Source organism: Nomascus leucogenys, chromosome 12 (genome assembly GCF_006542625.1).
Source record: "Nomascus leucogenys isolate Asia chromosome 12, Asia_NLE_v1, whole genome shotgun sequence".
Classification (NCBI taxonomy): domain Eukaryota; kingdom Metazoa; phylum Chordata; class Mammalia; order Primates; family Hylobatidae; genus Nomascus; species Nomascus leucogenys.
In genome coordinates this window covers 52,978,126-53,050,214 of record NC_044392.1, presented here as the reverse complement: position 1 = coordinate 53,050,214, position 72,089 = coordinate 52,978,126, and the positions used below count along the sequence as shown (strand labels likewise).

At 38.1% G+C, this 72,089-nt stretch overlaps 1 pseudogene; it reads right to left on the bottom strand.

Annotated features, from left to right (window-relative positions):
* Positions 1–20,104: 20,104 nt before the first annotated feature.
* Positions 20,105–66,752, bottom strand: LOC100590117 (annotated as a pseudogene).
* Positions 66,753–72,089: the final 5,337 nt, after the last annotated feature.

The window sequence follows — 72,089 nt, the reverse complement described above, 5'->3', positions numbered from 1 at the left end:
ACACAGAAGCATTCTGAGAAACTTCTTTTTGATGTGTCCATTCACATCTCAGGGTTGAACTTTTCTTTTGATTGAGCAGTTTTGAAACAGTGTTTTCGTTGAATCTGCAAGTGGATATTTGGAGTGCTTATGGGTCTATGGTGAGAAAGGAAACATCTTCACATAATAACTAGACAGAATCTTTGTGAGAAAGTTATTTGTGATGTCTGCATTCATCTCTCAGGGTTGAATACTTCTTTTGATTGAGCAGTTTGGAAACAGTCTTTTTGTAGAATCTGCAAAGGGATATTTGTGAGTGGTTTGAGGCCTAGAGTGAAAAAGGAAATATCTTCATATAAAAGCTAGACAGAAAGTTTTTGAGAAATATTTTTGTGACGTTTCCATTCATCTCACAGTGTCGAACCCTTCCTGTGATTGAGCAGTTTGGAAACAGTCTCTTTATAGCACCTGGAGATGGATTTTTGAGCACTTTGAGGCCTGTGGTGAATAAGTAAATATCTTCATATAAAAACTAGACAGAAGCATTCTCAGAAAGTTACTTGTGATATGTGCATTCAACCTGCAGAGTTCAGCCTTTATTTTCATTGAGCAGTTTAGAAACAGTATTTTTGTAGAATCTGCAGAGGGATATTTTTGAGCCATTTGAGCTCTATGGTGGAAAAGAAATATCTACACATAAAAGCTAGACCAAAGGATTCTGAGAAACTTCTTTGTGATGTTTGCATTCATCCCACAGAGTTGAAGCTTTCCTTTGGTTGAGCAGTTTGGAAACTGTCTTTTTGTAGAATCAGCAGAGGGATATTTGTGAGCCATTTGAGGCCTATGGTGGAAAAGAAATATCTTCACATAAAAACTAGACAGAAGCATTCTGAGAAACTTTTTTGTGATTATTGCATTCATCTCACAGTGTTGAACCTTTCTTTTCATTGAGCAGTTTGGAAACAGTCTTTTTGTAGAGTCTGCAAGGGGCTATTTCTGAGCAGTTTGAGGTCTATGGTGAAAATGAAATATATTCACATAAAAACTAGACCGATGCATTCTGAGAAACTCTTTTGTGATGTGTGCATTCATCTCACAGAGTTGAACATTTCTTTTGATTGAGCAGTTTTTAAACAGTCTTTTTGTTGAATCTACCAAGGGATATTTGTGAGATCTTTAGCCTTATGGTGAAATAGGAAATATCTTCACATAAAAACTAGACAGAAAGTTTCTGAGAAACTTCTTTTCATGTGTGCTTTCAACTCCTAGAGTTGAATCTTTCTTTTGATTGAGCAGTTTGGAAACTGTCTTCTTGTACAATCTGCAAATGCGTATTTGTGTAGGGACCAGCCCCACAGGGTCGGTGTCTCTCTCCCCGTGTGAGATGGTGAGAGAGTGTAGAAATAAAGACACAAGAGAATAGGTAAAAGAAAAGGCAGCTGGGCCCAGGGGAACACTACCACCAATGTACAGAGACTGGTAGTGGCCCCGAATATCTGACTGTGCTGTTATTTATTGGATACAAAGCAAAAGGGGCAGGGTAAAGAGTGTGAGTCATCTCCATTGATAGGTAAGGTCACGTGGGTCACATGTCCACTGGACAGGGGGCCCTTCCCTGCCTGGCAGCTGAGGCAGAGAGAGATAGGAGACAAAGAGAAAGAAAGCTTATGCCATTATTTCTACATATCAGAGACTATTAGTACTCTCACTAATTTACTACTGCTATCTAGAAGGCAGAGCCAGGTGTACAGGATGGAACATGAAGGTTTACTAGGAGCATGACCACTGAAGCACACCATCACAGGGAGATGGTTAGACCTCCAAATAACTGTGGGCAAGCCTGACTGATGTCAGGCCCTCCACAAGAGGTGGAGGAGCAGTCTTCTCTAAACTCCCCCAGGGAAAAGGAGACTCCCTTTCCCAGTCTGCTAAGTAGCAGGTGTTGTTCCTTGACAGTTTTCGCTACTGCTAGACCATGGTCCACCTGGCAGTGGGCGTCTTCTGAGACGCTGTCATCACCACTAGACCAAGGAGCCCTCTGGTGGCCCTGTCCAGGCATAATAGAAGGCTCACACTCTTGTCTTCTGGTCACAACTCACTGAGTCCCCTCAGCTCCTATCTCTGTATGGCCTAGTTTTTCATAGGTTATGATTACAGAGCATGGATTATTATAAAATTGGAATAAAGAGTAATTGCCACAAACTAATGATTAATGATATCCATATATAATCATATCTAAGATCTATATCTGGTATAACTATTCTTGTTTTATATTTTATTATACTGGAACAGCTCGTGGCCTTGGTCTCTTGCCTCAGCGCCTGGGTGGCTTGCTGCCCACATATTTGGAACACTTCCAGGCCTATGGTGAAAAAGGAAATATCTTCAAATAAAAACTAGACAAAAACATTCTGATAAACTTCTCTGTGATGTGTGAATTCATCTCCCAGAGTTGAAACATTCTTTTCATTGAGCAGTTTGGTAACAGTCTTTTTGTAGAATCTGGGAAGGAATATTTGTGAGCCCATTGAGACCTATAGTGAAATAGGAAATATCTTCACATAATAACTAGACAGAAGCTTTGTAAGAAAGTTTTTTGTGATGCGTGCATTTATCTCATGGAGTTGAATATTTCTTTTGATTTAGCATTTTGGAAATAGTCATTTCTTAGAATCTACAAAGGGATATTTGTGAGCAGTTTGAGGTCTATGGTGAAAAAGGAAGTATCTTCAAATAAAAACTAGACAAATGCTTGTGAGGAACTTCTTTGTGATGTTTGCATTCATCTCACAGAGTTGAACCTTTCTTTTCATTGAGCAGTTTGGAAACAGTCTTTTTGTGCAATCTGCAAGGGGATATTTCTGAGTGGTTTGAGAACTATGGTGAAAAAGAAATATCTTCATATAAAAACAAGACAGAACCATTCTGAGAAACTCCTTTGTGATGTGTGTATTCATCTCAGTGTTGAACCTTCCTTTTGAATGAGCAGTTCAGAAAAAGTCTTTTTGTAGAATCTGCACAGGGATATTTGTGAGCGGTTTGAGGCCTACAGTGAAAGAGGAAATATCTCCACATAAAAAGTACATGGAAGCTTTCTGAGAAGCTTCCTTGTGATGTATGTTTTCACTTCACAGAGTTGAACCTTTCTTTTGTTTGAGCAGTTTGGAAACAGTCTTTTTGTAGAACCTGCAAATGAATATTTGGAGTGTTTTGAGGCCTACGGTGAGAAAGGAATTATTTTCACATAATAAATAGATAGAAGCTTTGTGAGAAAGTTTTTTGTGATGTGTGCACTCATCTCACAGAGTTGAACTTTTCTTTTGATTGAGCAGTTTGGAAACAGTGTTTTTGTAGAATCTGCAAAGGGATATTTGTGGCCCTTTGAGTCCTATGGTGAAAAAGGAAATATCTTCAGATAAAAACTAGACAGAAGCCTTCTGAGAAGCTTCTTTGTGATGTTTGCTTTCATGTCACATAGTTGAACCTTTCTTTTGATTGAGCAGTTTGAAAACAGTCTTTCTGTAGAATCTGCAAGTGGATATTTGGAGTGCTTTTAGACCTATGGTAGAAATGGAAATATCTGCAAATAAAAAGTAGACAGAAGATTGCTGAGAAAATTGTTTGTGATGTGGGCTTTCATCTCACAAAGTTTAGCCTTTCTTTTCATTGAGCAGTTTGGAAATACTGTTTTTGTAGAATCTACAAGCATATACTTCTGAGGGGTTTGAGTCCTATTGAAAAAGAAATATCTTCACATAAAAACCAGACAGAGGCATTCTGACAAACTACTTATGATGTGTGCATTCATCTCACATCATTTAACAATTCTTTTGATTGAGCAGTTTGGAAACAGTCTTTTTGTAGAATCTTCCAAGGGATATTAGTGAGCCCTTTTGGCTTATGGTGAAATAGGAAATACCTTCACATAAAAACTAGACAGAAGATTTCTGAGAAACTTCTTTGTAATGTGTGCTTTCATCTCACAGAGTTGAAACGTCCTTTTGACTGAGCAGTTTGGAAACAGTATTTTTGTAGAATCTGCAAATGGATAATTTGAGCGCTTTGAGGCCTATGGTGAAAAAGGAAATATCTTCAAATAAAAACTAGTCAGAAACTTTCTGAGAAACTGCTTTGTGATGTGTGCATTCATGTCACAGGGTTGAACCTTTCTTTTTATTCAGCAGTTTGGAAACAGCATATTTGTAGAATCTGCAGAGGGATATTTCTGAGCAGTTTGAGGCCTATGGTGAAAAAGGAAATATCTTCCCAAAAAAACTAGACAGAAGCATTCTGAGAAACTTCTTTATAATATGTGCCTTCATCTCACAGTGTTTAACATTTCTTTTGATTGAGCAGTTTGGAAACAGTCGTTTTGTAGAATCTGCAAAGGGATATTTGTCAGCAGTTTTAGCCCATGGTGAAATAGGAAATATCTTCACATAAAAACTAGACAGAAGCTTTCTGAGAACCTTCTTTGTTATGTGTTCTTTCATCTCACAGAATTGAACTTTTCTTTTAATTGAGTAGTTCGGAAACTGTCTTTTTGTAGAATCTGCAAATAGATATTTGGAGTGCTTTGTGGCCTATGGTGAAAAACTGAATATCTTCACATAAAAACTAGACAGAAGCATTGTGAGAAACTTCTTTGTTGTGTGTGCATTCCTCTCAGAGTTGAAAATTTCTTTTGATTGATCAGATTGGAGACAGTCTTTTTCTAGTATCTGCAGTGTGATATTTTTGAGCAGTTTGAGGAATAAGGTGAAAGAGGAAATATCTTCACATAAAAGCTACAACAAAGCATTCTCAGAAACTTCTTTGTGATGTGAGCATTCACCTCACCTAGTTAAAACTTCCTTTTGATTGAGGAGTTTGTAATCAGTCTTTTTGTGGAATCTGCAGAGGGATATTTGTGAGCAGTTTGAGGACTATGGTGGAAGAGGAAATATCTTCACATAAAAACTAGACAGAAGCATTCTGAGAAGCTTCTTTGTGATATGTGCATTCAGCTCACAGAGTTGAAACTTTCTATTCATTAGCAGTTTGGAAACAGTCTTTTTGTAGAATCTGCTAAGGGATATTTGTGAGCCCATTGATTCCTATGGTGAAATAGGAAGTAACTTCACATAAAAAGTAGACGGAAGCTTTCTGAGAAACTTCTTTGTAATGTTTGCTTTCATCTCACCGAGTTGAAATTTTCTTTTGATTGAGCAGTTTGCAAACAGTCTTTTCATAGAATTTTCAAGTGGATATTTGGAGCACATTGAGGCTTATGGTGAAAAAGGGAATATCTTCACATAAAAACTAGACAGAAGCATTCCGAGAAACTTCTTGGAGATATGTACATTCATCTCACAGAGTTGAAACTTCTTTTCATTGAGCAGTTTGGAAACTGTCTTTTTGTAGAATCTGTAGAGTGATATCTGTGAGTGGTTTGAGGCCTAAGGTGAAAAAGGAAATATCTTCATATAAAAACTAGATAGAAGCATTCTGAGAAACTTCTTGTGATGTGTGCATTCATCTCACAGGTTGAGTGTTGCTTTTGATTGAGCATTTTTGAAAGACTTTGTTTTTGTAGAATCGCCAAAGAGATATTCGTGAGCCCTTTGAGGCCTATGGTGAAATAGGAGATATCTTCACATAAAAACTAGACAGGAGATTTCAGAGAAACTTCTTTGTGATGTGAGCATTTGTCATATGGAGATGAACCTTTCTTTTGACTGAGGAGATTTGAAACAGCCTTTTGGAGAATCTGCAAATGGACATTTGGAGCACTTTGAGGCCTATGGTGAGAAAGGAAATATCTTCACATAATAACTAGACAGTAGCTTTGTGAGAAAGTTCTTTATGATATCTGCATTCATCTCACAGAGTTGAACATTACTTTTGATTGGGCAATTTGGAAACAGTCTTTTTGTAGAATCTGCAGAGGGATATTTATGAGCAGTTTTAGGCCTATGGTGAAAAAGGAAATATCTTCACATAAAAACTAGAGAGAAACTTTTTGAGAAACTTCTTTTTGATGGGTGCATTCAACTCCCAGAGTTAAACCTTCCTTTGATTGAGCTATGTAAAAGAACAGAAATTATAACAAACTGTCTCTCAGACCACAGTGCAATCAAACAAGAACTCAGGATTAAGAAACTCACTCAAAAATGCCGAACTACATGGAAACTTAACAACCTGCTCCTGAATGACTACTGGGTACATAATGAAAGGAAGGCAGAAATAAAGATGTTCTTTGAAACCAATGAGAACAAAGACACAACATACCAGAATCTCTAGGACACATTCAAAGCAGTGTGTAGAGGGAAATTTACAGCACTAAATGCCCACAAGAGAAAGCAGGAAAGATCTAAAATTGACACCCTAACATCACAATTAAAGGAACTATAGAAGCAAGAGCAAACACATTCAAAAGCTAGCAGAAGGCTAGAAATAACTAAGATCAGAGCAGAACTGAAGGAAATAGAGACACAAAAATCCCTTCAAAAAATTAATGAATCCAGGAGCTGGTTTTTTGAAAAGATCAACAAAACTGATAGACCACTAGCAAGACTAATAAAGAAGAAAAAAGAAAAGAATCAAATACATGCAATAAAAAATGATAAAGGGGATATCACCACTGATCCCACAGAAATACCCACTACCATCAGAGAATACTATAAACATCTCTATGCAAAGAAACTAGAAAATGTAGAAGAAATGGATAAATTCCTTGACACATACACCCTCCCAAGACTAAACCAGGAAGAAGTTGAATCTCTGAATAGGCCAATAACAGGCTCTGAAATTGAGGCAATAATTAATAGCTTACCAACCAAAAAAAGTCCAGGACAAGATGGATTCACAGCCGAATTCTACCAGAGCTACAAGGAGGAGCTGGTACCATTCCTTCTGAAACTATTCCAATCAACAGAAAAAGAGGGAATCCTCCCTAACTCATTTTATGAGGCCAGCATCATCCTGATACCAAAGCCTGGCAGAGACAAAACAAAAAAAGAGAATTTTAGACCAATATCCCTGATGAACATCGATGCAAAAATCCTCAATAAAACACTGGCAAACCAAATCCGGCAGCACATCAAAAAGCTTATACACCATGATCAAGTGGGCTTCATCCCTGGGATGCAAGGCTGGTTCAACATATGAAAATCAATAAAAGTAATCCAGCATATAAACAAAACCAAAGACAAAAATCACATGATTATCTCAATAGATGCAGAAAAGGCCTTTGACAAAATTCAACAACTCTTCATGCTAAAAACTCTCAATAAATTAGGTATTGTTAGGTATTGATGGGAAATATCTCAAAATAATAAGAGCTATCTATGACAAACCCATAGCCAATATCATACTGAATGGTCAAAAACTGGAAGCATTCCCTTTGAAAACTGGCACAAGACAGGGATGCCCTCTCTCACCACTCCTATTCAACATAGTGATGGAAGTTCTGGCCAGGGCAGTCAGGCAGGAGAAGGAAATAAAGGGTATTCAATTAGGAAAAGAGGAAGTCAAATTGTCCCTGTTTGCAGATGACATGATTGTATATTTAGAAAACCCCATCGTCTCAGCCCAAAATCTCCTTAAGCTGATTAGCAACTTCAGCAAAGTCTCAGGATACAAAATCAATGTGCAAAAATCACAAGCATCCTTATACAACAATAACAGACAAACGGAGAGCCAAATCAGAGTGAATTCCCTTTCAAAATTGCTTCAAAGAGAAGACAATACATAGGAATCCAACTTACAAGGGATGTGAAGGACCTCTTCAAGGAGAACTACAAACCACTGCTCAATGAAATAAAAGAGGATACAAACAAACGGAAGAACATTCTATGCTCATGGGTAGGAAGAATCAATATCGTGAAAATGGCCCTCCTGCCCATGATAATTTATAGATTAAATGCCGTCCCCATCAAGCTATCAATGACTTTCTTCACAGAATTGGAAAAAACTACTTTAAAGTTCATATTTAACCAAAAAAGAGCCCGCATTGCCAAGTCAATCCTAAGCCAAAAGAGCAAAGCTGGAGGCATCATGCTACCTGACTTCAAACTATACTACAAGGCTACAGTAACCAAAACAGCATGGTACTGGTACCAAAACAGACAGATAGATCAATGGAATAGAACAGAGCTCTCAGAAATAATGCCGCATATGTACAACCATCTGATCTTTGACAAATCTGACAAAAACAAGAAATGGGGAAAGGATTCCCTATTTTATAAATGGTGCTGGGAAAACTGGCTAGCCCTATGTAGAAAGCTGAAACTGGATCCCGTCCTCACACCTTATACAAAAATTAATTGAAGATGGATTAAAGACTTACATGTTAGACCTAAAACCATAAAAACCCTAGAAGAAAACCTAGGCAATACCATTCAGGACATAGGCATGGGCAAGGTCTTCATGTCTATAACACCAAAAGCAATGGCAACAAAAGCTAAAATTGTCAAATGGGATCTAATTAACTAAAGAGATTCTGCACAGCGAAAGAAACTACCATCAGAGTCAACAGGCAACCTACAGAATGGGAGAAAATTTTTGCAATCTACTCATCTGACCAAGGGCTAACATCCAGAATCTACAAAGAACTCAAACAAATTTACAAGAAAAAAACAACCCCATCAAAAAGTGGGTGGAAGATATTAACAGACACTTCTCAAAAGAAGACATTTATGCAGCCAACAGACACATGAAAAATGCTCATCATCACTGGCCATCAGAGAAATGCAAATCAAAACCATAATGAGATACCATCTCACGCCAGTTAGAATGGCAATCATTAAAAAGTCAGGAAACAACAGGTGCTGGAGAGGATGTGGAGAAATAGGAACACTTTTACACTGTTGGTGGGACTGCAAACTAGTTCAACCATTGTGGAAGTCAGTGTGGCAATTCCTCAAGGATCTAGAACTAGAAATACCATTTGACCCAGCCATCCCATTACTGGGTATATACCCAAAGGACTATAAATCATGCTGCTATAAAGACACATGCACATGTATGTTTATTGCAGCACTATTCACAATAGCAAAAAGACTTGGAACCAACCCAGAGGTCCAACAACGATAGACTGGATTAAGAAAATGTGGCACATATACACCATGGAATACTATGCAGCCATAAAAAATGATGAGTTCATGTCCTTTGTAGGGACATGGATGAAGCTGGAAACCATCATTCTCAGCAAACTATCACAAGGACAGAAAACCAAACACTGCATGTTCTCACTCATCAGTGGGAATTGAACAATGAGAACACATGGACACAGGAAGGGGAACATCACACACCGGGGCCTGTTGTGAGTTGGGCGGGGGAGGGATAGCATTAGGAGATATACCTATATTTAAACAATGAATTAATGGGTGCAGCACACCAACATGGCACATGTATACATATGTAACTAACGTGCACGTTGTGCACATGTGCCCTAAAACTTAAAGTATAATAAATAATGGAAAAATATTTTCATTTAAATGATAATAAGAAAACATAATATATTAAAATTTATAGGATTCCACTAAAACATTCCTTAGAGGGAAATTTATGACATTAAATGAATATGTGTTCTTGATGAGTATTGATGCAAAAATCCTCCACAAAATGTTGGTGAACCAAATCCAGCAGCACGTAATAAAGCTGATACACCACAACCAACTCAGCTTTATCCCTAGGATGCAAGGTTGGTTCAACATACCCAAATCAATAAATGTGATTCATCACATAGAGATAACTAAAGACATAAACCACATTTTAATCCCAATAGATGCAGAAAAGGCTTTCCATAAAATTCAACACCTCTTCAAGAAAAAAGAAAGAAAGAATTAGTGAACTCAAAGATAAGAAAACAACAGACTTGAACAATGCTACAGGCCAAATTTACCTCACAGATGTGTAATAAACATTCCTCTCCTAGTGGCAGAATATGCATTCTTCTCAAGTAAACAGGGAATATTCTACAGGATATGTCACATATTAGGTCACAAAACAAGTTTTAACAAAAAGGTTGAAATTAAACCAAGTATCTTTTCTGAGCACCATGAAATTAAACTACATACTATAAACGGTAATAAAATAAATGAGACACACACAAAAAATGAAGTTATCCAACGCTCATGAGTTGGAAGAATTAATAGTGTTAACTTGTCTATACTACCCAAAGTGTTCAACAGATTCAATGTAATCCCCATCAAAATTCCAGCTGAATTAATTATATTTATTTACTGAAGTTAAAACAGAAATATAGATCAATGGAACAGAATAGACAGCCCAGAAATAAAATCATGCACATACAACCAACCAATCTTCAAAAATGGTGCCAAGAATACACAATGGGGTAAAACAGTCTCTTCCACAAATAGTGTTAGGAAAACAAGATACTCACATGCAGAAGAATAAATTGGACTCTCATCTCACACCATATATAAAAATCACTTCAAAATAAAGACTTAAATGTATGACCCCAGACTGTAAAACTCTTAGTACACATAGGGGGAAAGATTCTGGATGTTTGTCTTGACAATGATTTCCTGTATATGACAAAAGCCCAGGCAATAACAATAAAAATGAACAAGTGAAACTCCTTTAGACTAAATAGCTTCTGTATAGCAAAAGAACCAATCAACAGAGTGAAAAGGCAGCCTATAGAATGGGTTAAAATATTTGCAAACCACATATCCAATAATGGGTTAATCTCCAAATATATAAGGAACTTCTACAACTCATTATCAAAAAATAATTTTTAATGGGCAAAGGATTTGAATAGACATTTCTCCAAAGATGACATACAAAGGGCCAAAAAATATATTTAAAAAGCATTCAAACTAGGCTCAGTGGCTCACACCTATAATCCACCACTTTGGAAAGCTGAGGTGAGAGGATCACTTGAGCCCACGAGTTCAAGACCAGTCTGGGCAACATAGTGAAACCCTATCTCCACAAAATACTTAAAAATAAGCCAAGCATGGTGGTACATGGCTGTAGTCCCAGTTACCCAGGAGGCTGAGGCAGCAGGATCACTTGAGTCCAGGAGATTGAGGCTGCAGCAAGCTGTGTTTGCACCACTATACTCCAGCTGGCTGGCACAGTGAGACCCTGTCTCAAAAAAAAAAAAATTCAACATCACTAGTCATCAGGGAAATGTCAATCACCTCACACCTTTAGGATGACTCTTAATAAACAAGTGCTGTTGAGGATGTGGAAAAGTTTGAACTCTTATACACTGTTGATGGGAATAGTTGATGCAGCCACTGTGGAAAGCAATATGGAGGTTCCTCACAAAAGTAAAAATAGAACAACTATATGATCCAGCAATCCCACTTCTGAGTGTATCCAATAGAATTGAAATCAGGAACTCAAAGGAATTTCTGCATTCTTATGTTCACTGCAGCATTATTAGCAACACCCAAGATTTCAAAACAATCTAAATGTCCCTCGATAGATGAATGGATAAAGAAAATGTGATATATACATACAATGAAATACTATTTAGCTCTTAAAAAAATTCTACCATTTGTAAGAACATGGATAAACCTGAAGGATATTGTGCTAAGTGAGTTAGCCAGAACAAATGCTGTATGATGCCATTTATCTGAGCTATCTAACGTTAAGTCAGTCTCACAGAAAGTAAAATGGTGGTCACTAGGAGCTGGGGGAAGGGTAAATGGGAGGTTGTTGATCAAAGGGTATAAAGTTTCACTTATGTAAGACAAATAAGGTGAGACTGTCTCTACAAAATATTGTAAAAATTAGCCAGATGTGGTGGCATGCACCTGTGGTCCAAACTACTCAGGAGGCTGAAGTGGGAGAATTGCTTGAGCCCGGGAGATTGAGCCTGCAGTGAGTTGTGTTCACTCCACTGCACTCCAGCCTGGGCAATAGAGCAAGACCCTGTCTCAAAAAAAAAAAAAGAGAGATCTGTTGTACAACATTGTGCCTATACATTTGTTAAGAAGGTAAATCTCAAGTTCAGCATTTCTGCCACAATAAAAAAAATAACTAAAAATTAAAAACTAACTTTGGTTTCTCTTTAGATAAACATACTTATGTTTATGTTTTAAATTACCATATTTTATATTTAGGCTAAAGGTTTTTGTTTGCCCCAATTCAGGAGACTTCAGAACATAAAGCAGAATTAGAGTATCATTTGATGATTGTTTTCAGAATCTCAAAAGTTTTAGAAGCATAACATTTTTTCACTGCACAGAATGTTAATGCTTTCAGCACTACATGCCTCAGCAAAGCACACAGGCTGGCTCGTGGTACTATCAGACAGGTGTCTCTCTCACTCAGAAACATGTGCTGCTGAATGTTATCTCTAGGCGCAAACTGTCTCCTGCCACTGCAAATCATTGTGAACCTTGATTAAACACTCTTATCTCCTGCACCACATTTTAGCTACTATAATGGCTCCAGAAAATCTATTCACAGAAAGAAATATATGAGTAAATGTATTTATTATAGGGAGGTGACATGAATATGAATATTTACTCTGGTGTTCTGTGTGTACAGATATTTTTTAGTAAGTGTGAAAGGTTTTGATTCAGACTTGAAAATGTACTTATTTCCAAAATAAAATAACCTTTTTTTTTCCCACTATAAAGCGGCTATTGTAGCTATGGCTAGATACAATGAGAGATTTAATATATATAATTTCTTTCTCTTATGTAGCTACAGCAACACAAAACAAAGATTCTTCTCAAATGATCTTTATCAAGTTTATACATAAATATTGTCAATCATTCAATGATGAAAGGATATTTTGAAACCTGTATTGTCATTTAAATAGAAATAAGAAAGACTTTTTTTTTTTTTTTCCTTGCAAGGACTATCTGGTAAGACATCTGAGCACATGGGCTTGTAACTGACTCTGTACTTTGCTTTTATGCCTGCCAATAGTTTGAGCTGATAGTTTAGGTTGATTTTCTACCTAAACCAAAAGTAAAAAGTCCATATTCTTTTCTAATACTAATCATTGAATGCTTAGACTAATGAATTGATTCAAACATTTTAAAATATTTTGTTTTGAAAAAATTACAGATTCATAGAAAGTTGCAAAGATATTACAGAGAGGTCTCATTTCCACCTAATTCAGTTTCTCCCCATGCTTATATCTTAAGTAATTATAGTACAATATCAAAAGGAGGAAATTGACATTGGTTATAATGTATATGTATTAGTTCTATGTCTTTTATCACATTTGCAGATTCACACAACCACCAAGATACAAAACTAACCCACTCCCACAAAAATCTCCCTATTATTACCTCTTTATAGTTACATCTACTCCCACTTTCCTGCCCCCCCCCCCCAGCATTCCTAACCCATGGTAACCACTAATTTGTTTTCCATCTCAGTAATTTTGTCCTTTCAAGGACATCATATCAACGGACTCAGATCTTTTGACATGGGCTTCTTTTTCACTTAGGATAACGTCCTTGAAATCCATCCAAATTGTTGCATGTATCAACAATTCATTCCTCTTTATTACGGAGCAATATTCCACCATATGGATGTACCACAGTTTGTTTAAATATCCTCCTACTTAAAGATATTTTGTTTACTTATAGCTTTAAGCTTTTATAACTAAAGCCGTTATGAACGATCATGTACAATTCTTTGTATGGACCTAAGTTTTCATTCCTCTGAGATAAATGCCCAGGAATGAGATTGGCCATATAAGTATATGTGTATTCCTTTAAGAAACTGCTGCAGCTGGGCGCAGTGGCTTATGCCTGTAATCTCAGTACTTTGGGAGGCGGAGGCGGGTGGATCACCTGAGAGCAGGAGTTCGAGACCAGCCTGGCCAACATGGTGAACTCCATCTCTACTAAAAATACAAAAATTAGTTGGGCATGGTGGCGGGTGCCTGTAATCCCCACTACTATGGAGGCTGAGGTAGCAGAATCTCTTGAACCAGGGAAGCGGAGGTTGCAATGAGCCGAGATCGCGCCACTGTACTTCAGCCTGGGTGAAAAAGCAAGACTCCACCTCAAAAAGAAATTAAGAAAAAAAAGAAAAAGAAAAAGAAACTGCTGCACTACTTTTCAGAGTGTCTGTACATTTCCTCAAACAATGTATGAGAGAGATAATTTCTGTGTATGCTTACCAACATTTGGTATTGTCAGTAGTTTTAAGCTATTCTTATATGTATGCAGTGATATTGATTGTGGTCTTCATTTGCAGTTTTTAATCGCTAGTGATGAACATCTTTGCATGTGCTTATTTGCCATCTATATATCCTCTTTGGCCTGTTCATGTCTCTTGCTCATTTTCTAGCTAGAATTTTTGTTTTGTTGTTATTGTTGAGTTTAGAGAGTTCTTTAAATATTCTAAATGAATCATCTGTAAGATATACGGTTCCCAAATATTTTCTCCCAGTGTGTAGATTGTCTTTTCATCCTCTTAACAAGGTCCTTCAGAGTAAAAGTTTTAAATTTTGATGAAGTGTAATTTACCAATTTTATTTTTATGGCTTTTTTGATGTCAAGCATTCTTTATCAAGCCCTAGATCTTAAAGATTTTATTTTTCTTCTGAAAGCTTTATAGGATTTTTTATCCTGCCACTTTTTAAATTATATTTTTAAAAACGATAAAACTTGCCATGGTTAAGATGAACTATTTTTAAGTGTACTGTTTAGTAATGTTAAGTATATTTGCATTGTTGTGAAACAGATCTCCAGAACATTTTCTTGCAGAAATTAAACTCTATACCCATTAACCAATTACTCTTCTTCCCTCCCCCATCCCCTAGTAACCATTATTCTACTTTATAGTTCTATAATTTTGATGACTTTAGATACCTCATATAAGTGGAACCATACAGATTTTTTTGTGACTGGCTTATTTCACCAAGCATAGTGACCTTCAGGTTCATCCATTTTGTAGCATGTGACAGGATTCCCTCCACTTTAAAGACTGAATAATGTTCCGTTGTATGAATATACCACATTTTGCTTATCCACTCATCTGTCAATGACATTTGGACATTTGCATTGCTTCCACCTCTTGGCTTTGTGAGAAGTGCTTCTATAAACATGGGTGAAACAGGTTTATAGTTTGCTTTATTATTAAATCTATAATCCAGTGTGAGATGATTTTTGGCTAATGTGTGAGATTTAAGGTGAGGGTCATCTTTCTGGATATACAATTTTTCCAGCAACATTTGTTAAAAAGACTCTTTGGCAATACTTGCGTGGAACTATTTCTGGTTTCTTTTTCTATTTCATTGATCTGTTTTTCTATCCTTCAGCTAGTACGACACAGTCTTGATTAAGGTAGTTACATAATAACTCTTAAAATAAGATGAAGTGATTTCTCCAACTTCATTTCTATTTTTCAAAAATTGTTTCAGCTGAAGTTGCTAATCAGCTTAAGGAGATTTTGGGCTGAGACAATGGGATTTTCTAGATATACAATCATGTCATCTGCAAACAGGGACAGTTTGACTTCCTCTTTTCCTAATTGAATACCATTTATTTCCTTCTCCTGCCTGATTGCTCTGGCCAGAACTTCCAGCACTATGTTGAATAGGAGCGGTGAGAGAGGGCATCCCTGTCTTGTGCCAGTTTTCAGAGGGAATGCTTCCAGTTTTTGCCCATTCAGTATGATATTGGCTGTGGGTTTGTCGTATATAGCTCTTATTATATTGAGATACATCCCATCAATACCTAATTTATTGAGAGTTTTTAGCATGAAGGGTTGTTGAATTAAAATTCAAAGGCCTTTTCTGCATCAATTGAGATAATCATGTGGTTTTTGTGTTTGGTTCTGTTTATATGCTGGATTACATATATTGATTTGCGTATGTTGAACCAGCATTCTTGTACACCAATCACAGACAAACAGAGAGCCAAATCATGAGTGAACTCCCATTCACAATTGCTTCAAAGAGAATAAAATACCAAGGAATCCAACTTACAAGGGATGTGAAGGACCTCTTCAAGGAGAACTACAAACCACTGCTCAATGAAATAAAAGAGGATACAAACAAATGGAAGAACATTCCATGCTCATGGGTTGGAAGAATCAATATTGTGAAAATGGCCATACTGCCCAAAGTAATTTATAGATTCAATGCCATGCCCATCAAGCTACCAATGACTTTCTTCACAGAATTGGAAAAAACTACTTTAAAGTTCATATGGAACCAAAAAAGAGCCTGCATCGCCAAGTCAATCCTAACCCAAAAGAACAAAGCTGGAGGCATCACGCTACCTGACTTCAAACTATACTACAAGGCTACAGCAACCAAAACAGCATGGTACTGGTACCACAACAGAGACATAGATCAATGGAACAGAACAGAGCCCTCAGAAATGATGCCGCATATCTACAACTATCTGATCTTTGACAAACCTGACAAAAACAAGCAATGGGGAAAGGATTCCCTATTTAATAAATGGTGCTGGGAAAACTGGCTAGCCATATGTAGAAAGCTGAAACTGGATCCCTTCCTTACACCTTATACAAAAATTAATTCAAGATGGATTAAAGACTTAAATGTCAGACCTAAAACCATTAAAATCCTACAAGAAAACCTAGGCAATACCATTCAGGACATAGGCGTGGGCAAGGACTTCATGTCTAAAACACCAAAAGCATTGGCAACAAAAGCCAAAATTGACAAATGGGATCTAATTAAACTAAAGAGCTTCTGCACAGCAAAAGAAACTACCATCAGAGTGAACAGGCAACCTACAGATTGGGAGAAAATTTTTGCAACCTACTCATCTGACAAAGGGCTAATATCCAGAATCTACAATGAACTCAAACAAATTTACCAGAAAAAAACAAACAACCCCATCAAAAGGTGGGCAAAGGACATGAACAGACACTTCTCAAAAGAAGACATTTATGCAGCCAAAAAACACATGAAGAAATGCTCATCATCACTGGCCATCAGAGAAATGCAAATCAAAACCACAGTGAGATACCATCTCACACCAGTTAGAATGGCCATCATTAAAAAATCAGGAAACAACAGGTGCTGGAGAGGATGTGGAGAAATAGGAACACTTTTACACTGTCGGTGGGACTGTAAACTAGTTCAACCATTGTGGAAGTCAGTGTGGCGATTCCTCAGGGATCTAGAACTAGAAATACCATTTGACCCAGCCATCCCATTACTGGGTATATACTCAAAGGACTATAAATCATGCTGCTATAAAGACACATGCACACATATGTTTATTGCGGCACTATTCACAATAGCAAAGAGTTGGAACCAACCCAAATGTCCAACAACGATAGACTGGATTAAGAAAATGTGGCACATATACACCATGGAATACTATGCAGCCATAAAAAATGATGAATTCGTGTCGTTTGTAGGGACATGGATGAAACTGGAAAACATCATTCTCAGTAAACTATCACAAGGACACATTGCTTTATGAATCTGGGTGCTCCTGTGTTGGGTGCATATATATTTAGCATAGTTAGCTCTTCTTGTTGAATTGATCCATTTACCATTATGTAATGGCCTTCTTTGTCTCTTTTGATCTTTGTTGGTTTAAAGTCTATTTTATCAGAGACTAGGATGGCAACCCCTGTCTTTTTTTATTTTCCATTTGCTTGGTAGATCTTCCTCCATCCCTTTATTTTGAGTCTATGTGTGTCTCTGTACGTGAGATGGGTTTCCTGAATACAGCACACTGATGGGTCTTGACTCCTTATCCAGTTTGCCAGTCTGTGTCTTTTAATTGGAGCATTTAGCCCATTTACATTTAAAGTTGATATTGTTATGTGTTAATTTGATCCTGTCATTATGATGTTAGTTGGTTATTTTGCTCGTTAGTTGATGCAGTTTCTTCCTAGCCTCGATGGTCTTTACAATTTGGCATGGTTTTGCAGGGGCTGGTACCGGTTGTTCCTTTCCATGTTTAGTGCTTCCTTCAGGAGCTCTTTTAGGGCAGGCCTGGTGGTCACAAAGTCACTCAGCATTTGCTTGTCTGTAAAGTATTTTATTTCTCCTTCATTTATGAAGCTTAGTTTGGCTGGATATGAGATTCTGGGTTGAAAATTCTTTTAAGAATGTTGAATATCGGCCCCCACTCTCTTCTGGCTTGTAGAGTTTCTGCCAAGAGATCAGCTGTTAGTCTGATGGGCTTCCCTTTGTGGGTAACCTGACCTTTCTCTCTGGCTGCCCTTAACATTTTATCCTTCATTTCAACTTTGGTGAATCTGACAATAATGTGTCTTGGAGTTGCTCTTCTCGAGGAGTATCTTTGTGGCATTCTCTGTATTTCCTGAATCTGAATGTTGGCCTCCCTTGCTAGATTGGGGAAGTTCTCCTAGATAATATCTTGCAGAGTGTTTTCCAACTTGGTTCCATTCTCCCCGTCACTTTCAGGTACACCAATCAGATGTAGGTTTGGTCTTTTCACATAGTCCTATATTTCTTGGAGGCTTTGTTCATTTCTTTTTATTCTTTTTTCTCTAAACTTCTCTTCTCGCTTCATTTCATTCATTTCATCTTCCATCGCTGATACCCTTTCTTCCAGTTGATCGCATGGGCCACCGAGGCTTCTGCAATCTTCACGTAGTTCTCGAAACTTGGCTTTCAGCTCCATCAGCTCCTTTAAGCCCTTATTTGCATTGGTTATCTTGTTCTCGAAACTTGGCTTTCAGCTCCATCAGCTCCTTTAAGCCCTTATTTGCATTGGTTATCTAGTTATACATTCATCTATTTTTTTTTTCAAAGTTTTGAACTTCTTTGCCATTGGTTTGAATTTCCTCCCGTAGCTCAGAATAGCTTGATCATCTGAAGCCTTCTTCTCTCAACTCATCAAAGTCATTCTCTGTCCAGCTTTGTTCCATTCCTGGTGAGGAACTGGGTTCCTTTGGAGGAGGAGAGGTGCTCTGCTTTTTAGAATTTCCAATTTTTCTGCTCTGTTTTTTTCCCCATCTTTGTGGTTTTATCTACTTTTGGTCTTTGATGATGGTGATGTACAGATGGGTTTTTGGTGTGGGTGTCCTTTCTGATTGTTAGTTTTCCTTCTGCCAAACAGGACCCTCAGCTGCAGGTCTGTTGGAGTTTGCTAGAGGTCCGCTCCAGACCCTGTTTTGCTGGGTGTCCGCAGCGGTGGCTGCAGAAGAGCGGATTTTCGTGGACCACGAATTCAGCTGTCTGATTGTTCCTCTGGACGTTTTGTCTCAGAGGATTACCTGGCCGAGTGAGGTGTCAGTCTGTCCCTACTGGGGGATGCCTCCCAGTTAGGCTGCTTGGGGGTCAGGGACCCACTTTAGGAGGCAGTCTGCCTGTTCTCAGATCTCCACCTGCGTGCTGGGAGAACCACTACTCTCTTCAAGGCTGTGAGATAGGGACATTTAAAACTGCAGAGGTTACTGCTGACTTTTTGTTTGTCTGTGCCCTTCCCCCAGAGGTGGAGCCTACAGAGGCAGGCAGGCCTCCTTGAGCTGTGGTGGGCTCCACCCAGTTCGAGCTTCCTGGCTGCTTTGTTTACCTAAGCAAGCCTGGGCAATGGCGGGTGCCCCTCCCCCAGCCTCACTGCTGCCTTGCAGTTTGATCTGAGACTGCTGTGCTAGCAATCAGCGAGACTCCGTGGGCATAGGACCCTCCGAGCCAGGTGCGGGACACAATCTCCTTGTGTGCCGTTTTCCAAGCCCGTTGGAAAAGCTCAGTATTAGGGTGGGAGTGACCCGATTTTCCAGGTGCCGTCTGTTACCCCTTTCTTTGACTAGGGAAGGGAACTCCCTGACCCCTTGCGCTTCCCTAGTGAGGCAATGCCTCACCCTGCTTCTGCTCGCACAAGGTGCGCTGCACCGACTGTCCTGTACCCGCTGTTTGGCACTCCCTTGTGAGATGAACCCGGTACCTCAGATGGAAATGCAGAAATCACCTGTCTTCTGCGTCACTCACGCTAGGAGCTGTATACTGGAGCTGTTCCTATTCGGCCATCTTGGCTCCACTCCCTCAAGAATATTTTCTAATGGGGTTATTTCTGAACTAGGCAACTATACACAAAATGTAATTTCTTTTCAAAGAATGTAATTAAATTGTTAAACCTAAAAAACAAAGTACCAGCTAATGAAACATTAAGAGTATCTTCATATGTATAATGTAAACATGCCAAAAACCATCAAATGACAACTCCGTTTATCACTGCTCTTTCTTTATGAACATAAGCTAAACAACAAGATAACAAAAGTATAAATCATCTTAGGAATGCTGAGTCTGTTACAATCTTGTTTTTTAGTAAATAAATGTTGTTTTGTTGTTGTTTTCTTCAAACCAAGGAACAATCTTACCTTTGCACTCCCATTACTACTGTACCAGGTCTAATTTAAAGGAAAACAATTTTGAGATTTACATTTCAAAACAGTAGAATCCCCTATGTAAGAGATCAATGGCTTGTTTTTCCCATGAAGTTCAGGGACTGAGAATAAAATAGAGAAATGTATGTTACTGAAAGAGTTTAGGTAAAGGAAATGTATTAAATGTGCAGATATTGTCCCCTTTTATTTTTTCATTACATTATTTTACATATTTTCAGTTATATATAAATGAAACTAATTTATAGTAGTTAGGGTGTAGTTAGTAGTAATAATAATAGTAGATAGATTCAATATAATTGTCTCCAATGTATAGAAATGGAAGGTCTTCTATTATTGAGCCTAACAACAAAAGTATTGTTCCTTTTTGGATAAGTTACATGTTTTGGGTAAGAAAGAGGCTTCATGTTTTCAAACCCCTGTTCTTTCTTCCCACCTACTAAGCTACCTTAGAGTAATTATTTTCTTCAAAGCTTTAACCTCAGGTAGCATTTGAGTGAGATGATAAAATTTCCAGGATAGGAAATCTTCAGTTGATACTAATTTATGAAAAGTCAGCAAAGAGTTAGAGAAAGTGGGAACAAGGAACAAAGGAAAATTAACAGAAAGAGAACAGCATAAGAAAGAAAATAAGATTTAAAAATGCTTTCATGTGGTTTTGTAAAAAATATATATATATACTAATATCCATTATGATAAATTTCCTAGTCAAGGAAGTTTGAAGTAGATTCCATTAGAAACAGAATACAAATGAGCACTGAATTTAGAAAAAAAAATAAGTTTTAAGTATGTAAATAACTTGGTAAAGAATATTAAAAGATAAGAGCATAAACAGTACAGTGAAAAGCCTACATGGTGCAATCAGTTCCTTCTGATTGACCTTGAAGGATGTATTATAGAAGGTACACTTACACTGAAGATGTAGACTCATCAACTAAGATTATTTTGTTAATTTTTTTCTTTTATTTTTTTGAATTTTAGCAGGTTTTTTGCTTCATTTGGTTTTGTGTGTCTGTGTGTGCGCACATGCGTGTGTTTGTGCGTTTACTTTTTTCATTTATATGTTTAGTTTGCCAGTAGGGAAAGAATGGATGAAATCATGTCAACTAAAGACCTGCAGATAAGCAGAGATTGGAGCTTGGCTAAAATAGGGAATCTTTGCTGAAGCCACAAGGTTCCCTACAGCCTGAGAGGAAGAGCAGCCACACTTCCTGAGTTCCATCTGAAGAGGCACAAGATGCATTAGTGCATTACTAGGGCAATGACCTCTACAGCCCTGTTAGGCTCACCTTAAAACAAACGCAGCTTTGGAGTGCAGGCTTTGCATTAGACACTAAGTAGTTAAGGACACAGTTTCTGCTTTCCCAGGTTGTTTATCTCCCAGATATCCTATTTCTCAATCTCTACATGTTTCTTTCTGGCAATTGAGTCATGCTTTAGCAGGAAAATATGTGTTGAAATAGGTTCAAAATACCAAAATTTACCCACAGGCTAAGAATAAAATGTGGAAGAAAGGTAATTCTTGGGGAAAAACCTGGCAGAATATATAGTGCTTTTCAGTATTCCTCAAAGAGCCACCTGCTTGGGAAGCATACTGGAAGCTGCAAGGGGCTTTTCAAGAAAGTTGAGTATTCTACGAGATTTGATGAGGAACACATGACTATGTTATTAAACCATCCCAACTAAATATTAAGATCAGGCTGTAAATTGCAGGTAGCTGACAATGACTGAGTGACAACATGGAAAAGCTGAAACCAAAATTCTATTTTCTTGCCATCTCTTCAGTTTTCTTGATTATCCCCTAGACTAATGACTAAAATACCATAAACCATGCTTTTGTTCTGCTATATATGGCTAATAACAGCAGTGTGGATTTAAATTATAAAATGCACTATGTTCAGGGAACATGATATTTGTTTGAACTATTCTGAGGTTCGAGGCCACAGCTTATATTTGGAAATATTTATTAATATAAGGACAGTGAGACAGTATTCTAATGTGCCCTGTTGACCTTTTAAGACTTTGCATAAAGTAGGATGCATAAGAGTGCTAGGGTTGGAATAAACCAGGTTTGAAGGTGGTGAAATTGCTGATTCAGGCTAGTTTCTAGGAAGATGGGGTTGGATATACCCAGTGAAAGTAACAGCTCTCTGGAGTTGTAAAATTGGAGACTATATTTGTATATTCATGAACTAGAACAAATTGGCCTAAATGTCATACTGGTTCAAAGACTTTTAGGTATCACCAAATTAGGAAAAAAGATTACTCCATGTAGTAAAAGAATGCTAACTATACTTCAACACTGGGATCCAAGGCTGAAGTCCCAGCTGATTCTATTATGCTACCTTTCCATACTTTGAATTTTTAGATACTTCCAGGGGAAGACAGATAGTTGAGCTATGACAAGCTTCACTATATTTGCTAGTATCAAAATCTCATCATGACTTCCAAAAAGTTCTTGTTCTTTACCAATTAAATTTCTTCATACTTTCTACTAAGAGATTTTAACATTGATATATATTATGGAAGCTTTCAGCAACCACTCAGAATATTTGATCCACTACTGAGAAACACTATAGACCATCACTCATCTTTCTCTTTCTCGGGTGGCAAGAGAAAGAGAAATATATAATCAGCTATATATATATATATATATACATGTATATATATATATGTATATATATACATATATATATATGTATATATGTATATATATGTATATATATACATATATACATATATATATATGTATATATATGTATATATATGTATATATATACATATATACATATATATATATATATACATATATATATAATCGGCAATATATTAGCAGTCACAAACTTCCAGTGTACACTTCTGCTGTCTCCTCTGTCCTGGCATCAACAGTGAAACACATAAAGTCAGCAGGTTTTTGTGCATTGAACTAATCAGTAATCTTGAGGGCTTTTTACAACCTTGTAGTAGTAAATCAACCAGCACCCATAAAGACAGCAGCAGGGACTTTGCTGATGAATTGTTCTGAAGACTCAGGCTCATGCACTACAGGTGGCTCACGTAGTCAATGGCAGAAAAATTTATCTTTGGCTCAATTTAAAATAGAGAATAAAACAGGCTTTTCATCTACATGCAGTTGTAAGTATTCTAAGAAAAGATAATTATTCTTCTTAAGAAAAACCATTAAGTAAACCATATGGAGAAATAATATAATAGGACATTTATAAAAATATAGACCATTTTATAAGCCTTTCAGACCTATTAAATAACTATAATATGAATAATGTACAGAGGTCTTTAAATACTACTCAAGTAAAATTATTTCTCTAAGCAATATTCAATTTAGATGAATTATAGAGAATTTTTATTTTACCAAGGAAGATTTGAAAGGACCCAACTTATTAATTTTATAAATATCTTCAAGATATAATACATACTTAAAAGTTACGTTAATGTTAAATGGGCATTAAAAACAAATTAGCTAACCTAAACTGCTTCAAGACAACTAGAAAAGAAAAAAAAGGAAATATTCAGTGATTCTTTGCTTTCCTTAAAGCCTTGATTTAAATCCTAGGCCTTGGGTCAATGCTGCTGACACCAGCCAAAATCAGCTTAGTTATCTCAAAACACCTGGAGAATCAAGAGGCCTCCCGTGTGAATACTTGCAATTCAGTGTATTGGTATGTTGAAAAGTAAAACGTTTGTTAATCTTCACATTAGACACAAAAATGATCACTTCCACATAATAATTTAAGTAATTATCAAAACTAATGAGAAAAATGTGTTATCCTCAATATTGAAAGCAGGTATTACTAGTACATATTTCCAGAGCACAATGTCTTAGAAAAAAAAAATGAAAACAGTGTTTAAAGTTGAATATCTTGGGAGCACTTTAAGTCATAAGATTCTGTGAGCATTTCCTCAGAATTTGTAGACCTTCTTTACATATTTTTTTAAAAACTCAATAAAACGTGTTCACTGAAATTTTGTGTGTTTAATATTTTTTGCTCATTGGGAAGAAAAAGAAAGAAACGGAGGAAAAAAGGAAGGAAGGAGGAAGGAAGGGAAGGAAGAAAACGAATTCAAAAGGTGGGAGGGAAGAAAGGACAGAAAAAAGGAAAGGAAAAGAGAGATTAAGGAAAGAGGAGGGGAAGGGCAGATGGGGCAGGGGAGGGAAAAGTGAAATGCAGAAGGAAAAGGAAAAGGAAAGGAAATGTATATGGTGTTATCTAGTCCTTCACTAAGTTAAAGGCAAATGGAGGGGAAAAAGTTAAGAAAGAATATACATGACAAAAATAATCAAAGAATGATACTGTTTCTGCTTTTGGAGAGACCAAGATATATAAATACAAGAATTTATTATATTCACCACATTGGAAGAATTACAAAGCCATAAAAATAAAATGACTGTGAGTGCAGAAGGGATGCAATGAGGGACACAGGAGTGAACCACTAGATCATGGTAATGGTGAAGCAAGCCATTCTGCTATTGATGGAGCCTTGAGAATAGCATCCACATTCTGTCACAGCAGACAGTCGGGCTTTATGAGTTTTACGAAAAGTTACAACAATTTTCATGTTTCCTGGGAAATTAGTGCAAAGCAGAGTCCAACGTATTGCATTTCCCAAATACCAGAATGATATTATGGTTCACTAATCACCACAAAATACTGGGTTTTTCCTGATAATTATCTAACTCAAACAACTAGTCTTTAATATGAGATTGAGACCTCCTTGAGTTTTGGTTTAATGATGGTAACAGTAAAATATTTTAATTTGTTTCCGAGGAAAAGAAATGTGGACGATATTCTGGGGCTTGTATATATCTTTAAACTTCCTTACTTGGTGAAATAAAAAGTAGGCAACCCTTTGTGCATCTCCATATTATTTTTAAGTTTTATGGATCCTAAAATCCCATGTCCTGGAGCTATGGATGTAGAACATCAACCCACACTCTCAGAGGCTGGGACCACAAAAACTTAGAAATGTGGAGGACTATTATAAAAGCTATGAATTTAGAGAGATAAATAAAGAAATTCAGGCGACTGATATAATTCACTAATAATGTGGTAGGCTGGCCTTTTGAACTAAAACCTGTGCTTTAAATTGAGGAATAGAAGCAGGAAGGAAGTGGACTTGGGGGATAAAGACCATTTTCAAGGCTGCCTCTTGTGGCTCTGGAAAGCATATGACTTTCTTTCAGCTACATTATGTTTATTATTGTAAAAATAATTTAAAAATTACAAGATTGAGAAATCTGAGAACATAATGCTGAAGTTATTTAACTATTCCTCAAGTTATTAATACTGACCTTTGAAATTAAGTGTTCCCTTTCGTTCTTTTCCCTCTTGAAAGAAACAAGAATAACTTCCCATTTGTTTGCTATTAATGATGGTGAACCTAAAGGTAATTCAAGTTATTAATATAGGCTTAGTTCTCAAAACCTTCTTAATGAAAATGAAAAGACTTAGCCATTAATCAAAATCTAAAAAGAGAAATAATTCTGTAAATATGCAAATTAGAATATTAGCATAACATTCAAGTGGCTGCAGAGGAAAGAATGCTCAGTCAGCAAAAGTATTTAGAATTAAGCTACTTTTGGTGAGCAAGGTAGGTTAAAATTTGTATACTCACCTGTACTGGGTATACAAGGTGCTTCTTGTTGCACTGACAAGATAATTATTCTCAAGTTGTTCACCATCTTTTTTCCAAGTCACATTTACTGCATTCAAATCCCCAGATGTTGTGAACTGGCATGTGAGATTTAATTAGAAGGTCTTACTAAAGTGATATTTTCTTCTACTGGCATACTAGAATGTTCTATTAGCACAAAAGAGGACAAAATGTGAAAGTTATGTTCAGAGGAATCTAATATATAAAACCTTTTAAATTATTAACAGTAGTGTTTCATTGACAATTTCTTAATGTAACATTCATTTGAAGAATTATTCCTCTATCAACATAGTTGGTTCCCTTTCTCATTCCCTTTTATGTGCACACCTAAAGAAAAGTTTTGATCCAACATTAACACAATTAAAAAAAAACCTAAAGCTGTGCTAATTATCTCCTTAAGCTCTGTACTGAGCAGAATATAGGGTAGAGAGTACCCTATAACATGTGCCGTATGCTCTGACAGTGTAAAAACAGCACAACTGTAAATACAAACACATACTCATGGGTGAGAATGGAATACCTGTTTCAGTAATTTTGAGTAATCATGTTGTTGGTAGTTATTATGAGAATGTTTTGTGTGTAACATGGATTTGAGTGATATGTTATATTCTAACCATTCCTAGTCTTCTTCAGAACCTGTAGGGACTAGATATAGACATAGGTACAGGACAGAGAATTTAAATAAGCATCCAGTAGTTCTGAATTTTAACTGAATTTCAGTATCAGTATGAATTCATGAGGTGTTTATCTTTTTTTGACTTTCAAAATAGATATTTATTTTAGATTGATTGATTGATTATCATAAGAACACTTAACATTAGACCTTCCCTCTTAGCAAATTTTTTAAACTTGTACCTAAAAAGTAGTCTGAAAGGTTCTGAATTTCTCTTCCCATCTACAGGTGGGAAGAGAAGGAGCTAACCCTTAGAGAAGCTTTAGGGAAGTTGAGGTGTTTATCTTGAAAACAATACACACACACACCACACACACACACACACAGACACACACACACACACACACACACACACACTGAAGGGGTCCAGAATATGCCAGGATAGCACACAAATTCTTTTGAGTAGAAGGCATTTGAGTTCCTAAAATAGCTACTCTGACTAAAAGCAGAGCCTTTCAAAGGAACTCCAAAAAACCTCCATTGTCATAAATCCCCTCCCTAGGAGCAATAGGGAGAATGGATTCTTATCACTGAAGATGAGAAATCTTCACACCACACCTAAACAGACACTGTCACAAAACTATCATATCTTCCACCTGTTTTCTAAAGGGCTCATTTATCTTTCCTAAAACTCATTTTGTTTTTCCATAAGCGGCCTTTCTCTTCCTCTCCTTACCCTACTAAGATGGCATATAAGCCCCCACTTTTAACTGCCCCTTTGAGCTACATGTTTTTCTAACTTTTGTTCATATGTGATTAAATACGCTTTTTGTTTTGCTAATCTATCTTTTGTCAGTTTAATTCATTGAGCCTGAAATTGTCAAGGATTGTAGAGAAAAGGTTCCTCCCTGACAGTTTGGCAAGGAATATGGAATGGTTAGGACTCCCCACTCTTCCACTCCAACCCCACTTCCAAAGCCAGAGATTTCAGTACCTCTGACCCAGCAGGTAAGTACAAGCTTTTTTTGCTTGCAGTCTGAAAAGTTTTGCCTATTTTATTTCATTAATTTCTTGGTATTTTGTGGCATAATTAACATGTGAGTATTATTTTTAAAAACTATATATCTTTTTATCTCTGTTCTTTTTTAAAAAAACAGATTTTCTTTCCTGGACTTTCATTCTTCCACATGAACTTCTTTTTTTTTTATTATACTTTAAGTTTTAGGGTACATGTGCACAACGTGCAGGTTTGTGCAAGGGTGCACTAGAGCAAGAGCAGTAAGAGCCTCTACTTGTCTTTTCTTTCTTCAGTTTAATTCTCAGGTTCCCAACCACTAACTCTCCAACAATACACACACACACACACACACACACACACACATATACTTAGGGAAAACACAAAAAAGTTAACTTTAATTTTGAACAGTGGCAAATAAAGAAAAAATATTAAGCACGTACCTTGTTTGTCCTACACTAACTGTATCACTGGCTAACCAAACAGTAGAGAAAGTAAACGTTCTCTTTATAGAAAAATTCCAGCAAATGAATAAAAAAGAAATCATACAAATATACCATAATGATGCTGCAACCCCTAGTGAATCATGGATCTAGGCATTTTGCATCAACTGCTGCAATAATTTCAAAAACAAAATTATGTCTCTCTTGAGGAAGAATACCCCACTACCTAGGATATAGTCTTGTCAAAAAAGGTGCTGGAGGAGGTTCTTGAAACTGGTTAAGTCTCTGGATCCAATTCCCAGTTTACAGGAATCCATATGGATTATGGAAGGACACATTAACCTACATTTCATGAAAGTAATCAACAAAATCCAGATTCTGGGAAAATTCTACAAAATAAATGATCTGGTTTTTTCTTTTTCTTTCTTTCTTTTTTTTTTTTTTTTTTTGAGATGGAGTTTCATTATTGTTGCCCAGGCTGGAGTGCAATGGTGCTGTCTCAGCTCACTGAAACCTCCTCCTCCCGGATTCAAGAGATTCTCCTGCCTCAGCCTCCCAAGTAGCTGGGATTACAGGCACCTGCCACCATGCCTGGCTAATTTTTTTGTATTTTAGCAGAGATGGGGTTTCACCATGTTGGCCAGGCTAGTCTCAAACTCCTGACCTCAGGTGATCTGCCTGCCTCGGCCTCCCAAAGTGCTGAGATTACAGGCATGAGCCACTGCACCTGGCCTGGTTTTTTCACTAGATAAATTTTAAAAGGGAGAGAGATGTCTTTGTATTGGATGTCAGGTGCTATGTTTGGGGCACCTGAAGATTATAAGATACTCAAAAAATATCATTAAAAGAAAAGCAAAACTGAACTGTAATATTTAGGGATGCCTACCTGGGTAATAAAACAATATAGAAAAGCAAGAAAGTGACTGCATAAAAATCAGAATAGTGGTAATTACTCTTAAAGGGAAGAGAAGGAGTTGTGTTTGGAAGATGGTAGTGCATCATATAAACAAATTTCTCAAGCTCTTCTCATTCTCAATAATGGTATAGTATGATTAAATGTAGAATGCAGAGCCAAAATGTAGAAAGAAAAATAATACAACTCAAATAAAATGGCCAGGTGCAGTGGTTCATGCCTGTAATCCCAGTAATTTGGGAGGCTGAGGTGTGTGGGATCGCTTGAGCACAGGCGTTCTAGACCAGCCTGGGCAACATGATAAGACCTCATCTCTACAAAAAAAAAAAAAATGAAAAAATTAACCAGGCTTGGTAGTGCATGCCTGTGGTCCCATCTAGTCGTAGGCAGAGGGGGGAGGATCTCTTGAGCCCGAGAGTTGAGGCTGCAGTGAGCTAAGGTGGCACCACTGCACTCCAGGCAGGGTGATAAAGCAGGGCCCTATCTCTGGAAAAAAAAAAAAATTCTATCACTTTCAATTACATTTGAAACTTTAAGAAATGCTTCCATAAGCAACGACCAGATGCAAGGTTTGCCAATAGTGAAGTACAGCTCGTGCAAAGTGCTTTGTGAGCACATGCTTGAAATAACTGCTTGTATAATTGCAAAATTGCTGAATTGAATTTAATGCTCAAAAAGAAAAATAACATTTGATGTCTCTAGAGTACATATATTGCCAGAGACTACTTTATTCCTTGCAGTTCCCTTTACTGTGCTCTATTTCACTATCCTAGCATATTTTAAACATTTTGCTAGCCACACCAAATTATTCCAACTACCTTTTAAATGTTGGTGCCCATCAGGATTTTACTCTCTGGTCTCTTTACTTCTCAATGTGGCACACCTTTGTTGGATTCAGCTATTAACTCTAATGCTCTTTACTTGCAAAATTAGAAACTCCACTGAAGTCTTTTTTTTATTTTACAGCTCCAGGTGTCTACGGACCATCTAAATCTGGATATCCCATGGGAACTTAAAACTCAAAATATCCAAGAGAGATCCATTAATATTCCCTTGCACTGACCTGTAACACTGAATCACATGCAGTAGTGTTTAGTTGATTCTACCGCTAAAATGTCAAAAAAATTTGCCAGTTTTATCCAACCCTCCTATTATTGGCCTTCATTATCTTTCACCAAGACCAGGCAAATTACCTAATTTCTCTTGGCCAGCTTCTCTTGCTCCAACCAAAGCAAAACTCAAATTGTTTAACTGCCTTGATTCTATACCTTGCATTTGCAAATCAAAGTATCTTTGTATTAGACATCAGTTTCCTTTTTTGTAAGGTGGGACAATAATATTTCATGAGATTGTAAAAAGTTCTATCATAAGAAATGCCAACAGTAATATAATATAGCAATTAATAAATGCCTACTTACTTCTTCTCACCATTATCTCACTGGGGAATATTATAAAAACTATCATATATGGTGCTAAGGGTTATATGTTGATTGAATCATTTAATCTTCACAACAGCTTTATGAAGTAAGTATCAGTGTTACAATTCCAACTTTAGAGATGAGGCAAAGAGAGGCTGACTATCTTGTCTAAGATCACACATCAAGACAAAGGCAACACTGAATCTCAGATTTAGGTATGCCTGAATCCAGATTGTGATAACCAACAGAATATACCAACTCTCAAACATATTAAATTCTCATTACAATGGAATTAACTTCATCACCTTCAAACGGTTGAACCAAGATTTTAAATAAAAGAAAATATTAATAGAAGATTAAAGAAATGTAGAGTGTAGCTATATACCAATGTGAATGTGATGATAAATGAACAGTGCAATCAAAATATTTTAAAAATACACACTTTCAACTAAACATAGTTTTACATAACTTAAAATGCAACAGTTTTTCTTAATGGTAGGCCATCCTCCAAGCCCTAATCGTTGTCTGACTGTTTCCTATAATACTTTGCAGGTGCTTCTGCAGTTTGCTGTGCTTCTGCAGTTTGCTTTCCTTCCTGTCAAGAAATCACAGCATCAAAACCATGCAAAAAGCTCTACCTTTTTACATATTTTGTGGTTAGCCAACAAACTAATGTGAGCTCAGTCAACAATGTTTCAACTTCCTTAATACTGCACAACTGCAATGCATTTTTGCTGCTTTAGAGTGCTGCAAAAACATATATGACATCTGTATTTCTAAAATGATAACAATTTGTTGTTTCTGAAACATATATTTAAGACTGTTCTTAAAACCATATAGTAATTTATACCTGTCTAAATAATTCCTTATTTTCATAGATAACATTTTTAAAGTATATGGGCCTTTCAGCAATTTGCAGTCTTCAGAGAAATGACATTTAGATTTTCTTGGGTCTATTCAGGACCCAATCTTGTAAACATTTCACCAGAAATAAAAGTCTGCTTTGTTCTTTATTAAGTAAAAGAAAATATGGAAGAAGCCAATTAAAATTTATTGGATAGGATAGTGTTTCCAAACATGCTTTAAAGACAGAAACGCTTACTAAAAACAGTTAAGTGAACTGTGACATATATGACGGATTAAGTGGGACAACTCTGATACAAGCCAAGATAGAAAATACAGAGCCCTATCAGCCTGACTTTCCATTATTCATAATGAGGTAGGAGGTGGAATGTGACTCTGGACCAGATTGAAGACTGACAGAAACAAGGAAGAGGTAACGAAAGCTCCTCTCCATAAGACACACCAACCAACAACATGACAGTTTACCATTGCCATGGCTACACCTAGAAGTTACCATCCCTTTCCATGGCAATGATCCAGAAGTTACCTTCTGTTTTCTAGAAATTTCTGAATAGCCTGCCCCTTAATTTGCACATAATTAAAAGTAGTATAAACATGGCTGCAGAACTGCCCCTGAGCTGCTACTCTTGACACCCTGTGCAGGGGGTACCCCTGCTCTGAAGGAGAAGTCACAGAGCTGTAACACCCCTGCCTCAATAAAGCTGATTTTTCTACCACCAGCTCGCTCTTGAATTCTTTCCTGAGCCAACCTTCTCGGGCTAAACCCCACTGTTGGGATTCACCTGCCCTGTAACAATTTCACCATAAAAGTCAGTAAAGCTTCATGATGCAACCCAAAATGTCTATTAAACATCCAGAATCCTTACAGAAACAGAAGGCCACACTAACATGAGGCCAACACCCCTATATAAAAATGATACAATGGATCTTATTTTTATCATTAATGTTGTGTGTCTTAAACATATGGGGTTAACTTATGAATAAGAATTCTCAAAGTTTATATCCAAAATTTATAAAACATAATACTATTCCCTTGACTCTTGTAATTTCACTTCTCTCTCAAATAAGTCTCATATTGATTGAATAATCATGATAGTTTATTAAGTGATCCTATCACCAAGTTATTTACATGCCATCTGATTAGTGCCACACCAGTGTGATACAGCCTAAAACACATGTGCTTCCTGAATCCCATAAACTTAAAATGTGAAATCACCAATGTGCACAGAGAAACCTGAAATTATATAAACCCAACTTGAGTAAAATGTAGTACATATACACTTTGATACACTTTTTTATATGTATATAAAATTTCCAAGTAATCCCTGGAGACTCCCTTAAGACCTATGAACTATGTGGCTGGTGTTATATAAGCCGAGCCTATTTTCAAGCTTTTAGAATTTTTTTTACACAGACATCCTCAAAAGAAAGAGAAATACCAGAAAACATGAATGGCTTCTACACAAATGAAGCCAGGTTTTCCAAAATAATTCATCAAAGATTTGGCAATATTTCGGAAAATGTGTTAAAATTATTTAAGTGGAGATGCTAGTTGAATTTCACTAAACAAAGCTTCTATCAGTCACTGTTTTCCTCCACTTCAATTAGTAACAGAAATTAAGGCATGTAATGGTTATTTCTCTACTTTCTAAACTGATTTAACATCATTTCAAAGAAAAACAAAAACAATTCTATTTGAATTCCAGAATTGCATGTCTCTTGTTTCAACAATGTAGTATTTGAGACAATAACATTGGGTAATAATCTAATAATGAAATATATTTTTCTACAACATAGAGAACAACACTGCAACTATTGTTTATATCAGTTACAGGAAAACTATAGTAAATGGTTACATTGTTTTAGTAACCAAATACATTTGTTTCCACTGTTTCCAAATAATTAACATGAAGTTAATCCAACACTATAGTGGGGACCACTGATCATATTTTTGGACAACCAGAATCCGAACACCCTTCCCACCCGTGTAAGGTTTGGTGATAGGCAAAGTACTCACTCACTGTGGAAACCTAAGAACAGATATTTCTTCTCTCTGCCCAGCTGAGCACCAGGGTTTGGCCACGTTAATTATAATCTTCTACTCATGGCTTTAAAGTTAGAGGGAGGGAGTTAGGGACCTAGGCAGAACTGAAAATTAATCACAATAGCAATGGCAAGTGTCTAGCAGTGATTGTGCCTCATTATTCTTTCACTCACTCATTTAACACTTATTTACTGAACACCTACCACATGCTTTTCATTTATCCACTCATTCAACAATTTTACTAAAAATACATTACGTGCCTTTATTCTAGACCCTAGTATCAAGAGTCCAGTGCCCGCAGAAATATCTTAAGCAGACTCTTCCAGTAATCCTTGCTTTCTGTCATCCTGAGGTCCTTGGCATAGCCAGAACTTGATTTCCAGTTTTCTCATCAATTCTGCTAGCCAAAATCTTTTATTCATCAAATTATTTCCTGCTTAACTGGCTATAGACTGTTTCTGGGCTTGAGATCATTAACCTAATCCATATACACCTATCAAGATTTACACTAGATACTTTATCTATGCACTCCTTCCATTTGATTAAAATTACATAGCACTGATGTCACTTGGCAGCTCACAAATATCTAGAACATATGATAATATTTGGTCCCCAGAATAAATTCTGCAAAGTGGTAATCATAGTACCAGTTCAGTACATCTGAAAGACAATACCTGAGGTTACACAGGGGACAAGATCCAGGCTGAGGTAGCAGTCCAGGACTCAGATCAGCCAGTCCCTGGCCCTGTATGCTCCCCTCCATGGCAAGTCCTGCCCTTTTGTTCTTGTAGCTATAACTCACACTTTAGTATTTTTTCCATCTCTTCTACATTTACAAATGAAAATCATCTCAAGCCATAACAACTTGCCTCCGATCTTTATATCTAATGTCTGCCTTCTCTACCCCGATAAAAAGCTTTCATTTATTTTGAACCATTTTGCACATATCCACTTCAATATAATGGAAGAAAGGAAGAGCAAATGGCAATGTCAAATCATTTGATTCCCCAGTACACGAACCATTTAAATTTTGAAATGGATCATTCTAATGGATTTCAAAATTATTTTAGTAGCAGAATTGTTTCAGAAATAAATCAGAGGAAAACTTAAACAGAACCCCCACCTACACCACCTACACACACACACACACACACACACACACACACACACACACAGATAACTGTATAAAACTGATAAAACATGTTGCTACAATTAGTGAAGACTGGAGAGGGTGTGGAAAGCATTCAAGATTGGCCTCTTCATCCCTTCATCTTCTTTCCCCATCATGGTTACATCGCATGGAACAAAGGATTTAAAAGTGACACATGCACACGTATGTTCACTGCAGCACTATTCACAACAGGAAAGACATAGAATTAACCCAAATGCCCATCAATGATAGACTGGATAAAGAAAATGTGGTGCATATACACCATGGAATTCTATGCAGCCACAAAAAGGAACAAGATCATGTCCTTTGCAAGGACATGGACAAAGCTGGAAGCCATTATCCTCAGCAAACTAACACAGGAACAGAAAACCAAATACCGCATGTACCCACGTACAAGTGGGAGGTGAACAATAAGAACACATGGACACAGGGAGGGGAGCAACAGACATTGGGGCCTGTCGAGGGAGGGCAGGGGGTGCAGAGCATTAGGGAAAAGAGCTAATGCATGCTGGGCTTACTGCCTAGGTGATGGATTGATAGGTACAGCAAACCACCATGGCACACGTTTACCTATGTAACAAACCTGCACATCCTGCACATGTACCCCAGAATTTAAAAAATAAAATACAATAAAAGTAATTGGATTTCATCAAAGGTGAGGTAAACACAAACCTCAGTACACACCAGATCAAGATAAGGGCTCATAAATACCTAATGTAAACTGAAAAGCATGGCCTGCTACCTTGGTAATGAATTTCTCCAAACTGCAGGTGTTTACACCCTGATGCCAGTCCTCGATATTGAGTCTTAACAATGGTTTATGTCTCATGGTATCAACTTCTAAGGTGCTAGCCATGCAGACACTCAGGGAGGCAGTACATACATTTTGTACACACCCCACGTGACTGACTGTCTCAGGTCACATGCCTCCTTTGCAGAAAGGGCTCCTCTAACCTTACAACACTGCTAACAACAGACTCTCTCTATCACACTTCCTTTATATACTTCCTAGCATTTGGCACTGTCTGGTTTTGCCTTTCATATTAATTTGTTTATTTACTTATTCATTGCCTTTCCCACTGAAACATATACTGTATGACATGGGAGAAGGAGGGCAGAAAGGGAAGTCTGCCACATTCACCACTGTAAACCAGGCTTTCAATAAATTTTTGTTGAAATGGTTGTAGCTCCTGGAATATAGTACTTAAAACACGAATCACTTCTTTAGACAGATAAGGTACCTTGTCTTAGACTGAGAGTTCAAGCATATTAAAATTCTGCCTCATGATTTATATGAGGAATTCTAGGTGGAAAGTGCTTTACGGGATATGCAAGAAATGCATAAGAAGTTCCTGTCTCACACAGTTGACTCATCAATCGGCCAAAACAAATTTGTTTAGTACTTTTATATGCTATATGTGATACAGAAGGGATTTAAAAATTACTAATCTAGCAGGGAACATATAACTCAAACATAAAGAACTACAATTAAGTTTAACTACAACAGATACTCTAAATCAAATGAGATCTAAATCACAGATGGCAATACAATAGTATAAAAACATTAATTTTCCCCAAAATAAATCTACAAAGTCAGTGAAATTCCAAAATTACTACAATACTTTCCCCAAAATAAATCTACCAAGTCAGAATCAGTCAAATTCCAAAAGTACTTTTTACAGAACCCAATTTTAAGAAGTGCAGCCATCAAAAAGTGGGCAAAGGATATGAACAGACACTTCTCAAAAGAAGACATTTATGCAGCCAAATGACACATGAAAAAATGCTCATCATCACTGGCCATCAGAGAAATGTAAATCAAAACCACAATGAGATACCATCTCACACCAGTTAGAATGGCGATAATTAAAAAGTCAGGAAACAACAGGTGCTGGAGAAGATGTGGAGAAATAGGAACACTTTTACACTCTTGGTGGGACTGTAAACTAGTTCAACCATTGTGGAAGTCAGTGTGGCGATTCCTCAGGGATCTAGAACTAGAAATACCATTTGATCCAGCCATCCCATTACTGGGTATATACCCAAAGGATTATAAATCATGCTGCTGTAAAGACACATGCACACATATGTTTATTGCGGCACTATTCACAATAGCAAAGACTTGGAACCAACTCAAATGTCCAACAGTGATAGACTGGATTAAGAAAATGTGGCACATATACACCATGGAATACTATGCAGCCATAAAAAAGGATGAGTTCATGTCCTTTGTAGGGACATGGATGAAGCTGGAAACCATCATTCTCAGCAAACTATCTCAAGGACAAAAAACCAAACACCGCATGTTCTCACTCATAGGTGGGAATTGAACAATGAGAACACATGGACACAGGAAGGGGAACATCACACACCCAGGCCTGTTGTGGGGTGGGGATAGGGGGTAGGGATAGCATTAGGAGATATACCTAATGTTAAATGATGAGTTAATAGGTGCAGCACACCAACATGGCACATGTACACATATGTAACAAACCTGCACGTTGTGCACATGTACCCTAAAACTTAAAGTATAATAAAAAAAAAAGTGCATGTGAAAGAATGAAAGTCCAAGAAAGAAAATGTTGTTCTAAAATGAACAGAGATAAAAAGATATGTTTTTAAAAATAATACTAACATGTTAATTATGCCATAAAATACCAAGAAATTAATGAAATAAAATAGGCAGAACTTTTCAGACTGCAAGCAAAAATCTATTAGTGGATCAGGAAATCAATTTAATAGTTATCACCAGATTTGTTTTTTAATAGAATGGAGTAAAAGAGAAATTATCAGAGTATAACAAGCCTATTAGGTGTAGGTGTAGGTGTTATTCGATGAATATTTTGTTTCATATGTGTGTGAACATGCAGTTGGTGCATCAGGTTACAAAGTAAAATGTACTTCTTACTTTGGGAAGTAGTTTAATAACTTCGTAAAACAATGCAACAATAGAGAAACAGAACAGAGTTTGGGAACTGAAAATATGATTAGAGGACTATTTCAAAGCTATCAGGAAAAGGAGAACGATTCAGTTAAGAGCATTGAGACGCTGGCTAACTGTTGTACAAAATCATAACCATAAAATTAGTTCCTTCTCATGTACAAAACATAAAACTATATCATAAATGGGTTAAAAAGTGAAAGGTGGAAAAGTATGCGAATAATACGAGGAAACATATAATGAAACTTCTTCACAATTAAAAAACACCACATAAAAGTTTAAAGTGGGAAAAAATATTAGCAACTTCTATAAAAAATAAAAATTCAGTATCCAAAATTTCTGCCTACCTCATTTAAATTAATTCAAAAAATAAAATATAAGCCTAGTATGTGGGTCAGGGGAAGGGGCCAACTGTCAAGATGTTTTGAAGGCCAATCTGGAAGTATATATTAAAATAAAGATGTGCATAATTTCTAACTGAGCAATTCTACTTTGTGGTATTTATCATAGAGAAACATTCACAATTATGCCCAGAGAGATATATGTAGGGTGTCCCTGGCTACATGGTTTATAACAAAAAATATATTAGCCAACTAGGGTCTATTAGGAAAAAAATGTCTAAGTAAGCTGGTGTATTTATACCGTGCATACAAGTTAAAAAAAAAAAACAAGCTAGATTCATACGCAATATGACTAGATCTCCAAAAGCTAATGTTGAATGACAAAAATCAATTTTCAGAACAATATATATGGACTAATACCACTAAAACTAAAGAATACAAACAATACTACATAGTTTTTATGGATGCACACATACATACATACATACACACACACACACACACACACACAGCATGGGAAAAACCACATTGAACAGAGTATACCACTGGAAAAGAGGAGAGAGAAGAGAGATAGAAATGGTGGGTAATTCAATGAGACTTGAACCTCATCAGTTAAGTTTTTTATTTCACCTCCTGAAGTTCTATTTGGATATTTTTCAAACCTGCTTTGTCTTTTTAAAAAACAGTATAATATTCATTCTCATGTTTTTAATATTTCTTTTATTTCTCTACCTAGTATTTCTATAATCCGAAGCTCTGGAATGTCTAATCCTACTGTTCCTTAGCTCTGTTAGGGACTGTGTGTTTGTTTTTTATATTTTTGTTTTGTGACATGTTGAGACATGTAACAGCAGTGATTATGTCACCAGGATGGACAATGCATTCTTCCACAGAGGGTTTTTCATTGCTTTCCTGTGGAAGTACTACCTGCCAGGGTCATTTTTGTGTTATTTCTCAGCTCGGAGGATCCTGTACAGTATAATGCGGGTAATGTATATTTGCAATTTAAACTTTGTTGAGGGCAGGTCCACATCTTTAAATAATAAGGGAAATCTTTGGGGGTTTGGAGGTTTTCTTTAAAAAATTATTTTTATTCATATTGTTTTTAATTGGCAGGTAACACTGGGAATCTTTTGGTTTAAATGCCTAACAAAACTTTAAAAGAAAGAAGCCAACTTGTCATCTTGTGCTGTCAGCTGATTTTCTTCCCTAAATCAAATGTTTCCCTACATTTACAGCCTAGGAAGGATAGTTTTCTGCAGGTTTTCAGTTCCAACGCTCCTCCTTGCATGAACTCAAGGCCTTCTTTCTTATATTTTTGTAGCTCTTAAAACTCAAATATCTTGGCAACAAACACAGGAAACCTAACACAATATCAGTTAACGGGTTTCATGCCCTGATCACCAATTTTGATCAGTAGAAACTTCTTTACTTTGTGTACATAGCTATATATTTAAAAGAATGTTTACTGTATTTTAGATATTCATAGGTGTGGCAGGAGGGTTTTCAGATTTTCTAATTTACTCTAATGCTGAAAATAATGTTTTAATATTTTCAAAACGGAACTCATTTTTACTTACAGAATTAAAAATTAACAAAAATACAGTAAATACATATCAGAGAAGCAGGAACATATGTGCTTCTCCGATACGTGCTTTATTGAAGATGGGATCTTGGCTCCATTCTTAAAGAGAGGAAGGATCTAAACACCAGTAGGAGGGAGGGAAGAGACAGGTCCCACTTACAGAGTGTGAGGTCCTGTGCCTGTGATTCAGCACCATCATCTAACTTTATGGTGAAATTCTTTACTAAACGTTAATCACAAGATTATTAAATCATGTGTATTCCCACGATAAGGGGATGGGAAACATGTGCAGGACTCTCATTTTTAATGTATAGAACAGTGGGGATAATTTTCAAATGGGGAAAATTTTGTCCCCCAAGGAATGTTTGACAATATCTAGAGACATATCCAGCTGTCATAACTTAGCAGGTGTTACTCACATCTAGTGGATAGTGGCTAGGAAAGCTGTTAAACAACCTACAATTCTGCAAACAACCTCCTACAACCAAGAATCATCCAGCCCCAAACATCAATACCTTTGTTAATAAACACAAAAACAAAAACAAAAAAAACCTGATATACAACAAAAGTTGATCACAGCCACTACCACTTGTGGTGCTATGGGTAGATCTCTCTTCCATCTTCGCTTTCTCTGACTCTCTATGAATGTTAGGTCTCAATTTTTTTCTCTGTACATCAACAGTCTACATACCAAGTTTGATGAGTGCCTCTGAAAAATATCATTACATTTGCAGCATTGGAGTCATGCTAGAATCTCTTCTGCAATAAAGTATTTTCACTTCTTTTCTTCTTCTCAATCTTCTCAATCACCTGCCCCTAGAATCTCAGTGGTCCTAACCTAGACCTCTTGCTGGCTGAGATTTAGACAATGTGGTTGTTTTTCCTTATCTTGACTAATCTTCCCAAATCTTACATTGTGCCTTAATTTGCACATCTGCACCTCTAATGTCTGCTTATATTATCTCCTTGGTTCACAAGGACCTTGTGGGACAGCTGCTCACATCTCAACATGTAAATAAGATGTGCCATTGGGTCAACACAGGAGAGCTGATTCCAATATTAACAAGTTGGTCAAGGAAACTGTCAGCTGTTTATTTTTATTTCAGTCTCTTCTGTTAAACTATAACACACTGATTGAGAAACCAAACACTAATATGCAGAGAGGAGAAAAAAATAAAAATATATTGTGGTAATACAAACAATACAATGAATTCCAAATACTATGGATATTGGAAAATTAAGTACAGGGATATAAAAATAGTCCATTATCAAAAGATCTGTTTTAAAACCCCTGACAGCAGAAAAAATACTTTTAGTTTCAGTCAAGTCAATTACTTTCACAAATTTATGATTAAGCAAGTGCGATTTCTTTTTTTCTGTGGGGCAGGGGAGATGGACTCTTGATCTGTCACCCAGGCTGGAGTGCAGTGGCACAATCTCGGCTCACTGCAACCTCCAACTCCCAGGTTCAAGCGATTTTCCTGCCTCAGCCTCCCAGGTAGAAGGGAATGCAGGTGCCCACCACCACACTTGGTTAATTTTTGTATTTTTGGTAGAGATGGGGTTTCACTATGTTGGCCAGGCTGGTCTCAAACTCCTGGTCTCAGGTGATCCGCCTGCCTCGGCCTCCCAAAGTGCTGGGATTGCAGGCAGCAAATGCAACTTCTAAAACAATAGCTTTATTGCTAAATAAACCTAGAAATAGCAATAAACCTAGAAAACAGCTTTATTTTCCTAGTTTACTACATCATTTCAAAACTAATGTCATTCTTCTTAAAATAAATATAATTGATTTAGTAATGCTGTTAAAAGAAACAAGTAACTGGGCATTATGCCCAGAAAGAAAGGCTGCAAAGCATAATGGTTAATAGCACAGACTCGGCACCAAGCTGCCTGCATTTAAAACCATAAGCTCCAACTCAGGAACTGTGATCCTGGTCAGTTCACTTTGTCTCTTTGTGCCTCTCTTTCCTCACCTGCAAATTACAAATAGTAACAGTAGCCACCTCATTGAGCTGTTATAAGAATTGAGTAATTTAGAAATACAAACATGGTACATAGTCAACATCATGAGTTTGTTAAGTAAATAATTAGCAATGTTTTAAAAATATTAAATAAATAAGCTTTTATGAATCAAAGGCCATGTTTTCATTCTCCCAGGCACAAGAATCCATATGTTTTCCAGTCTCAAGAATCTTTGGAGAAGTATGATGTCAAGAGCCAGACCAAAATCTTTCTGGTCCAAAATTTACAATCAACGTATTGTATTTGAATCTCTCTACAAGACACATTTTATCCTAATAGATTAACTTCAACAATGGCCAGAGGGACAGAGAAAATAATAAGTAACAACATAGAAATGTTATAAGTATTGTTTATATACAACAGTGAATAATGATAAAATCAATATTGATACATATCAATGTTATGAAAACACTCCATTTACAAATAGTAGGTTAAAAATCTTAACAGCAGTAAGAAGAAAGTCTATGGTTCACAAGGTAAAAATTGATAATCAGGAATTGGAGTTATCCTGTCATATTCAACTAAATTAGAGTCCAGAGACCCAGTAAAAAAGAAAAAAAAAAAAAAACACTTGGGACACAAAGCACCTGCCCGGGGCTAATACTGCAAGCCAGCTGCTGAAATGACCTGGTATAACTTTAAGATCAGTTTTACCTAGCAGCTTCTGAAACAAACCTCCATGACTCTAAGACTAATTCACCCACCACCATCACTCACTATTCAGAGCTTGTCAGCTCCCAAAAACTTTACTAGTGCTAATGAGTTTTCTTCCAAAACAATATATAACATTTTTCTCTAATAAAACCTCTAAGCTTCTCCTTGTTTTTCAGTCATACTGAAGACCATTCCACTCTCTGTGTATGCCCTGAACTCTAATTCTGTTCTACCAAATAAAACATTTTGTTTAGAGATTCATCTCGATATTTTTATTTTACATTGACACTAAAAATTATAAATATATCTTCAAATTTAAATTCTGTAGTTCAGTAAAGGTAGTTTCTAAGACCAAACTTTTCGATGGGAAGGAACTAGAGCAACAACCTACACGGAAATGTAACCATTCAATGCCCAACTCTGAGATCTAATGTTTCTAAATTAATGTCAAATCTTTTCTTTGGTCAAAAACAAATCCAAAGTTAAATGAAGACATTATTATTATCATTATTATTTGACAGAGTCTCACTCTGTCCCCCAGGCTGGAGTGCAGTGGCTCACTTGAAACTCCTGGGTTCAAGCGATTCTCCTGCCTCAGCCTCCCAAGCAGCTGGGACTACAGGTGTCCACCACCATGGCCAGCTAATTTTCGTATTTGTAGTAGAGACAGAGTTTTGCCATGTTGGCCAGGCTGGTCTTGAACTCCTGACCTCAAGTGATCCACCCACCTTGGCCTCTCAAAGTGCTGGGATTACAGTGGTGAGCCACCCTGCCCAGACTGAAGATATTATTTTTAAAAAGACTATTGCAATAGAGAAAAAGCTCCAAACTTAAGATCTGCAAGGATCCCAAAAGTAAACACAAAACGCTATTTTTTTGTGTTTTGTGGAGAGGGATAAGCAATAAAGCAGGAACTTTCTTAGGGAAACTGGGCAAATGAAAGAGTGTACACAGACAGCATGATCGGGCTGCAGTCAGCCAATTCTCAAGATGTTCTTCATTTTAATGCTTGCTCAGACTTAGGGCAAGCCACGTTTCAGGGGTCTGTAAGGAAGAAAAAAGACAGACTAAAGTTTAATCAAGCCAAGGCAGAGGTAAGTAATGGATAATGGCAAACAATTAGTCTCTTTATAACAGTGGGAATACAGCTTTAAATAGCACTATTTAGAATAAAAGAATAGGAGTTAAACCCTCCAAACAGGTTAAGTAAATAACCAGCCTGATAACAATTAAAAAGTCCATTTTTTGCCCCTGCCCTGAGCATTGACTGTTTCGTTTCCGGGCCCCAGCTGTACTGGTTAAGTGGTGCCCTGCTGCCAACATTGCCAGGCTGGTTAAAGAATGTGCAAATTGCTTTCTCACAAGAGTCTCTTAAAGAAACATTTCATCTTAACAGAGGCAACCAACAACTAGAACTTGCAAAAAGTAAAAAGAACATAAGAAAGTTATAATAATTATTTTTTACAAGAATGAACTCCATACATTGGAATGGGGACATTTGGGAACAAACAAAAGCTGCACAAAGTCACAAAAATGCTCCCCCAAAAAGCTCAATGCAAACTTTCCATTGTTACCAGATTGGGAAACACACAGCTGCACAAACACACACACACACACACACACACACACACACACACACACCTTCTATTCATATTAAACAGAAATAGAGAAACAGTTCATAAGACTAGAGGACAGTTAAACACTAGATGTGTATTTGGAAAAACCTAACTATTGATTTAATAATAGGTTTGTGATGTTTTAAGTTCTAATTATAAAATTTTAATATTGTTCCTAAAACAGATTAATGACTCTTAGGAATTTAAAAGACTAAGATTACTTTGGAAACATGGAATCCAAAACTGTGAAAGAAAAAGCAGAGAAAGCAGGGCTGGGTTTAATTTTGGAGTTCCTTGCTTGCTTCTCCTTAGCACAGTGACTCATTTGATATCACCTTTAATTTCTCTGGCTAAAGGTTTTCCAACAGATATACAAATTCTCTTCTTGACCTAGAGTTATGTAATGGATGCACCACCAGGAATTAATGAAAACATAAGAGTACCTGCAAATCAAAATTGATTCTCCCTTTTCTCAGGTATCTGTTTTCTGGGGAGCCATTCTTAGCCTTAGCAAGTCTGGAATATTTTCCTCCTTTGTGCCCCCCTAGTAAAACGTCCTCACCACATTAGATTCCCAGCACACTAGCGGTATGTTTTCCCACCGGGCCAGGATCAGGAATTACCACTTCACAAAGCAAAAAGCAGTAGCTTTGTTTAAGAAAAATTGCTTAAACCCTTTTTTTGGAATTGCATTATTTGAAACATGATACATTTACCAGTCAGTGATACGTTATGACTCTCCAAGGAAAAGTTATTTGCCATCATTTCTTCTTTGAGAGGTGGACTTGTAAGAGGCGAATCTATAAGAGAAAGAACACGTGATTACACACTCTTACTAAGAGTAAATGACTATCTAAAAACCACTTTGAAACAGCTAAAACACTGTTGTGAACTATTAATGAAAAACTGCTTTCAGGAAGCTCAAAGTCTTATATACTTCAAAGACATTTAGAGATATATTAGGCTATTAAATGTGAAAAATATTCTGATTTTTTCTTCTTTTTTAACCTAAAAATCCCTACTGACTTACATCAGATGGCTTTTTTTAAATAACACCTTCCATTTTTATTCTACTACTATAGTTTCTTTACAAAACATACATAAACTGAAGATGCCAAGGAATTAGATGAGAGAGCCAGAAAATGGAAGGACATGAAGAGGCAGAGAGAGAAGATCAAAGAAGAGCGACAGGCAGACCTTAATAAAGGGAATTAAAAAAACAAAATAGATAGCATTGGGCACCAGGGAAGAGAGAAGATAAAATGGCTGACGGGCAACTTTGGGTTGCTATTTGTTTTCTAGCTGCGGTTACCAAGAGGCATGCCCTCTATCACCTGACCTTCAATTTCCTCTGCCTCTGTCACTTCTCTCTCCTTTTGAAAACTTTCATTAAAGAAACAAGGTTTCTATTTCCACCTCTCTCACTCTCCTCCAAGTTATTTTATTTCTTTTATTTTATTTTTTTTCAGACCGAGTCTCCCTCTGTTGCCCAGGCTGGAGTGCAGTAGCATGGTCTCGGATCTCTGCAACCTCCGCCTCCCCGGTTCAAGCGATTCTCCTGCCTCAGCCTCCTGAGTAGCTGGGATTACAGGCTCCCGCCACCACGCCCAGCTAATTTTTGTATTTTTAGTAGAGACGGGGTTTCACCATGTTGGCCAGGATGGTCTCAGTTTCTTAACCTTGTGATCTGCCCACCTCGGCCTCCCAAAGTACTGGGATTACAGGCGTGAGCCACTGTGCCCGGCCAACGACAAGGCCTACTGTTCCTTTTATTTTAGAGTACCAAATCTTACCTTCCAGGAAACTACTCAAATATATCAAAAAAGTCAGAGAAGGGGGAAAAAAGGCTTATTATTGTAAACTTGGCTGCATTATTTAAATTAAATCCCATTCAATTTAAATGAAACCTGAGCCATTTTTACTACACTTCTTAAAAATAATCTGCTCAAGAGAATTTCAGACCAATATATTTGATGAACATTGATGCAAAAATCCTCAATAAAATACTGGCAAACCAAATCCAGCAGCACATCAAAAAGCTTATACACCATGATCAAGTGGGCTTCATCTCTGGGATGCAAGGCTGGTTCAACATACGCAAATCAATAAATGTAATCCAGCAGATAAACAGAACCAAAGACAAAAACCACATGATTACCTCAATAGATGCAGGAAAGGTCTTTGACAAAATTCAACAACCTTCATACTAAAAATTCTCAATAAATTAGGTATTGATGGGACGTATCTCAAAATAATAAGAGCTATCTATGACAAACCCACAGCCAATATCATACTGAATGGGCAAAAACTGGAAAAATTCCCTTTGAAAACTGGCACAAGACAGGGTTGCCCTCTCTCACCACTCCTATTCAACATAGTGCTAGAAGTTCTGGCCAGGGCAATCAGGCAGGAGAAGGAAATAAAGGGTATTCAGTTAGGAAAAGAGGAAGTCAAATTGTCCCTGTTTGCAGATGACATGATTGTATATCTAGAAAACCCCACTGTCTCAGCCCAAAATCTCCTTAAGCTGATAAGCAACTTCAGCAAAGTCTCAGGATACAAAATCAATGTACAAAAATCACAAGCATTCTTGTACACCAATCACAGACAAACAGAGAGCCAAATCATGAGTGAACTCCCATTCACAATTGCTTCAAAGAGAATAAAATACCTAGGAATCCAACTTACAAGGGATGTGAAGGACCTCTTCAAGGAGAACTACAAACCACTGCTCAATGAAATAAAAGAGGATACAAATGGAAGAACATTCCATGCTCATGGGTTGGAAGAATCAATATCGTGAAAATGGCCATACTGCCCAAGGTAATTTATAGATTCAATGCCAACCCCATGAAGCTACCAATGACTTTCTTCACAGAATTGGAAAAAACTTCTGTAAAGTTCTTATGGAACCAAAAAAGAGCCTGCATTGCCAAGTCAATCCTAAGCTAAAAGAACAAAGCTGGAGGCATCACGCTACCTGACTTCAAACTATACTACAAGGCTACAGTAACCAAAACAGCCTGGTACTGGTACCACAACAGAGACATAGATCAATGGAACAGAACAGAGCCCTCAGAAATAATGCCGCATATCTACAACTATCTGATCTTTGACAAACCTGACAAAAACAAGCAATGGGGAAAGGATTCCCTATTTAATAAACGGTGCTGGGAAAACTGGGTAGCCATATGTAGAAAGCTGAAACTGGATCCCTTCCTTACACCTTATACAAAAATTAATTCAAGATGGATTAAAGACTTACCTGTTAGACCTAAAACCATAAAAACCCTAGAAGAAAATCTAGGCAATACCATTCAGGACATAGGCATGGGCAAGGACTTCATGTCTAAAACACCAAAAGCAATGGCAACAAAAGCCAAAATTGACAAATGGGATCTAATTAAACTAAAGTGCTTCTGCACAGCAAAAGAAACTACCATCAGAGTGCACAGGCAATCTACAAAATGGGAGAAAATTTTCACAACCTACTCATCTGACAAAGGGCTAATATCCAGAATCTACAATGAATTCAAACAAATTTACAAGAAAAAAACAAACAACCCCATCAAAAAGTGGGAGAAGGACATGAACAGATACTTCTCAAAAGAAGACATTTATGCAGCCAAAAAACACATGAAAAAATGCTCATCATCACTGGCCATCAGAGAAATGCAAATCAAAACCACAATGAGATACCATCTCACACCAGTTAGAATGGCCATCATTAAAAAGTCAGGAAACAACAGGTGCTGGAGAGGATGTGGAGAAATAGGAACACTTTTACACTGTTGGTGGGACTGTAAACTAGTTCAACCATTGTGGAAGTCAGTGTGGTGATTCCTCAGGGATCTAGAACTAGAAATACCATTTGACCCAGCCATCTCATTACTGGGTATATACTCAAAGGACTATAAATCATGCTGCTATAAAGACACATGCACGTGTATGTTTACTGCGGCACTATTCACAATAGCAAAGACTTGGAACCAACCCAAATGTCCAACAACGATAGACTGGATTAAGAAAATGTGGCACATATACACCATGGAATACTATGCAGCCATAAAAAATGATGAGTTCATGTCCTTTGTAGGGACATGGATGAAACTGGAAACCATCATTCTCAGCAAACTTGCAAGGACAAAAAACCAAACACTGCATGTTCTCACTCATAGGTGGGAATTGAACAATGAGAACTCATGGACACAGGAAGGGGAACATCACACTCCAGGGACTATTGCGGGGTGGGGGGAGTGGGGAGGGACAGCATTAGGAGATATACCTAATGCTAAATGACGAGTTAATGGGTGCAGCAAACCAACATGGCACATGGATACATATGTAAGAAACCTGCACATTGTGCACATGTACCCTAAAACCTAAAGTATAATAATAAAAAAGAAAAAAATAGAATACACAAAATATGTTATTTAGTAATTAACATTCATCATTCAAGTAGAAACTAGCATTCTGCAGTTTTGTTCAGCTATAACTGGAAAGTGCTGAAATTTCAAGTATAGTTATAACCATCAGTGGTATAGATACAGCAAAATGTATTTTTAGTCAAAAGAATATAAAAGCAATGATAAACATAACCAAAAAATGCTTTAAAAAATAATAATAATAATCTGCTCAGGAAGTTATTTCTAGTACAAGATTAGATTTCCAGTTCTTTCATTTTCTTATATGTATGAAAAATGTTATCAAAGTTAGTGATCTCTTTTGTTACTTTAGCTTTAGAACATTGCTTTTACAATATTGCCTAATAAAATAACGTACCTAGCAGAACCTAACTCTCCAATAGGCTGTGTTCCAAAGGTTTAACCACTTCTAAAACAGCTTTGGAAGTTTAATGCACTTTCTAAACCACCAGGGCACATGTATACCTATGTAACAAACCTGCACATTCTGCACATGTATCTCAGAACTTATAATAATTTTTTAAATAAAGAAAAAAAGTGGCCGAGCATGGTGGCTCACACCTGTAATCCCAGCACTGGGAGGCCAAGGCGGGTGGGTCATGAGGTCAGGAGATTGAGACCACGGTGAAACCCTGTCTCTACTAAAAATACAAAAAAATTAGTTGGGTGTGGTGGCAGGGGCCTGTAGTCCCAGCTACTCAGGAGGCTGAGGCAGTAGAATGGCGTGAAGCTGGGAGGCAGAGCTTGCAGTGAGCCAAGATCGCGCCACTGCACTCCAGCCTGGACCACAGAGCAAGACTCCATCTCAAAAAAAAAAAAAAAGTCCTTAAATAACATATTAAATCAGACTACCCTCTCACAATGATTATATAGGAAAATATGTCCTGAGTTTCTCACTGGGCTATCAAGTATACAAAACCTTTCCTCCAGTCACATCTAGTATTCATTCATTCATTCATTCACTCATTCATTCATATTCATACCCATATTCTCCCATTCTCCCTCTTCTCCCATCACCCTCCTTCTCTGTCTTTTCCCCCTGTTCTCTCTTCCTCTTCCCTCCCACCCTCCCCAATCTTCTCTTTCTCTCTCTCTCTCTCACACACACATACACACACAAACACAAATATACACACTGCTTAAATGAAAGGCTCCCATAAATGTTATTTTCCTAATGAAAATTCCTTGTTTCTATTCTTGTGGCTAGCATACTTAGAGGTTAAAGACAAAATATTTCAGAAAGATCAAGGCAGATGCTATTCACTTATGGACAGGAAGCCAGGCAGGGGTAGATGAGAAGGAAACAGCTATTCTACTATATCATCTTTTCTGTGAAGCCTGCAAAATGTAAGCTTTGATATCTTTGCTTTCCTCCCCAGGGATACCCCACTGTACAGCAGAATACAATCTTAAGGGTTCTTATTACACTCTTTATCCCTGAAACAAACCCATAACCTTTTTGAGATTTCCAGCATCATTTATTATTATGGTTCACAGTATCAGTAACAATAAGAGTGGCATAAACTAAAGAAAAAATGCTTTCTGTCATTCTTATTCCTATTCCACTTAAGTAAGTGAATATACACAGTATCTGATGCACACTTTGTACTGATGGGGAATATGAAGCTGGGCAAACTTGGTCCTTAAGGGGTTATATGGATCATAATAGTAGGGGTTTGGGCCCACAATTTGAAACTGAGAGTCATTAAAATTTTGAGCAGCCCCCATTAATGCATAGTATTGACTATAACTAGCCAGTATATTTTATGCAAATTGGCACATGAGCTAGAGTGTGAAGCCTGAGCCTGGAGGTGGAAGGAGGGTGAAGATAATTCCAGGAAGATGAGCTCCAATGCTGGGGCTATTCTCCCTTACTGATCACTAGGACTTGTCATGGATGGGCTCAATAGGGACCTGTGTCAGAACAAGGAGAGAAAATGAGTCTAAGTTTGGCTTTGGCAGAATCTAAGCTGATGACAGTTGAAGGATAGGAAAGGAAGGAAACACCAAGTTTCCAGAGGTAGGGAAGTCTGGGTATTTCCAAAATATACTAGCTGTTGAGGCCATTTCCAATTGCTGGCTCACATATTAAAAATACAATCAGACATCCATAAACCAAACACCACCAGTACCTTAACTTCATATTCCCTTTAAGGCATTAATCTTGATCAAGCTTCAGGTTCCACTGAAAAAGCCCCAAGTGCAAAAGAACACGTATAACTGCTGTGTGGCTTTTGCCTTGGGAAAAGTCCCTTAAAGAGGCAATATACAGAAAAGCCTTAAGTGGAAAAGCAGGACAGCCTACAGAAGGTATTAGGCCAGTAAAAGAAGTTCTTTGTTTAAGCAAGTTATTTTTTAACCAAAAAAAGTGAGAATGTAAACCTTATTGCTTTTAGTTGAAGGACAGCTGGCAGGAGGCTGATTCAGCTAACATTGGGGTTTAAAGGAAATTGGCAGGAGACTCAGGCAGATGTGGTTTGAATACTTCCCTAAAAGGATTAGGCTGAGTCACAAAAAGAAGTATAAAATGTAGAGGAAGGAATTTGGGGTCTTAATCCAAATTCTGTCACTGACTGTTACTTAGGGTTTCCAAACACCATATGCCCAGCTCAGTGCTTTGAAAATATGTCTCCACTGTAAACCTCATCTGATAGTGAAAAAAATGAGGATCAGAAAAGTTGTATAAATATGAGTGATGATGCCAAGATCATAACATGCATTTCTCAAGTTATCAAACTCACCCTTTCTTAATCATTGCTGGAAAATTTCCATATAGCATTCTTTTACAGGTAGAGACAAAAATATCAACATGAAAGAGTAACATCAAATAGTTGCTCAAGAGATTAAAAGACTTTTTTCTCTCTTTGCAGGGCAGATGAGGCATGAGACTACTGCAACAAAGAATTGAGTAACATCTTAATTTTCACCTGTTATAATTTTCTGTGAAATAGAAAAATGACCTTTACTTAAATGTTTTTCACATATTATATTTTAAAATATGTGTTGCTAGAAGGGCTTATAATTTATTCTATTAACACTTTCAAGGGAAATAAACATGCTATAATTCTACTTAAAGGTATTAAGGTAAACTTTTCACATATTTCATTATGAGTGCTTCATTTAATTGAAGTAAATTGGGAAGAAAAATAAGTAACACTAGAAAACTGCATTGGGTCTTAAGATTTGTTTTTTTTAAATCAGGAAATAAATGCAACTACATCTCTGATTAAGAATAAACATTCTCAGGCCGGGCGCGGTGGCTCACGCTTGTAATCCCAGCACTTTGGGAGGCTGAGGCGGGTGGATCACGAGGTCAGGAGATCGAGACCACGGTGAAACCCCGTCTCTACTAAAAATACAAAAAAAAAATTAGCCGGGCGTGGTGGCGGGCGCCTGTAGTCCCAGCTACTCGGAGAGGCTGAGGCAGGAGAATGGCGTGAACCCGGGAGGCGGAGCTTGCAGTGAGCCGAGATTGTGCCACTGCACTCCAGCCTGGGCGACAGAGCAAGACTCCGTCTCAAAAAAAAAAAAAAAAGAATAAACATTCTCTCCAAAGCCCCCAAAATCCCTTTATTATATGTTAAAATCTTGGAAGGGTCTGAACTTCATTAAGAAAAAAGTGTAAGAAGCAACTACTATTAAAATAAATATTATTCTTTATATTTCTCATCTCTATACTGATTGATATCAACATGCAGTACTTAATAAATCTTAATTTTAACATTCTGATATACAGCATTATAAATGTGCAACCTAATTACAGAAACACTGATAGGAATGAATATTATATATTATTCATAAGATAGAGATTTGGAAATAAGAACATATTTCTTCATGGAAGCAATGTTATATATAACCATGTGATCCCATGCCAAATTGTAAAGGCCACTTAAGCCATGATATGGTTAAACCTTATCTTTAAAATACCTAATTACTAAGTAAAATACTGATTATACACAACACATGGAGAATTATGGGTTTTAGGAACAGAGTAGCCTTATCCCCTGTCCATAAATGCAGCAGAAAGAGGAAAAAGGAAATAAGTCATCTCTGAGTCCTGGAAATTATACTCCAGAGAGATTCATCCAAAAAAGAAGAAAAACAAGGGAAAAAAAAAAAGCTTGTCAAAAAATTATAGTTATCGGGGCCAGGTGCAGTGGCTCACGCTTCTAATGTCAGCACTTTGGGAGGCTGAGGCGGGCAGATCATGAGGTCAGGAGTTCGAGACCAGCCTGGCCAGCATGGTGAAACCCCGTCTCTACTAAAAATACAAAAAATTAGCCAGGCATGGTGGCATGTGCCTGTGGCCCCAGCTACTTGGGAGGCTGAGACAGGAGAATTGCTTGAACTCAGCAGTCGGAGGTTGCAGTGAGCTGAGATTGCATCACTGCACTCCAGCCTGGATGACAGAGTGAGACTCCATCTCCAAAAAAAAAAAAAAAAAAAAAAAAAAAAAAAAAAAAAATTATAGTAATCCTGATGGGGACATTTATAAGTCAGACTTTCTAAGTCAGGGACAGATAATACTCCACATAGAGAACTCTTGAGCTCTTGATATTTTCTGCATAGTATGGAAGCTATTGGACAAGAAGCCTTTACAGACAAGGTTTTCTTTTTAAGGCTTACTGAGAAGTACAATGTACACTTTTACCAGTCTTGTAAAACTATTTTAAAAACCAGATGGTATAGGAATGGAAATAAATTGATCTTTTTAAAAATATATAATTTTGGCAATAATATACATTTCAAAGGGCAACATAAAAATTCTGTTTCAAATGACCTCTACATGGGTCACTAAGATACTTTAACAGTAACTTATGCCAAATAAAAACTTACTAAAAAATAAAACCCCAAAAGTTAATAACTAAGATTTCTATTCTTTCTGAACACTATAGATTTGTTAAATGTTTCCATTGTTAGTCTATTTGATAAGAGTTGGGATTTTATTCAGTGGCTCTCAACTGAGGGTAGTTTTGCCCCACAGGAGACATTTGGCAATGTCTGAAAGCATTTTGCGTGTCACAATTGGGGGATGATCACATTTATTTAGTAGGTTATATAAGTTTCCATAACAAATTACCACAAATTAGGTGTCATAACAAAAGACTACAAATTTGGTGGCAAAAATAACAGAAGTGTATTCTTTCACAGTTCTGGAGGCCAGGAGTCTGAAATCAAGGTGTTGGCAGGGCCTTCTTCCTCTGAACTCTCGAGTGAAGAATCCTTCCTTGCCTCTGCCTAGCATCTGGCAGTTGCTGGCAACCTTGGAATTCCTTGGCTGGTGGTAGCTGCATTAGTCCAACACCTGCCTCTGTCTTCACATGATCATCTTCCCTCTGTATATGTCTCTGTCCCTATGTTCAAATCTCCCTCCCTTTTTTTTTTATAAAGACCACAGTCATTAGGTTTAGGGCTTACTCTAATTTAGTATGACCTTATTTTAGTTCATTACATCTGCAAAGACCCTACTCCCAAATAAAGTCACTTTCACAGGTACCAAAGGTTAGGCATTAAACATATCTTTTGGGGGTGTACAATTCACCCACCACATATGGGTTTATGCCAAATAAAACTTACTAAAAAATAAAACCCCAAAAGTTAATAACTTTTAGCAGGGATACTGCTAAACATTTTAGGATAACAGCTTGCCATGAAAAAGAATTATCCAGCGGAAAATGCCAATAGTACCAAAGTTGAAAACCTTGATTTTGAACAGATACATCGGCAACCCTGATTGTTCAATGTGATGATTCTTAATAATCTTCCAATGGCCCTGTGGCCCTAAATTCCTGTTCTGCCCAGTTTAGGTGCAGACATTTTTAAAGTGTGAACATTTTTTGCCACCCTTCCCTCCCAAGAACACCCTCCTGCCAGGGGCCTATTTTGAGGACTTTTTATGAAGAAAAACCACATACTGGATGGACGCTGAAATGCAAACCAGGAAAACAGTTATAGCTATTAGCTATCTCATTGCTTTTGGCTAAGTTACAAAAGCACTTTGGGCTTCAAGATCAATCACACAAGGTATCTAAATTCCCTTTCAAGTTCTCAGAAGTATATAATTGTAAGGCTATTAAAAGCTTGTGGTTTGGGATTAGGGACGCATTAGTACAGTAACCTCAATAACTTCAAAAATGCCAGGAAAATGCTATTTTCAAAGAATAACAACTCTATAAAGGTAACATTCATTATTTATATTCTAACATTATTTGAGATATTCTATGTTTAAATAGCAGCAATTTTTATTAGGAGTAGAGTTTATTTTTAGCAAAGTGTTGTGAGGTTTGTTCTCCTACATCAGCATGTATGTGATAAGTTGTTAATTTCTAACGTTCACCTTATATTGTACAATATGTGAGACCAGCTGTACAAAGTTAATGTCAAAAGATTACACTTTAGAACAAATAGCCTCAACACATGTGATTTGTTTCTGTTGGAGGGCATACACACCTTTGGAAAATGATACCTAAGAACCTTAACAGATTTCTCAACTTTTGTTTTAGTTTAATGCCTATGTAAACTGAAGCTTTCTCAGGTAAACTAATTCTTTTTGTTTCTTCTCAAACAATCTCAAAGTAGCAGAAATATTTGAAGAACAGAACATTTTCTCCTCTGAACCATGTGAGAGTAAGTTTCTGACCTGATGCTTCATGCCCCACTAAAACATTACCATCTATTTCCTACAAAGGACATTCCCCATACCATCCCAATACAGCCATTAAAATCAAGAAATGAATGTATACGAAGCACCATCTCGTCCCCATACCCCATCTAAGTTTCAAAAAAAAGTCCCTATAATGCACTTGGTAGCAAAACGTTCCAGCTCAGAATCACCCATTGCCATTGGCTGTCACTTCTCTCTAACGTGGCTTCACTCTGGAACTGTGACAGTCTCTTCTGACTTTTCCATAACCCTGACACTTTTTAAAATTCCAAGACAGTTCTACTGTAATATGATTATATTTGAGGTAGGCACCTTTGGCAGGAACATCATAGAATTGATGCTGTGCTCTTCTCACCAGATCGTCTCAGATGACACACCATTTTTTTGGTCTTTGATCATTTGATCAAAGTGCTGTCTGCCAAGCTTCTCCACTATAAAGTTACTCTTTTTCCCTTGATATTAATAAGCATATTCTGAAGAGTTACTTTGAATCTTTAGTACTTTGTACCCCATCAAAGTTTTCATTGATTCATTTTTTAATTTGCATCAGTTGGTACTCATGAATCCCCATATTATTAAGTGGGTTACAATCCACTAATATTATTTATTTTGAAGCTCAATTTTGTCCCAGATTTGTCCAGTGGGAACCCCTTCATGTTGGCTCCTGTATCTTTTAGACATGACTCATTATCCTTTGAGCACTCCATTGCTTTCTGGCACAAGATGTTCCAGGCTTATCTGCTACTTTCCCACACTAGCCCTGAAATCAGCCATTTCTCCAAGAAGCCTTGGTTACTATTAGTAAAGAATGGTATTTAGAATCCAAGATCTGGGTGCTAAGTATATTCATCACTACTGGAAATCACTGCTAAGAATACAGGTGCACATATTCGTATACACGTACAACTTATAATGTATATCATATACATTTATGTATATGATATGCATGATATGTATTCATCATAATATATTTACACATATTACTTGTTTAAATCTATATACCTATATAGACATAGGTAAAGAGATAGGGATTTAATGTCATGGATTCCCATGGATACTGCCAACTGCAATCCAACACCACAGGGTTCATTCTACTTTTTCTCTGTCTTTATTTCATTCTTCGCTAGTGAAAAACCTAGATCCTATTATCTTTCCTAGATTTAATTATTTGATCAGCCACCCTGTATATCGCTAAACTCTCATTGCCACTGCCACACCTGTCCCCACAGAGATGTCTCCTTACCCACTCAGGCTCCAACCTCCAACGCTGGTCTGACCCTCCTACATGCTTTCCTCCACATCTTGCTTGGGATTAAACATCACCCATCTGCTGCTCCTGCACAAAAGCCTTGTTAACTTTCTCAACTCTGGGACCCTGTGTCAAACTGCCCACTGCAGGAGCACTCATTCACTGTGCTCAGGCCCTAACACTCCACACCAGGCTGCTCTCTTGCCTGGATGCCATCCTTACCAGGGTCAGCCTCAGATATCCTGATCTGGGCCCCTTGGGCTCCAACCACTTAGTGAGGATGTCTCCTTGCTCTTCCCCAACAAATAACAATAGGATCTATCGAGGGAAAGATGAGAGGAAGGAGGGAAGGGAATGAGGGTGACAGAAGATGAGGAAGAGTCAGTTGCCCTAATTCTTAACAAATGTTTTAAACATATAATTTTTGTGATGATAAATTTAGGGTAAAAATGTTCATGCATCACAAACATCATTATTAAAGGTAGGCTTAGGCTGGGCACAGTAGCTCTCGCCTATAATCCCAACACTTTAGGAGGCCAAGGCAGGAAGATCGCTTGAGCCTAGGAGTTCAAGGCCAGCCTAGGCAACGTAGTGAAACCCCATCTCTACAAAAAATACAAAAATTAGCCGGGTGTGGTTGCATAGGCCTGTAGTCCCAGCCATGTGGGAGGCTGAAGTGGGAGGATCCCTTGAGTCCAGAAGGTCAACGCTGTAGTGAGCCATGAGTGTGCCTCAGTACTCCAGCCTGAATGACAGAGTGAGACCCTGTCTCAAAAATTAAATGAATGAATGAATGAATACATACATACATACATACATACATACATACATACATAAATGAAGGTAGGCTTATGGTTAATCTGTTCCCTTTAAACAGATTTTGATCTTTGATCATTTGATCAAAGTGCTGTCTGCCAAGCTTCTCCACCATAAAGTTACTCTTTTTCCCTTGATATTAATAAGCACATTCTGAAGGGTTACTTTGAATCTTTAATACTTTGTATCCCATAAAAATTTTCATTGACTCCTTTTTTAATTTACATCAGTTGGTACTCATGAATTCCCATATTACTAAATGAGTTGCAATCCACTAATATTATTATTTATTTGATGCTCAATTTGTCCCAGATTTGTCCAGTGGGAACCCCTTTAAATGTCCTTAAAGGTAAAAAGTGCTAGCATGTTCTACTGAGATATAGGCTAACAATGTCAGACATATGTGGGTGCTTGAATAATATTTGCTTCAAAATATTTATTACTAGAAAGCTGCTGTGTTTCGAGTGAGGGGTTAGTACGGAATGGGGTTCATAAAGGGAATGCAAAAGCCACGTCCTCTGGAAGTTAAAAGGATCATTTAAAATGATTCCACTGCAAACATTTTTCAAAAGATAAACATGACCCATTTCTCTAATTTGTGCCATGTAATACTAATAATAATGATATTTAAATATTCCCACTGACGTATCCTTTACAAAGATATATTACACGTCTTATTTAATCAAAAAACCTTAGAAGAGTTCCTGTACCTAATTTTATTCCAGGACTCAAACTGTGTCAGCATGTCATTCAGTGCAAACCAGACATTAGGTGTGTAGGCTATGCTGTCAGTAGTTCTGAACTTTCACAGACATTTCCAATTAGCTCAGAGAGACAACTGGATATTGTGTTTAAGCACTGTGTTTAAGAAAACAGGCACTGGATGGACCAATGCCAAATTTCCTGCTCTGCTGCTTAACTGTGTGTACTTGGGCAATTACTTAACCTAAGCCCCAATTTCTTCATCTTGAGCCCAGAAGGTCAAGGCTGCAGCAAGCCGTGAATGTGCCTCTGCCCTCCTGCCTGAGCGAAAGAGTGAGAATCCCCCAGGAATGCAGAGGTTCTCAGAACTGCAATACTCTGAGATGAATTTCGAAAGGTGAATCAGGGATAGAAGAATTGGGGATATTCAGAAGGGAGAAAAATGTCCTGGAAAATTCTATTTTTTTTCAGCTGGAACTAAAAAAATGCTAACTCATAGGGCTATACATTTATAACTATTCTTACTATTAAAATTTGACTCAAAGACTCAAGTTAACAGAAAACCTATGTCCAAGTGTGTAGGTCTATACATCTAGGTAAAAAATATCCAGTAAACCTCACAATATCCTTTGGCAAACAGAAAACTGAATTTTGCAGAGATCAGTATCGAATCTAGAAAACAAGCTGAGAGTGCCTGACAATTTTTAATTCTGGCTGAAATTTGATTCTAACTTCATAACTTTTGTCTTGTACATTGTTCCACAATTTTAGCTTAAGTGGAGCTTAAAGGACAGAACTTATGCCATATACATAGAGGGACATCCCCTCCCCCATTCATCTTATTGACTTACACCTTCATTTATTCCACTTTCATTTGATTCCTACCTTTTTTTTTTCTCTTTAGAGATCTTCTCTGCATATCAACTTAACCCTGATGTCTGCGGAATAAGTATTTACCTAACAGTGCACTCTCTAAGCCATATCATTTTAAAGCTGTGGTTTTCAAACAGCTCAAAATCACATTTAAAGCTACATGGGCAGCTGATAAAATTTCTTAATGCCCACACTGAATCCCAAGCCAAATGAACCAGAGTTTTGTAGGGAAAGATCCAGGTATCAGGATTTTTCCTTTTTTTAATGCTCTTTTATTTTTTTTATTATACTTTGGGTTTTAGGGTACATGTGCACAATGTGCAGGTTTCTTACATATATATCCATGTGCCATGTTGTTTTGCTGCACCCATTAACTCATCATTTAGCATTAGGCATATCTCCTAATGCTGTCCCTCCCGCCGCCCCCCATCCCACAACAGTCCCTGGAGTGTGATGTTCCCCTTCCTGTGTCCATGAGTTCCCATTGTTCAATTCCAACCTATGAGTGAGAACATGCAGTGTTTGCTTTTTTGTCCTTGCAATAGTATACTGAGAATGATGATTTCCAGTTTCATCCATGTCCCTACAAAGGACATGAACTCATCGGTTTTTAGGGCTGCATAGTATTCCATGGTGTATATGTGCCACATTTTCTTAATCCAGTCTATCGTTGTTGGACATTTGGGTTGGTTCCAACTCTTCGCTATTGTGGATAGTGCCGCAATAAACATACGTGTGCATGTGTCTTTATAGCAGCATGATTTATAGTCCTTTGGGTATATACCCAGTAATGGGATGGCTGGGTCAAATGGTATTTCTAGTTCTAGATCCCTGAGGAATCACCACACTGACTTCCACAATGGTTGAACTAGTTTACAGTCCCACCAACAGTGTAAAAGTGTTCCTATTTCTCCACATCCTCTCCAGCACCTGTTGTTTCCTGACTTTTTAATGATGGCCATTCTAACTGCTGTGAGATGCTATCTCATTGTGGTTTTGATTTGCATTTCTCTGATGGCCAGTGATAATGAGCATTTTTTCATGTCTTTTTTGGCTGCATAAATGTCTTCTTTTGAGAAGTGTCTGTTCGTATCCTTTGCCCACTTTTTGATGGGGTTGTTTGTTTTTTTCTTGTAAATTTGTTTGAATTTATTGTAGATCCTGGATATTAGCCCTTTGTCAGATGAGTAGGTTGTGAAAATTTTCTCCCATTTTGTAGGTTGCCTGTTCACTCTGATGGTAGTTTCTTTTGCTGTGCAGAAGCACTTTAGTTTAATTAGATCCCATTTGTCAATTTTGGCTTTTGTTGCCATTGCTTTTGGTGTTTTAGACATGAAGTCCTTGCCCATGCCTATGTCCTGAATGGTAATGCTTAGGTTTTCTTCTAGGGTTTTTATGGTTTTAGGTCTAACATGTAAGTCTTCAATCCATCTTGAATTAATTTTTATATAAGGTGTAAGGAAGGGATCCAGTTTCAGCTTTCTACATATGGCGAGACAGTTTTCCCAGCACCATTTATTAAATAGGGAATCCTTTCCCCATTGCTTTTGTCAGGTTTGTCAAAGATCAGATAGTTGTAGATATGCAGCATTATTTCTGAGGGCTCTCTTCTGTTCCATTGACCTATATCTCTGTTTTGGTACCAGTACCATGCTGTTTTGGTTACTCTAGCCTTGTAGGATAGTTTGAAGTCAGGTAGCGTGATGCATCCGGCTTTGTTCTTTTGGCTTAGGATTGACTTGGCAATGCAGGCTCTTTTTTGGTTCCATATGAACTTTAAAGTAGTTTTTTTCCAATTCTGTGAAGAAGGTCATTGGTAAGCTTGATGGGGATGGCACTGAATCTATAAATTACCTTGGGCAGTATGGCCATTTTCACAATATTGATTCTTCCTACCCATGAGCATCGAATGTTCTTCCATTTGTTTGTATCCTCTTTTATTTCATTCAGCAGTGGTTTGTAGTTCTCCTTGAAGAGGTCCTTCACATCCCTTGTAAGTTGGATTCCTAGGTATTTTATTCTCTTTGAAGCAATTGTGAATGGGAGTTCACACATGATTTGGCTCTCTGTTTGTCTGTGATTGGTGTATAAGAATGCTTGTGATTTTTGTACATTGATTTTGTATCCTGAGACTTTTCTGAAGTTGCTTATCTGCTTAAGGAGATTCTGGGCTGAGACAATGGGGTTTTCCAGATCATGTCATCTGCAAACAGGCAGAATTTGACTTCTTCTTTTCCTAATTGAATTCCCTGTATTTCCTTCTCCTACCTCATTGCCCTGGCCAGAACTTCCAACACTATGTTGAATACGAGTGGTGAGGGAGGGAATCCATGTCTTGTGCCAGTTTTCAAAGGGAATGCTTCCAGTTTCTGCCCATTCAGTATATTGGCTGTGGGTTTGTCATAGATAGCTCTTATTATTTTGAGATACGCCCCATCAATACCTAATTTATTGAGAGTTTCTAGCATGAAGTGTTGTTGAATTTTGTCAAAGGTCTTTTCTGCATCTATTGAGATAATCATGTGGTTTCTTTCTTTGGTTCTGTTTATATGCTGGAGTACATTTATTGATTTGCGTATGTTGAACCAGCCTTGCATCCCAGGGATGAAGCCCACTTGATCATGGTGTATAAGCTTTTTGATGTGCTGCTGGATTTGGTTTGCCAGTATTTTATTGAGGATTGTTGCATCAATGTTCATCAAGGATATTGGTCTAAAATTCTCTTTGTTGGTTGTGTCTCTGCCCGGCTTTTGTATCAGGATGATGCTGGCCTCATAAAATGAGTTAAGGAGGATACCCTCTTTTTCTATTGATTGGAATAGTTTCAGAAGGAATGGTACCAGTTCCTCCCTGGACCTCTGGTAGAATTTGGCTGTGAATCCATCTGGTCCTGGACTCTTTTTGGTTGCTAAGCTATTGATTATTGCCACAACTTCAGAGCCTGTTATTGGTCTATTTAGAGATTCAACTTCTTCCTGGTTTAGCCTTGGGAGAGTGTACGTGTCGAGGAATTTATCCATTTCTTCTAGATTTTCTAGTTTATTTGCATAGAGGTGTTTGTAGTATTCTCTGATGGTAGTTTGTATTTCTGTGGGATCAGTGGTGATATCCCCTTTATCATTTTTTATTGCATCTATTTGATTCTTCTCTCTTTTCTTCTTTATTAGTCTTGCTAGTGGTATATCAATTTTATTGATCCTTTCAAAAAAATCAGCTCCTGGATTCATTAATTTTTTGAAGGGTTTTTTTGTGTCTCTATTTCCTTCAGTTCTGCTCTGATTTTAGTTATTTCTTGCCTTCTGCTAGCTTTTGAATGTGTTTGCTCTTGCTTTTCTAGTTCTTTTAATTGTGATGTTAGGGTGTCAATTTTGGATCTTTCCTGCTTTCTCTTGTGGGCATTTAGTGCTATAAATTTCCCTCTACACACTGCTTTGAATGTGTCCCAGAGATTCTGGTATGTTGTGTCTTTGTTCTCATTGGTTTCAAAGAACATCTTTAATTTCTGCCTTCATTTCATTATGTACCCAGTAGTCATTCAGGAGCACGTTGTTCAGTTTCCATGTAGTTGAGCGGTTTTGAGTGAGTTTCTTAATCCTGAGTTCTAGTTTGATTGCACTGTGGTCTGAGAGACAGTTTGTTATAATTTCTGTTCTTTTACATTTTCTGAGGTGTGCTTTACTTCCAACTATGTGGTCAATTTTGGAATAGGTGTGGTGTGGTGCTGAAAAAAATGTATATTCTGTTGATTTGGGGTGGAGAGTTCTGTAGATGTCTATTAGGTCCACTTGGTGCAGAGCTGAGTTCAATTCCTGGGTATCCTTGTTAACTTTCTGTCTCATTGATCTGTCTAATACTGACAGTGGGGTGTTAAAGTCTCCCATTATTATTGTGTGGGAGTCCAAGTCTCTTTGTAGGTCACTCAGGACTTGCTTTATGTATCTGGGTGCTCCTGTATTGGGTGCATATATATTTAGGATGGTTAGCTCTTCTTGTTGAATTGATCCCTTTACCATTATGTAATGGCCTTTTTTGTCTCCTTTGTTCTTTGTTGGTTTAAAGTCTGTTTTATCAGAAACTAGGATTGCAACCCCTGCCTATTTTTGTTTTCCATTTGTTTGGTAGATCTTCCTCCATCCTTTTATTTTGAGCCTGTGTGTGTCTCTGCAGGTGAGATGGGTTTCCTGAATACAGCACACTGATGGGTCTTGACTCTTTATCCAATTTGCCAGTCTGTGTCTTTTAATTGGAGCATTTAGTCCATTTACATTTAAAGCTAATATTGTTATGTGTGAGTTTGATCCTGTCATTATGATGTTAGTTGGTTATTTTGCTCGTTAATTGATGCAGTTTCTTCCTAGCCTCGATGGTCTTTACAATTTGGCATGATTTTGCAGTGGCTGGTAACAGTTGTTCCTTTCCATGTTTAGTGCTTCCTTCAGGAGCTCTTTTAGGGCAGGTCTGGTGGTGGCAAAATCTCTCAACATTTGCTTGTCTGTAAAGTATTTTATTTCTCCTTCACTTATGAAGCTTAGTTTGGCTCAATATGAAATTCTGGGTTGAAAATTCTTTTCTTTAAGAATGTTGAATATTGGCCCCCACTCTCTTCTGGCTTGTAGAGTTTCTGCCGAGAGATCTGCTGTTAGTCTGATGGCCTTCCCTTTGTGGGTAACCCGACCTTTCTCTCTGGCCGCCCTTAACATTTTTTCCTTCATTTCGACTTTGGTGAATCTGACAATTATGTGTCTTGGATTTGCTCTTCTCAAGGAGTATCTTTGTGGAGTTCTCTGTATTTCTTGAATCTGAATGTTGGCCTGCCTTGCTAGATTGGGGAAGTTCTCCTGGATAATATCCTGCAGAGTGTTATCCAACTGGTTTCCGTTCTCCCCGTCACTTTCAGGTACACCAATCAGATGTAGATTTGGTCTTTTCACATAGTCCCATATTTCTTGGAGGCTTTGTTTGTTTCTTTTTATTCTTTTTTCTCTAAACTTCCCTTCTCGCTTCATTTCATTCATTTCATCTTCCATCACTGATACCCTTTCTTCCAGTTGATCGCATTGGCTCCTGAGGCTTCTGCATTCTTCATGTAGTTCTCCAGCCTTGGCTTTCAGCTCCATCAGCTCCTTTAAGCACTTCTCTGTATTGGTTATTCTAGTTATACATTCATCTAAATTTTTTTCAAAGGTTTTAACTTCTTTGCCTTTGGTTTGAATTTCCTCCTGTAGCTCGGTGTACTTTGATCGACTGAAGCCTTCTTCTCTCAACTCATCAAAGTCATTCTCTGTCCAGCTTTGTTTTGTTGCTGGTGAGGAACTGCGTTCCTTTGGAGGAGGAGAGGCGCTCTGATTTTTAGAGTTTCCAGTTTTTCTGCTCTGTTTTTTCCCCATCTTTGTGATTTTATCTACTTTTGGTCTTTGATGATGGTGATGTACAGATGGGTTTTTGGTGTAGATGTCCTTTCTGTTTGTTAGTTTTCCTTCTAACATACAGGACCCTCAGCTGCAGGTCTGTTGGAGTTTGCTAGAAGTCCACTCCAGACCCTGTTTGCCTGGGTGTCAGCAGCAGTGGCTGCAGAACAGCGGATTTTTGTGAACCGGGAATGCTGCTGTTTGATCGTTCCTCTGGTAGTTTTGTCTCAGAGGAGTACCCGGCCGTGTGAGGTGTCAGTCTTCCCCTACGGGGGGTGCCTCCCAGTTAAGCTGCTCGGGGGTCAGGGGTCAGGGACCCACTTGAGGCAGTCTGTCCATTCTCAAATCTCCAGCTGCATGCTGGGAGAACCACTGCTCTCTTCAAAGCTGTTAGACAGGGACATTTAAGTCTGCAGAGGTTACTGCTGTCTTTTTGCTTATCTGTGCCCTGCCCCCAGAGGTGGAGCCTACGGAGGCAGGCAGGCCTCCTTGAGCTGTGGTGGGCTCCACCCAGTTCGAGCTTCCTGGCTGCTTTGTTTACCTAAGCAAGCCTGCGCAATGGTGGGCGCCCCTCCCCCAGACTCACTGCCACCTTGCAGTTTGATCTCAGACTGCTGTGCTAGCAATCAGCGAGACTCTGTGGGCGTAGAACCCTCCGAGCCAGGTGCCGGATATAATCTCCTGGTGTGCTGTTTTTTAAGCCCATCAGAAAAGCGCAGTATTAGGGTGGGAGTGACCCAATTTTCCAGGTGCCATCTATCACCCCTTTGTTTGACTAGGAAAGGGAACTCCCTGACCCCTTGCACCTCCCAAGTGAGGCAATGCCTCGCCCTGCTTTGGCTCACGTACAGTGCACTGCACCCACTGTCCTGTGCCCACTGTCTGGCACACCCTAGTGAGCTGAACCCAGTACCTCAGATGGAAATGCAGAAATCACCCATCTTCTGCATTGCTCATGCTGGGAGCTGTAGACCAGAGCTGTTCCTATTCGGCTATCTTGGCTCCACCTCTCGTATCAGGATTTTTCAAGCTCTCTGGTGATTCTGACATACAGTCAAGTAGAGAATCAAAGTTCTACAATGAATCCAGAATGCACTGGTTCTCAGAACTGCAACACTCTGAGGTGAACCAGGGATAGAAGAATTGGAGATACCCAGAAGGGGGAAAAATGAACTGGGCAATTCTGTTTCTTTTTCTTTTCTTTTTTTTTTTTTTTTTTTTTTTGAGACAGTTTTGTGCTGTCACCCAGGCTAGATCTTACTGGTACCATCACAATCATAGCTCACTGCAGCCTCAAACTTTGGGCTGAAGCAATCTTTCTGCCTTGGCATCCCAAGCACCTGGGACTACAGGTGTACATCACCACAAGAGCACTTTTAAATTTTTTTTTTTAATAAAGAAGGGACCTTGCTATGCTGCCAGGGTGGTCTTGAACTCCTGGATTCCAGCCATCCTCCCACCTCAGCACACCAAAGTGCTGGGATTACAGGCCTGGACAATTCTTTATAAGTAGTATTACGGAAAAGAGATGTGGCACAAGGAAATTTAGAACTGAAGCAACCCAAGATGTTCTATCCAAGTTGTTAACAACTAGACCTTTTAAAAGGCATTTATAAAAATTAATAGTGTTACCTTTTGATTATCCTTCTTTCTCTATGGTGTGTTACAAAAATTCCACATATTACAAGCCCATGAAAATAAATTCCCATGAGAATTTGAAAACTTTTTGCAGAATAATGTCCCAATTTTAGTTACTGGTGGCCAATATTTACCAGCTTGAGAGGTGGTGTTTTATTACCCTTACTGGCTGCTAACATTTATGACACAGAAACTTGCAATAGGTTGGATGGAATCCTTTCAGTATGAAAAGTAATTATAAACAGGTGAAGGTAAAATGGCAACTTTCATGTTGGCTTTGGTAATATTTCGCACATAATCCCTCTGTCAAAGTGTCTTAATAAAACAACAAGCAAAAATAACACACACACACACACGCACACACACATTTTGTTTTCAAAGACCACGGTATAAAATGAAGATACACACACGTTATCCTTTAAGTTGTGGATCTTTGGTTGGCTAGTTGGTTATGATGTTTTTTCCCCCACTCAGCTCTAAAAAAATATCCTCGGCAAGGTGAGGTGGCTCAGGCCTGTAATCCTAGCACTTTGCAAGGCTGAAGCAGGCAGATCACCTGAGGTTTGGAGCTGGAGACCAGACTGACCAATGTGGAGAAACCCGGTCTCTACTAAAAATATAAAATTAGCCGGGCGTGGTGGCGCATGCCTGTAATCCCAGCTATTCTGGAGGCTGAGAGAAGAATCGCTTGAACCCGGGAAGAGGAGGTTCCGGTGAGCCGAGATCACGCCATTGCACTCCAGCCTGGGCAACAAGAGCAAAACTCTGTATCAAAAAGAAAAAATAAAAAAAAATCCTCAAAGCCATCCCACCTGCCAAGAGGAGGGAAAAAGCTGATACTCCAGCCTTACCCTCGAATCAAGAAAAGGGGGTAGGCCTTGGGGAAATGTGGCTTTCAAAATTCATGCCACATTTGCACAAGCCAAATCGCTATCTGGTCCCTGCATCCACCCACACACCCCACTGCCGTCTTCCTAGGAAAAACCACACTCTGCCCTGTTACCTACTCGCCCAACTCTCGGGGCGCTGTTTGTTCAAGACTCGCCTCAAAGAGCGCAGGAGCACCAGCCACACCAGTTCCAGGATTCAGCTTAGGTGACACAAACGTAGCCAATGGGAGGCCGCCGACGACTCTCGCCACCCGCCCTCACCAGCATCCCCGCGCCTCTCCCCGCCACCCCTGCCCGGCGCGCCGGCGATGCCCTCCGCCCGCGGGGACCCGAGCCTCGAGCGCCCTCCGCCCTCCTTACCCTGGCCCCTGTACCCATCACACCTGGGGCACTGCCGTCCGCAGAGCTTGGGCGCGCGGCGGCGAGAAGGCACTGGAGGAGGAAGAGCAGCCGGGGCGTAGGCGCCCTCTCCCCCAGCAGGCCGGGGAGGGCGCGCATGGCGCCAGAGGGTCCGCCTCGGTCCTCGTGGAGACTTCTCCCTCAGCTCGCCGCCGCGGGTGTCCGCGGTCCCTGCGCACACTCGCAGGTGGCCCGGCGCCCGCAGCCAGTGCCGCGGGCAGGACGCTGAAGAAAAGGAGGGATGGGAGGGGTCCGGCCGCCTTGCCCTACTCCCCCGAGGCGCTGTTATCGCGCTCGGCCTCCCATCAGTTATGCAGCCCTCAGCCGGCTGCTGGCGTTCCCGGATGTGCGGTGCTACTCCCGGCTGCAGCCTCTCCGCCTCCGCCCTTTCGGCTCTAGCAGGTCGGGAGAGAGCTTGGGCAGGTGATGTCTAGCCCATCTCGTGGGGAGAGGTTGAAACTCTCCCTGCAAGACTGGCCTTCGCACTTCATCTGAGGCAGGTTTCACTAATTTGCGTTGATGGGACAGATGAGAGACACTTTTCTCCTCCCCGACCCGGGTTATCTTTGGGTTTTATTATGAGGGAGACTTATTTTTGCGCAGGTGTAAGGTTTTATCCAGCTGCCAACTTGTACTAATCTTTCTTTGCTTTGCCTACCAATCACACGCACTCTCTCTTCTAGCCTCTGAAGGCTTAACTGATTTTCTAAGGATGAAGGTTTCTGAGTCCCAAGGCCCCATACCATATCTGATTTTACTTTATTTTTGTTTGTTAAGCCTAACAGCTTCTGAGGAGCCACGTAGAGCTCAAGAAGCAAAAGCTACTGAGAGTAGATGCTATGTAAACTGCACAAGACGTTGACCTTTGTTAAATCCGAACACTAAGATAATGCTCTTACCCACAAGGCTGTAGCTTGGAATATTCAGTGCTCTGAACCAAATTAAATAAATTAGTCCTTTATCCTGGAGGGGAGGAGAAATCTATGTTGTAACATTGAAACACATTGATCTGATTTCTCTCCAGTATGTTATAACGCATTAAAAGATACTTTAAATATTTTTCAAGAGCTTTGTTTCCTCTCCCTTTATTTTTTGAAGTTCAACTTTCACATTCGTAAATTCAAAATATATCAGCTTTAAAAAGAAAAGGATTGGAAATAACATGAGACAAATTTTGAAAATTGAACTATTTAACAAAACCTATGCTTATTCCAGGCAGGAATGGTTAATTTGTAATTGGCACGTATTACTAAAACATGTCCTTTTTTGTTTTAGTATTATATGTGCAAAACTTTGGAAACAATGTAGATTCTTCAAATTGGCAGTGAGAGAATATGAATAATACAATTCATTCAACAATATTATCTACCAGGTGCCAGTCATTGTGTTCAAAAGAGGCTAGATAGGCACACATGCACAAATGCACGCATGCACACATGTACACACACACACACACACACACACACAAATTAGACAACTGTTTATCTGTGAATAACAAATCTCATAAAAGCCTCTTCTCAGAAAATTATGGTCACAATGATTAAAATCTTTTGAATGAAACTTTAAAAGACGCCTTCAAGGACTAAATTTTATACACTGTTGACCCTCTGAGGGCATTGACTGGGCATGCTAAACCCAAATTGCCTAATCAATGGCTGCTACATCACGCCTCTTTCTTTCTACCCTGCATCTGGTCTCAGGACTAACTGCACACATTTCCCTATAATTAGGTAGAGTGTCAACAATAAGCACTTCTCGCCTCAAACTAAACTCTGACTGACTTTTCCCAGTTAGTCTCACAAAATCCTTAGACACAAATTCACCCTTCTTCAAATGAGCTGAACTTACTTAAAGAAACATTTTTTTCAGTTGAATCAGCCTATTTATGACTAGAGAAACTTACTTGCCCAAGCTGATGCTGATCCCCACTGTTGCTTTCGCTGTTAGAACAAAAAAGTTGAGAAAGAAATATAATTCTCATTTTGCTAAGAATTTTGTAAGTCTTTTCATCACTGTTCCTGTTCTATATTTGAATATTTGATATTTCCAGCCTTATGCACATTCCAGTTTTTCAAATGCTCCATATCCTTTAAAACCAGCTTATCACCTGCCTTCCCTATATAACTTTTTCTGACCTTTCTGGTCCAAATTGACCTTTTCCTCCTTGGTGAAATAAATATTGCAACAAGCACTTTGATACTCTCATCATCATGAAGTGTATAAAGGGGGAATAAGGGTCCTTTGTTTTCTCCCCTTGAGTTGGGTGAGCTCTGTGACTCCCCTAACCTACTGAATATTGCTGAAGAGATATTGTGTGGGCTGGCCAGGTGTGGTGGCTTGCGCCTGTAATTCCAGCACTTTGGGAAGCTGAGTCAGGCAGATGACAAGGTCAGGAGCTCGAGACCAGCCTGGCCAATATGGTGAAACCCCATCTCTACTAAAAATGCAAAAAAAAAAAAAAAACCTAACTGGGCATGGTGGCACATGCCTGTAATCCCAGCTACATGGGAAGCTAAGACGGGAGAATTGCTTGAACCCAGGAGGCAGAGCTTGTGGTAAGCCAAGATCACGCCACTGCACTCCAGCCAGGGCAACAGAGCAAGACTCTGTCTCAAAAAAAAAAAAAAAAAGAGAGAGAGAGAGAGATTGTGTGGGCTTACTGTTCCAGACCACAAGAGCTTCCACTTCCTTTCTCCTGGAGACCTTGCTCATAGAAGACAGCTGCCTGGTGAAAAGTACTATGATATTATCCTGAGACTGCCACACTGTGAGAAACCCAAACACCATGGAGGACCCCATAAAAATAAAGTCAGGTCAAGTAAAAAAGGAATATGCAGGTTATCATACATACAAAAGAAGAGTTCACAAACCGAAAGACTTCAAATCAAAAGTAATAAGAAACTTGACATGAGAGTTACAGTGCAGCATATAAAGCATCCGTGAGGAAGTGCATTGACCTCTATTGTGACTGGCTATTAAAAACATATTCCTTTTTGGGCAAGTAGAGCTGTATAAGCTTATTTGTCTGTAACAAATTGGTTCAATTTCATCATACTAACAAGAAAGGAAAGCTGAACTTTTGTTAATGGTTAGAAATTGCATTTCAGGGAAATCAGGATAGCTTAAATTTTGGTTATGTGACTATGAGTGGTTAACCTAAGGCTATACTGTGTCCTCCATTTTGATTATACTTTAACAAATCCCCCATACAGAACCTTAAATCATTGTTGATTGTTTCCTTTGCTGTGCAGAAGCTTTTTAGCCTGATTCAATCCCATTTGTCTATTCTTTCTTGGTTGCCTGTGCTTTAGAGTCTTACACAAAATATCATTGCCCAGACTAATGTCCTGGAACACTTCCCCAAAGTTTTCATCTAATTGTTTCATAGTCATAGTTCCAGGTCTTGATTTTAACCTTTAATCCATTTTAATTTTATTTTTGTGTATGGTGAGATATAGGTGTCTAGTTTCATCCTTCTACATGTAATTACCCAGTTTTCCCAGCATCGTTTATTAAACAGACTCTCCTTTTCCCATTGTATGCTCTTGGTGCTGTTGTTGAAGATGAGTTGGCTGTCAATGCATCAGTTTATATCTGGGTTCTCTATTCTGTTTCATTGGTCTATGTGTCTGTTTTCTTGCCAGTTCTAGGCTAATTTGGTTACTATAGCTTTTTTTTTATTGTTTAATTTTTGTTTTAAGTTCCAGGGTACGTGTGCAGAATATGCAGGTTTCTTACGTAGGTAAATGTGTGCCATGGTGGTTTGCTTCACAGATCATCCCATCACCTAGGTATTAAGCCCAGCATGCATTAGCTATTCTTCCTGATGCTCTCCCTCCTGCAACACCCTGCCCCCAACAGGCCCAGTATGTGTCCATGTGGTCCCGTCATTCAGCTCATTCAGGTGAGAATATGTGGTGTTTGGTTTTCTGTCCCTGCGTTGGTTTGCTGAGGATAACAGCTTCCAGCTCCGTCTATGTCCCTACAAAGGATATGGTCTTGTTCCTTTTTATGGCTGCATAGTATTCCATGGTGTATATGTGCAACATTTTCTTTATCCAGTCTACCATTGATGGGCATTTGGATAGATTCCATGTCTTTACTATTGTGAATAGTTGGTTATTATATCTTCGCAGTAAATTTTGAAGTCAGATAATGTGATGCCTCCAGCTTTTTATTTTCTTTTTTTGGTCAGAATTACTTTGGGCCTTCAGGGTCTTTGTGATTTCATATAAATTTTAACATTTGCCCTTTTTCTGTGAAGAATGGCATTGGTCTTTTAATAAGGATTGCATTAAATCTGTAAATTGCTTTGGATAGTATTGTTATTTTAGCAGTATTAATTCTTCTAATCCATGACATGGAATATCCTTATTTAAATGTTTTATTCAATTACTTTAATCAGTTTTTTATACTTATATTTGTATAGACCTATCAGTGTTGGTGCATAGATGTATATAATGGTTACATTTTCTTGCTGAATTCACCACTTAATCATTATGTAGTAACCTTCTTTATCCCTTTTTACAATCTTGGATTTGTAGTCTATTTCCGCTAATACAAGTGTAGTTACTCCCACTCTTTTTTAGTTTCCAGTTGCATGCAATAACTTTTTTCACCCCTTCACTTTCAGTCTATCTGTATGTTTAGAGGCGAAGTGGGTTTCTTATAGGCAGCATGTAGTTAGGTATTGTTTCTTTATCCATTCAGCCACCCTATGCCTTTTAGTTGGAGAATTGAGTCCATGTAAATCCAGTGTTGTTATTGATAAGTAGGGAATTGCTACTGCCATTATGTTGCTTGTTTTCTGGTATTTTGAAACTCTTCTCTTCCTTTCTTCTTTTCTGACTCTCTTCTTTTGTGGTTATTTTCTTATTTATTTATTTATTTATTTATTGTGATGGAGTCTCGCTCTGTCGCCCAGGCAGGAGTGCAGTGGTGCAATCTCGGCTCACTGCAAGCTCCGCCTCCCGGGTTCACACCATTCTCCTGCCTCAGCCTCCTGAGTAGCTGGGATTACAGGTGCCCACCATCACGCCTGGCTAATATTTATTTTTATTTTTTTAGTAGGTACAGAGTTTCACCGTGTTAGCCAGGATGGGCTTGATCTCCTGACCTCATGATCCACCCACCTCGGCCTCCCAAAGTGCTGGGATTACAGGTGTGAGCCACCACGCCCAGCCGGTTAAGTGATTTTCTATGGTAGTATGTTTTAATTTGCTGCTTTTTAATTTTTGTGAATCTATTATAGGTTTTTGCATTATGGTTACTATGAGGTTTACAAAAAACATCTTGTAGATATAACAAGTTATTTTAAAGAGATGACAATTTATCTTAGATCACAAAGAATAGAAACAAACACAGAAAAAACAAAACTTGCACATTTTAAATTTATTTCTCTCTCATTTTGAATTTTAATTGATTTTACATATTTTT